Consider the following 72,089-nt stretch of genomic DNA (forward strand, 5'->3'; position numbering starts at 1 on the left):
GACACCGGGGTGCCACGCCGGGTTATCTGCATTAACAATGAGGAGTAGGGTTTAAACGGCACGGATGTGTGAGCAGGTGAGAAGCCTGTTACATAAATACATCCATTAGAGAGTGTTCAAACACTTAATCCTTTATACAAAGATAAAGTGAATGGACCAAGCTCAGCCCGGGTGGTGTAGTGTGTGAATGCCCTTTGCAAACAGGCCGGCAACTGGAGTTTTTATGAACACCGGTGTTATCTGTGCGCGGCGATGCTCCCTCCCGCCAGCCCCGTTTATTATTGTTCTTCTCCATCTTTTCCAAGCGCGGGGTTTCATTACGAGCCAGGGATGAGCACCGGAACGCCAGCCCACGGCCGGAGCTGCAATCCAGCGTGTGGCGGCTGTGCCCTACTCTGTCAGCCCCTCGCACCGATAGGTCCACGGCCCTCCAGGGAAGGACGGGGAGCTCTGCGCTGAAAGGGGCACAAAAATCGCTCTCACGGCGCCCCTTCCCCGCGTTGGGCTGTGGCGCAGGGCGGCCCCGAAGGGCGGGCGGGACGGAGCGGGCTCGGCTCCGGCTGCGGCTCCGCTCGGCAGCGCCGCGGGGGCGGGCGGGAAGGCGGGCAGGGGAAATCCCCAGGATCCCCGGGACCCTCCCCCGAGCGGGGACACCGCGTTAGTCACCGGGACCCTCCCCCCGAGCGGGGACACCGCGTTAGTCACCGGCACCGTCACCGGGACCCTCCCCCGGCGCTGGGCTCCGCCGCGCCGGCGCCGCGCCCCTCACAGCGCGGAGGCCGCGGTGCCCTCAGAGCGCGGCGGCCGCGGGATGGCGGGGCCGGAGCCGCGCCCGGCCGGGCTCTGCGCGGGGCCCCGGCGCTCCGGGACCGGCGGCCTCGGGCGGCCCCGCTGCCTCCGGGCGTGAGAGGCGGCGGAGGGGGCTGCGGAGCGCCGGCCCCACCATGCGGGAGCTGGCGATCGAGATCGGCATACGGGTGCTGCTCTTCGGGGTCTTCGTGTGAGTAGCGCCGGGCGGGCGGCGGCACCGCGGCAACTTTGCTCCGGGGCTGGCTGTCAGCCGGGTGCCGCGGGCAGGGCGGGATGGAGGTGCGGGATGGAGGTGCGGGGCTCGCCCGGTGGGCTCCGGCCATCTCTCGGGAGCCCGAGCTGCTGCCGGTGTTCTCTCTGGGATGCTCGGGGGTGGAATATTTCGCCCAGGTGAGTCTTTGAGGGAACTCTCCCAGCTGCGGCGTTTTGCCGAAGAGCCGAGTGGAATTTTTCTTGGAGAAGCTGCTGTTTGTGGGAGAAGTGTGCAGAAAGCGACCAGCCAGAACAGTGCAGCCTCAGAGGTGCTGGTGGGTTTGTTGCGGTCTGCGGGGTGAAGTCTCACCTGGCGGGGCTGTGGATGCGCTCCCACAGCCGGGTCTGGCAGCAGCGGCAGCGCCGGGGCCGAGCGGGGACCGCGGGCTGAGCGGGAGCTGGAACGTGTGAGAAAGGGTTTGGGAGCTTCTCCGCACGCTCTTGGGCAGGGAGGAAAGTCATGAAAATCTGCTTGTTGAAAGATGTGCAGCTGTCGCTGCAGGACCATTCTTTCCCTCAGCCTTTTTCTGGAGAAAGCAGTTATGCATCCTTTTCCTTTGAGTATTTCAGCCCTTTCTTTCATGCAGTTTGCGTTCTGCGTGCATTTGAACAATGAAAAGTTCCAGGCTATATAAGTTTGCATTTCCATTGCTTAATGTTTAAAGATGAGTGTTCCCAGTCTTTGTGGTCTCTCAGGAGCATCACAGAACCGGGATCAGATTCTGCTGTTTGCTCGTTTGTTTTCCTGAGGATGGATGCTGCTGGTCACAGGTGCAGGCAGGGTAGGACATCTGTTAAGCTGTGATATTGAGTTAGACCCGGCGACACTGAATGCTTTGATGAGTCCTTTCTGAACCTCTCATGGTTAATTAATAACTTGTCCAATTTACTGGTGTTTGATTTTTTTTCCCCCTCGGTGCTCATTTCTCTTGAATATTGAGGCAAATCTTTTGATTTGCAACAAAACCCTGTGAGGTGCCTTTGATATCTGTCAGTTCAGTTGCATCTCACTCTGCAAGTAGACCTGTTCCTGTCAACAGAACTCCTTTCTGGAATACATGGAATTACAGGGTGAGCAAAGACCTCAGAGGCTGATGCTACATCAGAACCTTTCAATTCTTTATGATCGTGTGTGTAATTCATCACCTGCACCACCCCTGTAGGAGATCCCTACATGTAACTTATTACTATGATATGGAAATCACGAGCCATCATAATCAGTCATTTCTTGGTTGTGCTTCTCTTCTGTCTTTATTTTCTCTTTAAAAGACTCCATTATTTTCACCACTCTTTTTGCCTTGGTTCCTAAATCCTCTGAGGAGGGGTTGTTAACAGAAAAGCTCTTGGTAGAGTCACCCTAATGGCAAATGCATGTGGAAGAATTTCTCATATTTTCACACAGCTCAGCTCCTGCCTCCTTGGGATTCTGGGGAATAATTCTGGTATTTCAATAGGTCATTCAGAGCTTTCATTGACATCTGAAAGTGATGGGCACAGTAGTGTTCCAAATTCAGGTCAGTGTTTAGTTTCATGAACAACTGCACTTTATTTGCTGGTCATGGTTGCAAGAATACAATCTCTAGGCAGACCAAAAGAAAAGACCTTTCCTGTTCAGACAATATTAGCACAGAAATGATCTTTTGCTATTGCAATAGTACTTCGTAGCTCTCTCAGTTTTCTAAAGTGGCAATTACATTTTGAAACTTTTCTGCTGCAGAGGTTTAAACACTCTGTTTCCTGTGGTTTTACAGCCAGCCAGTGCAAAGGTTTTTATGGAGCATTGAGTTCAGTGGAATATCTTTTCAGGAGGGAACATTCACTGGTGAAATTGGAAACCCTGGGACTGGAATCTGCTCTGCTGCAGAGGAGATTTCTAGGAATGGAAAGGCTGCACAGGTTCCACTCCCTGGGAGAGGAGTGCCATTAGCAGAAATGAGCTGGGGCTGAGCTCATCCCTGTGCTGAGTGCCAGGAAATGAGGAGCTGGACAGGAGAGGAGCTCTTTCTGAAAAGGTCTGGATGGCTTTGTGTCATTACCAGCCCTTGCAGTGTCAGAAGCCTCCTGACCTTGAAGGGAATGGTTCCACAGCAATTTGAGAGTTCTGAAGCATCTGTGCCTCCCAGATGTCTTTGGGCTTCAACCTAACAGCTCATGTCACTCACAGCAATAGACTGGCATGTTTTGTACCACAGAAAGCACAAGAAAAAGGTGCACATTCCACTCTGGAGCTTTGCTTGGTAATAAATGTCATTTCATAAAAATGGAGGTGTGAAAACTTCTGTTGATGATTGCTGAAATTGAATGTATTGCCAATTTCAATGTTATTTTAGATCAAGAACAACCATGTTTTCTATGTTTAAGACTGGCAATCTTTTTTCCCTCCAGTTGCCATAATTATCAACATCAGTCATTCCATCAAAGGCAGAAACCTGTACTTGTTATATAAGATCTCTTCCATCCTGCAGATGGGCACCCTTAGAAGCAATGCACATTTTTGGTAGTTGAGTATTGATTTGGTTGAATTCAGCAGCCATTTAGGGAGGATAAGGATAACAACTGACTCAGTTCTAGGTGTTGTGTTCGTGGCAATTGCTGAGAGCTCATTTAGCAATTAAAGACCAGATTAGGTATTGAAATTTAGCAACTCAAGCTTCTCTGCCCTCACAGAGATCTGTGCTAAAGGGCATTTTAGCCCTCAGGATTCAGTGGTATTGAAGGAGGGATTAGTTAAGAGAGATTTATAAGAAGGACTGTGTCTGCCTGAAACTGAGACGCAGGAGTTTAAAAAAAAAAAAGACAACAAACCCAAACTCCAAACAGCAATGAGTCCAAACCCAAAACCAAGTGATTGCAACAAAAAGAAGCCACCTAAATACAAACTTTGCTGCAAAGTTAAATAGGTATTCTTTGAGTACCTTCAGCAAAATAGCTTTCAAGCTGCAAGTTACAAACTGCAAGGATAGTGATATTTCTGTTCTGCTCCACAGTTTCTCCCAGTTTCTTAATTATCAAATTAATTTTTAGCTTTCAAAATATTTGTCCTTGCACCTTTTGATTGGGCTGACGTGATCTGATGGAACCTGGGTGGTTTGTTAATTACAAGGGGAAGAAAATTCTCATGCTATAACTTGACTATTACTTTATGAACTTTCAAATATTTTCCAATCAAATCTGGACTTTGATCAATTGCCGCCTCAAATTTTTGTTTAGGTTTTTACTTATTAAGGAATATTTGTGAGTACAGAACTGAGTTTTATTTTTAAAGTGAGGTTTTCATGTAAACTCTCAGAAGCAGAAGTGGTCTGTTGTTTAATATACCAGCCATGAGGATGTACTGTTTACAGGAAAAATCCAATGCTAATTTGAAGAATGATTGAATTAGGGTCTTGCAGCTCTGTTTTCCTTCATTTTTGTACTTATTTCTATGACTTGGAGCATCTTAAAATGCCTGATTAATGCTAAAACATGTTAAAAATGACCAAACTTTCATCTCCATGTGTGCAGTGGCATTTGTCACTTACAGGCTGCTTGAAGAAAGCAAATGGTTTTGCCTGACTTGCTTTTATTCAGATAAGCCAATTATAAAAGGATTTGTGAGCTAGTCTGATAGTTTTACACAGGAGTGTTGCCCTTAAAACAAAGTTTTTCATCTGTCCTAAAATGAATTTACTGAGTGGTAGCTCAGAGTGAGCCTGAGGGGTGTCTTTATTTGTTAGTGTTCTGTTTTAGGTGTTTTCTAGGAGGAAAACTTTTTGCATCTGTTTCAGAAGTTTTAGAAGACCCCAGTGATTCCTCCTGGCAGGGAGAGAGGATTTGTGTGTGTTGTTGTACATTTAACCCAAGGACTTGTCAGCAGCACGTCAATGATGTTTAGAGAGCTAATTGATTAAAAAGGCAAAGTCTTTCAAGGATTGCTCCATCAAACCTCGAGCTCTTCAGTGCATGTGATGTGATTAAAATATAAATGTCATTCGGAGTAATTGGATATCTCCCCCACAGCAGAGTCTCATTAGCAGCCTCCCTTGGGAATAAATGTTTATCTGCAGGCTAATATACAGATATATAATGCACACGTGTGAGTTTCCAGCACTGAGCAATGCTGACATCCTCTGTGTGTGTGCCACGTTCAGTTGCTGGTGTAAGTAAATAAAAGCTGTTTCTGCGCCTCTTGTGTTTCTTACAAGTTTACAGTATTAATATTTTAATCAAGTTATGAATATGCATGAAATAATTTGGTGTGCAAAGCTCTTTCAAGTCGCTTTCTTTGTCAGGGGATGTTGTCTTCTGGATATCCTGCATGTGTTGCCTTTAGAAATGATACTGTGTATTGTCTTGTTAACACAGCCAGGAAATCAATTACCCGAGGAAATTCCTCAGTGCTGCACTCCTGCACTGCTCTTCTCCCAAACTGGGTTTGCCTTTTATCTCTCCTGTGGATGGGAGTTTTGGAGGACAGACTGAGCTGAAAATTGTGACTGCAGGTGGCAAAAACAAGATGGTTTTGAGAAGAAATCACCAGAATGAGACATTAAGATTTATTTTCTCATTCTGACTCAAATGCTGTGAATTTACACCAATCCGTTGGACCAAGAACTCAATGCCCCCCTTAAGCCTTGGCTCTCTAGTGAATGTTTCAAAGTAGGTATTTGGCCACTTCTTACTGGTTTGTGCCCTCTGTTCTCAATTTTAATATCCCATAAATCTGACTCTGTTTGGAACCTGATCTTTGGCTTCTGATCCTCAGTCTTGAACTTAATTTCTTAATTTCTTTCATTTCTCATCAAGAAAACAAGGGCAATCCTTCTTTTTCTCACCCTAATCCTTTAGTTAATTGATAAATTCTTTGTCATGAGGTAGCCAAGCACATTGAACAGTCTTGGAGCTTTTTCAGCGTTAGTTTCACAAACAGTAATGACAATAGGAAATGAAAACATCAATAAGCTTGCTAACCTGCTTTAAAACAGGTGCATCGTTGTAAGCTGTAATTTACATGTGATTAAAGTGAGGGAAATGTTTGTTTTGTGGTGCAGGTTGAAGTTTAATTCACTGAGTAGGGTTAATGAAGAGGAAAGGGCAAGACCTGCTGTAGAAAAGAGCTTTTCTGGTGTCTGGGATCTGAGAGCACCTCTCAGAGGTTGCATATTGAGCAGCAGATTTGTTCCAGTGCTCAGCAGAGTCAGTCACACCTTTGAAGGGATGGGAGAGCTGGAATGGATCTCCTGATATGCCACAAAGTCAGCTGAATTTGAACTTTGCTCTGTGTCCTGCACAGGTTACTGTGAAAACACAAAGCCCTAAATACCAATAATACCTGGTGTCACAGGAGGAACAGAACAAAATGTGAGTGTGCCTGCCCTGTGTGTGAGTTACCAGGGAGCTCACAGGAACCTTGGGGCTGTTTTGGGTTTTGGGGGCAGGGGGCTGCAGGGGTGGCTGTGATGATCTGATCTCAGTCTGCATTCCCCATCCCCTGTACCACTGCAAGGGAAGAGGGAGAAAAAATTCCACATTAAGCTTGGGGAAAGGGGTGGGAAGATGTTTTAAGGCTTAGGTATTATTTTCTCATTTTCCTGCTCTGACTAGACTAGTTTCTTTCAGTCAAGTCTGTTTTTCCCATGACAGTAACTGCTGAGAGCTCTCTGCCTGCTCTCACTCTGACCCAGGTGCCTTTCAGTGAATTTTCTCTCCCCCACCTAGCTGAGGAGGGGAGTGATGAAGCAGCATCCACTCAGAGCCATCCTGCTGTTCAGCTGCTTGGTGTTTCAGCCAGCTGATTCTTCTGATTCCATTGTTCTGTGCTTTATTTATTGGAGTAGGGTAGGATTTTACTGACTTTGATAACAGTTATTCAGGAGAAATTGTACCTACCTGTCTTTCTGTGCAGACTCTGGTCTGAGCAAAAGACAGATTATTTTTACAGACTGTTGTATCAATGCTTCTAGATTGTGGAGCTGAATTATTTCATTTGTGTTTCCTGAGTGTGGAGGAAAGAGGGAGTGAAAGAAGGGGATTTAATGGCAGGAATCGTAATTGTCCTGCTAACAGGATGGGATTTACAGTGGATATCCATGGCTAAACTCCCAGCTGAATACATGCTAAAAGAGGATCTTATTGTAAATGCCAAAGCATCTGCTCCAGATTTTTTGAGGAGTAAATGGTGACTTTGTGTCTCTTGTTGAATCTTGTTGTTGAATCCCATTTACTCACAGGCTTGGGCACTTTGTGTTTATTTGCTTCTAGCCTGATTGAGGATCTTTCATAGGGAGAATGCTACTGATAGGCTTCCTGGGGGGAAAATTTGCCTTTAATAATTTGATTCTTATACTTTGATCTAAGCACAGTTAAGACAGGGCACAACTGTGGTTCTTATGGGAAAGAATTTAATAAAAATTATAGTCTTACTGCTGAGAATGTACTCATATCTGGCACAGTAAATCAAGATCTTTATGGTCTCCCAATCTGTCAGTGACTTTGAAAAGCCAGTACTTGGAAAGAGCTGGCAGAATTATTGATGCTAAAAATGAATGAAGGATAATATTTAGTGTGTCTTGTAACTTTTTGTGTAGTGAGGACTGTGCTGGTACTGAACAGGGGATGCCTGAGTGCTGCATTATCATTAGGAGGGAATGAGGGAGGGACAGAGATGAGATAACTGGGAGGGGGAGCTTTTGTCACACAGAGAAACTCAGCATGGTTGTGAATTTACCCCAACTTTCCCTTTGGGTCTGAACATACTCAATAGTGTGTGACATGCAGATATGAAAAAAAGGGAAAAAAAAGAAACTTTACCAGACTCATCTCCATCAATTTGCTGTGAAGCTGTGTAGTTGTGCAGGGAACTGTGGAGAGTTTGACTGAAAACAGTTTGAGAAGTAATCAAAATAAGCATTAAAAACATCAAGAGGAAAATTTTGACTGTCTGCAGTGTGTTTGGGTTCATTATTCAGGCATGTACTTAGTTAATTTAAGCCTGTAATATGAATTCTGTTTTTCACTTTAGGATGATGTACAGCTGCCAGCTTTGACACTTCTAATGGCTGCACAACTCATTATTTTGTTTTCCTCTCCTTTCTCCTCCCCAAACACACACATTAAATGGCCTTTGTGAAATATCTTGTATCATAGGGTAAATTTATAAAAACAGAGGATAGAGGCAACAGCTAACACCATAAATAATTTTTTTTAGTAAATAAACTAAGAATAATGCAATGAAAGCAGGAGCCAAAAGTTTTCACTAGGCTGTTATTGGTTATTTCTATTTAAATTTAAATTGGTTATTTCTATTTAAAACTCCCACTGTTGGTTATTTCTGGTACATTTCTGGATGGCCTGAAGAGTTGCACCTTGACACAACAAGCAGCAACTCTGACCTCCTTGCCTTGTTTTCCAAGGGCAGCCCTGCTCCATGTGAGCGGGGATCACAAGGGCTGAGCAGCTCAATGCCAAAGCAAAGTTGGTTTTGTTTCACAATGGTTTCTTTTATACTCTGCTGACCAGAAGGCAAAGCTGCAAAGATCACTGTCATATTTTCTGAAAAATCCCCTTGCCCAGGCTTTTTCTCCTGGGAAGCTGAGAAGCCTCAGAAAAAGGAAAACAATATTATCTCATTTGCTTCTCCTGTGTTTTGCTGCTTTGGAATGTGGCTGGAGATTATTTACCCACAGGTGATTGTTTCCTTGGTTTCATGTGAATTGTTTTGACTTAATGACCAATCAGTGCCAAGCTGTGTCAAGGCTCTGGAGAGAGTCATGGGTTTATTAATAATCTTTTAGCATTCTGTAAGTATCTTTCTGTATTCTTTAGTACAGTTTAGTATACCATTCTTTTTTATAATGTAGAATCATAAAATAATGAATTAGCCTTCTGAGAACATGGAATCCGATTCATCATTCCTTCCTGCCACAGGGCACCCCGAAAATACAAGAGATCACTTCCAATATTAAGTCAAGGAAAGTTGTGAAAATTAAAAACAAGTCAAAATACCTGACTTAGACTCATTTTGCAGCAATTTTTTTTTTCATGGCTCAGTATAGTCACTCCTGTCTCCTGCTCTTCTGATCAAAGCTGCAGTGCTGCATGACCAACTGTTCCCTCTTTGTTCCTTCCACTTCCAAACATCCCACTCCTGTGAGGAAGATATGATGCTGAGAATGCTGCATTGAAGCTAATTAAGTACTCTAAGGCCTGGAAACCCTTTTATTCCCATGGAATGGGAGTTTACTAGATTCACAATAATGATGCTTAATGATATTTAGCTCCACTTGCTAGCAAAGGCTCAGCCCCTAACAAGGACAATGCATGGACTGGAAGTTTTTGGAATCTCTCAGGTGCACAAGAACAACTTCCTAGCTGTGTTAACCTCTTGTTGTTGTGCTGTTCTTGCATGCTCAGATAATCCTTTCCCTTTCCTCCCTGTCACAGGATGGCAATTTTTTACTTAGAGAGAATTCAAATGCTGAGAAAACAGGGACAATATAATTGAAGTGCAAAGAAACCCAACATTAGCTTCTAAAACTCCTCTCCAGGCTGTTCTTTCTTTTTCAGCATTGTGAAAAGATTGTTGGTTTGCTCTTTCATATTATGTATTCTAAGTATATATCTCATTTACGTGTGATTTCATAAGCTGCAGGACTCCAGTTGTGAGCCTGCATTGTTTTTAGTTTGAGATCTGAGCTCTAAAGTGAGCCCAGGCTCCACAGCTGCTGCCTCCTTGCTGGTGCAGTGTTGGCTGCAAGGAGGAGAGGCCATTCATCTTTGGAAAAAGTTCTACCCTGATATAAATCTGTAAAATCAGTGGATATGTCAGGCAGATCTGGGAAACCTAAGGCTGAAGGAAAATACTGGAAACTCTTTTTTTAGAACTTCAGGGAAATATGACAGCTGTGGTAATGTGTGTGTGTGTTTTAAAACCACATCAGAATTTATTTTCCATCTTTTCTTAATCAAAATGATTTCTTGTATATCTGAAGGGCTAATGGAGGCATATGTGCTAATTAAATGTCACACTGCAATTGCTAGCTAATGTAAAGTATTCAGAAATATTTTCCATCAAGTCATTCTGATTCATCTGAAGCTAAAGCTACCCTCCAGAACCAATCCTCTATTTGCCAGTGACATTAAGTAATAACCCCAAAAATATTGCCCATGCCCTTTGTCTTTATCAGTCCCAATAAAGCTCTATATGGGGATTTCAAATTGTTAATCAGAAATAGTAGGTGTAAATGCTGCATGGCATTGTACTGGAAAATAAAAAGTTTTTAGCTTTTAAAAAGGGATAATTTATTGATACTGATGTTTCTGTGCCAGTGTGAGTGCACAGTACTTAATTGGTTGTAGTGCAGTTAAAAAATGATATTTACAGTAACACATTTCCATGAAAGTCTGTGAGAAGCAATAAAACATTAGGTCTGTTTGATGGGAACACCTCATTTGCATTCAGTACCTAGTGCAATATAAATTAGGATATATATTTAAAATTATAATATATATTTAAAATTAACTCTTTCCTTTGGTTTCTCTGGAGAAGTTAAAGCTGTTGCTGGGTGTTTGTCAGCTGTGCCTACTTGCCATGTGTAGTTAATAAAGTCCAGTTAGTAAACAAACTGCAGAATTCAGAGTTACTGACACTGGAATGGTTTGCCCAACCTTGCTTTGTAAAGTCACATTAAGAAACATCAAATCTCTTGACACCCAGTGTTGTGCCTTAACTACAGAGAACATTTCTATCAAAGTAGAGTTTATATTATTGAAGTTATATTTTTAATTCATGCCAGCTTCTCCCTTGCTCATCATTCATAATTGAGTCTTGGCCAGGTGTATTGGAACCCTTCTTGATGGCTGAGGAGCTGTGGATTTCCCAAATTACTTTAGATATGAAATGGCTCAGATCTCTTTGCTTGTGCTAACCTCTGAGCTGGCACAAAGCTGTCTCATCGTGCTGGTACCCACAGGCAGCAGCATTTCAGAGGCTGTATTGCTCCAGCTCCTTGGAGAGCAGAATCAGGGTGATAAACCACAGGCTTTGCTTCCTATCTCCCCTCATCACTGTCCCCTCTCCTTCAGTTTTGTTAATTTTATGTGCCAGCCGCAGAACTTTTCAGGCTTTTCATATTTTCTCAGTTTTTGCAGGAATTTGTAAAAGAACATCTAAGAATTTATGGAGTTTTTTTTTTCATAATATTATTTTTAGGCAGAAAACAAACCTAGCTTTTCTCATGGCTTGAGAATCAGTTATCTCTCCAGGTACATCAAATAACATGACATGAATGCTTTCCCCACTATTAGTGTGTTTCAGAAAGGGAAAATATTGAAGTCTTGAATTCAAATGTGAGCCAAGGTGAGTGAAGAGTGTTCAGTGCTGATGCAAACTCTGGGCTCTCTCTCAGCCTGGATCACTTGTGGGAAGCCCCTAAAGCAAACCTGAGCTATGAATTGTGCACAGCCTCTGTAATTAGGGCAACTATTACCAACTTCAGCACCACTGACACCACTCTCAGCTTTGCAGAACAGCTGATTGCACAATTGAACATGGCAGGCACACCAGGCAAGCTTTCACTACTAGCTGTGAGACCCAGTTTGGGGAATACTGGAGGAAATATCCTTGTAGAAACATGCAAAATGGAGTTCCAGGAGTCCCAGTTAACCTGTGGTTTTGGGAGAGGCAGCCGTGTTTGTTCACACAGAGTTCTGCAGGCAGGGAATGGTGGTCAGGGCCAAATTTATTCCCCACAAGCCCCCAGAGGTGATTTATAAGTGAAGTTGATGAACATCTGTTATCTTTTTGTTGTTTGCCCCAGTGGGGACATGCAGACAGAGCCATTTGAGGATAAAATCTGTTTATCAAGAGATGAAGCTTAGAAAAGAGGAGGGACATTCATGGGGTGTCTGGGATGAAAATCTGGGTGTCACAATGCCAAGTTTCTTTCATTCTCTACTTTGCCATCCTATGTGTACTGCTCTGTCCTCTCAGTTATTTTCACTTGGTATTTAGGACAAGATTTGTCTGTGAGACAAAAAGTAAGAGGCAAAAACCCTCAATTTCCCCCTTCTCCTACCAACCAACCAACCCCTCTTCAGCTGATGCTCAGGACCAGACAGAAATTTAAACTTTGGTGTGGTTCATGCAGCTGAGGGCCAGGCAGTGGTGGAAACAATAAGCTGAGGTGCCACACAATATCCTGCTGCTGCTTATGGGGATGAAAACCGCTGTGGAAACTCAGGTCAAAACCTCTGTGAAGATATTTATGCTCTGTTTGATTCCTCCACTATCAGTGAATGGTTTCATAAAAAGATAACCCCCAGTTGTTAGCCCACAACATCACAAACCTGCTTTTAGTGAGCTGTTACCTGGCTCTGGCTGGGATGTGGTGCTGGCATGAAATGATCCTGAAGGGCTGCACGCTGTGAAATGGAAATGAAGTTAATGTACCTCGAAGAGCTGGGAAAGAGCAGCGTTTTTACTCTGTGCTGCCATGGCCAAAGCAACCCCAGGGACTGGGGCACCTGTTGCTCATTGATGTTTTTAATGGAGTTTGAGCTCCTCTTTCCCTTTGAAAGTCACAGCTAAAGGCTCTCCAAGTTAATGGAAATGCTTTTATGCCTTAAAGACTTCATCAGACTGAAGTGTTTGAAATCTTGCTTGCTAAGCTGTTAAAAGTGTTGGGTGAATATGTAAAAAGGAAAAAAAGGCCAAAAAGCTAAGATAAAATTTTTCTGTACTAAAACAAAGGAAGTTTTTTGGCCCACCAGGGGACACTTCCACGGCTGAGGTTGTACTTTGGGCCATAACACAAAAGGATCAAAACCAGTTTTCTCTGTCCAAGGCCTGCACTCATTTCTCATCACATCTAGTCCTTAAAACAAACTTGAGCTGACTTTTGAATAGTGATAGACTGCACTTCTGGTTGGGACAAAGGAACAGAAATCCAAATGTCAGGAAACTTAGAAGCCAGTGTGTCCTCATGATTGTTTAATAGAGCACAAAGGGAATTGCCTTCAAGCTAGTGAAATCTCATATCCACTCACCCATTGGTGATGCTTCACAAAAGAAGAGAATTGTTCTCTTATGAGTCTTGGCATAAAAATTTAATTAGCAGTTGAGCTCTTTGGGAAGATAAAAAAAAAGTTATTTCTTTTTTTACAGTCTCTCTCCTTTAACTGTTTACTTTCTATTTCTGTATTCTTTCCAGAGACATCTGCTGCCTTCTGCAGCTATATTTTTTCTCCTTCACCAGTGATTCTGAAATTATTTTGCCCAGTTTCAGAAAACTTTTTTGTTTGTTTGTTTTCTGGGGGTTTTTTTGCATTATGTTGCACTAAATTTGAACACAGTTTTGGGAAGGTATTCAGAACACAAGTCAAAGTAATAGATGAAAACTTAATCAGACTTAATATATAGTGGATACAGAACTGCTGCTGTTGCATAAAATAATAATAATTGCAGTCATTGATGGATTTGTTGAAATTAATCATTCCATATATGAGTACAGATGAGTATATATTAATATATATTAATCCAAAAAATCAGTCCTCACCTGAATTCAGATCCTATTTATGTTATTTATTACATTTTCATCTCTTTAGCGTGAGTTATTTTGCTCTTAAAGGCATTAAATCTTATGACAGTATGTATCTGCAGTGTCCCAGTGTGTTTCCTGTGAGACCTGAATTTGATTTTTAAAAAATTCCTCCGATTGAAACAAAAATAGTTTCAACTTTGTTACATCATGAGGGGCAGAAAACAGAAGATCAAGAAGAGCCCCAAACCTTTAACTCTGGCGGCATTTGTTCACAATGTCAAATGTCCTAACATCAAATTAATTAGATTTCTGATCCAATGTGACAAATTCTCCAGAAGTGCACTGGTGTGTTGTGATCACCTTGAAGCTCAGATGTTTGTATGTGGTTTGTTCTCTGCAGTTACCAGAAATACTTCAAATAATAAACTTTGGGACTCTCTTAATTGAAATTGTAACCAAACCTGCTTGCATTATCTAGGAGTTGACCTTTATTTTTCCTGTTGAAAACTAGAAAATGAATTGTTCTTATGGGTGATATGGAGCTGTTCTTTAGAAATGTTTCCTATTTTCATGTCTTGCACAAGCCATTGTCTTTTAAACTTCAAAAAGCTTTGTTTTCAGTTTGAAAACACTGAAACAAATTGTTTTGACACTTCTGAAGTTCACCTTCCTTGGGAGAGCAGGCTCAGACTCTGGGCAGGAGAAGCTGAGCACAACAGCAAATATTCCCCTTGCAAAACCAGACTCCTTAAGCTCCCAGAACAATCTTGTTGTCCATGTAGGCCAGCACAGGAAACAGAAATATTGTTAAAAGTGACAAGGCTGTGTTTGACCTTCTTTGGTCCTTAAATTTGGTTGTTTTCCTTTAGGAAAATATCACTGGAGGAGTTCTGGGGACAGCCAAAGGTGACGCAGAGACTCCATCATCACAAGGCATGAAAAGACACTGGATTATTAGAAATCTGCAGTTCTTACAGAAACAATGGTGGATTTAAGACCTGATTGGCCTTTAGGAATCCTCTCTCACACTCTTGGTGAATAGCACACTGGAGAACCATATCTATAAACAATGGTTACAGAAAGAGAGATAATCATTGCGTGAATTCTTTCCTCTGAAGTTTCCCACAGCTTCCAGGATTTTCCTGGGAGAGCCATGTCTCTGTTCAGAGGATGTGTAATTACTGCAGGAAAGGAGAGGCAGAAGAGGTCAGGGAGTCTGAGTGTGCTCAGGTGAAGGGGTCAGAGAAGGGTTTGGGGTGGAAAAGACCTTTAAAGGTGTCCTACTTCCTCTCCCTGCCATGGGCAGAGGCAGTGGTTTGCTCCTCTTGAGGAAATTGCTGACCCAGCTGGGTTTTTTGAGGTTTCTCTTCCCTGGGGAGAGCTGCATGTGTGAGTATGGTTTAATTTCACTCTGCTCTGCAAATTGCTTTGGGCTTTTTCTCTTTACAAAGTCACCTGATGTAAAACCTGGGTTTGGAGAGGTTTAAAACCCTTGGCTTTGGAAAACTTCCAGTAAATAAAGCTTTGGGCTGCTACACCTCTGAGTTCTGGCTCTGGTTTATCAGGTGAGATCAACCTGCAGAAAACTCCCTGTGTGCTCCCTCAGCACCCATCCCTTGAGCCCTGATAACCCAGACCTGAAATGAGCAGTGAAAAGCAAAAGCCAAACTTCCCAGGGTGTCTGATATTAATTCAAAGCCCAGAAAAGTTAAATAGCACTGAAGAGCTCTGTGGAAAAAGGAGGATGGTTTAAATGAAGTGAGACAATTTAGGTAGTCATGAGGAGCTTCTGAAACTTCCAGCTGCATCCACAGATCACAATTCTTGCTTTTTCTTTCAGTGCGTGACAAAAGATACCCACAGCAATTACTATCTACAGAACAATGGGACCTCAACATTTTATTTTGATGCCCTTAATTGCAAAATAACATAATTACAGAATGATGAGGTTTTTTAGTGTGTTTGTTTGGGTGGATTGTTTTTGGTTTTCTGGATTTTTTTTTGGTTTTCTGTTCTTTTGGGTTTTTTTGCTTTGTAAGAGGGCTAATAGACACAATAACAAAATGAAAAATGTTTTGATAGAATGAGACATTTCTAGTAGACTTAGATTCTTCTTAAGCTTGACAGCCCATCCTGTTTTAGGAGTAAGTCTCTTTTGGAGATATTCTCTAAGTTATCTCTTTTTTCTATCAGTGGAAGAAATTTTCTGGGCTGCTTCTTTCTTTTGCTTTGTGATCCTGCAAATGCAACTGTCGTGTTTCAAAGTCTGAATCTTGACATTTGAAAGGCATTTAATATTTTTACATTTGTTACATAATTTTTTTAGGAATTATAAACAATAATTATAAAAGGCTGGCATACATGGTTGTAAATTGATAGTAAATGACTACATGATTTATTTAATCTCACAGTGTTATTTGCACAATTTTACCCAATAAAAAGAGAACAATTTATTCTCCTCAGTAATGTTTATGGAACTTTTATAAAGTTGTAGACCAACTTCAAAGGTGTAGACTTTTAAAACCCATTTTCTGAAGGGTGTATTTATAAAATTTCTTACTAAAATGCAGTGAAGTGGGATGGCAGTATAGCAATTTATTAATAGGGATAATTCATGCATGCTATGTCATAGTCAAGTTTGGGAGAAATTCTAAATGAGCAGAACTCTTCTGGGGGTTTTTGGTCATCACTTCAAATTGTAAAAAATTTGTATCTTTCATTGTTTTTTTTCAGTTTTACGGAATTTTTGGATCCATTCCAGCGAGTGATCCAGCCAGAGGAGATCTGGCTGTACAAAAACCCCTTGGTGCAATCAGACAACATCCCCACACGGCTCATGTTTGTAAGTACCTAAGGGCATCTGATGGCTGCAAACTGAGTGAATGTTCCTTTGATAAGCAGCAGGAAATATTTCACGAGTAGAGGAAGTTCCTTTAAACCTAAAGTCAATTCTTTTCCAAGCCAGTGTTGTCCAAAATGTAGCAAATGATGGGAAGTCTTTAAAAAGCAGCATTATGAGATGACTGAATTTATAAATGTTGATTTTTCAGTTTAGGATTCAGAGCAGTGGTAGCTGAGAGGGATGTGAGAGAAATTAGTAGAGAAGTTTTTTCAATTAGCTGGTTGTGTGACCTGACAAAACCTTGCCATGCTCTTGGAAGGTTAAGTGCTTACATTTTGAGATCCAATTTGTTTTAGTCATGTTAAGCACTGAGATACTGGACTCTGAATAATCTTTTTTTTTTTTTTCCCTAGAGGCAAAACCTTTGTTTTAGCTTCTGCCAACACTAAATATATCACAGAGCTGCCCTGCTGTCACTGCTCCTCTGGCTCTTCCCTGCTCAGCACATGCAGGCTGGATGGCTGAATTTGGTTATCAAACTTCATAATTTTGATAACCTTCACCAGCAATGATTAATAATCATGATAATCTCTATATATGACTGCAGTAAAACACACCAACTCAGAAATGCTGAAATTATGGCTCTAGTTCAGGCTGTAAAAGTGGTAGTTCAGTCTTTCCAACACCTGCCTCAAAGTCACCTTTTCCTGAGTCTTCAGTGAACCCAGGGTTTTACTTTTCAAACTTGAATTCAGATTAAATGCAAATCAGCTATATAATTTCTATTCGACTTTTTTAGAAATGCTTAATCCTTCATTTATAATGAAATTTTAATTAAGGAACCATTTAAAGGCACCTCCTGCATATCAGGCAACCATTTATCCCAACCTTCTAAGGCAGAGGCTGAAGGCCTGATTTTTAAATTTGCCTTTATAAACAAGAAACATTTTGTTTATATTGCATTAAGAAGCAGCTCTATTTTGGACTTTTTAATCTTGGATGGAAGAAAATATATGTTTTTCCTGAAACAGAAGACAGCTGTGCAAAAAACTTAAAAACCAAAAATCAAATAACAAATAAACAAAACAACCCCCAAGCCAAACATTAAATTGTTGTGCTGGGAAAGACTGAGTTTAATGGTGTGGTTTTTGCTCATGCTCAGCATTACTTTCCTACATGGTTCCTCTGATGTGTTTGTAACAGAGTAGTTCAAGAACCAAGACTGAATCATTGCACAGGGTTTTGCTGCAGAGGGGAAATGAGTTTTGAAGCCAGTTGGGATAATCATTAATCCATCCTCTTATTCCCCAGGGGAATAAGGCACTGGGAAGCACAATTCTGGGATATAGTTATAATATATTCCCATAATAATATTCCCATTTAATATGTTCCCATAGCTCCAGATTTTGACAAAGTTTGTGGTGGTGGAACTTTGAGGCAACTCTGTGTCAGTAACATTTGTATGGTCTGTATTCTCTTTCTGGTTCAGATTTTAAACAATCAACAGCTTCTTAAATTAAGAAATATGGGTAATTTCTATATATTTTTCTTATTTTTTTAAATTTAAAAGAAGAAAAATCCTACTCTAACATTGCTCACAAGCTTTCATTATGGAAAGAATTTGTTGCCACCACCGTACTCCAATATTGAAATTATGGCCATGGCTTATCAGAAAGCAATCTGTATGAATTTATGATTTACTGGATTATTTTATTTGCTATGAGGGACTTGAATTCAATAGAAACGTTGTGAATGCACATCCAAATTAGACAAAGATGATTTCTGCATGGGGAGCAAAATCTGGGAAGAGCTGAGCCTGGTTCTGTGTCTATCAAAGGATATTCCTTGTCTTGCAAAGTGCAGGTAACTGCCAGCTTTCCCTTGGAAAAGTGGAATTGTGTCCCTGTAACTTCAGCATTGCCAGGATGAATAATTAATGACAGAGATTTTGTCCATGTTTCACAAAAGCCTGGCAAGGCAGGAATATTTCACTGCTGGGAAAGGAAACATAGCTGAGATGCATCTGAGGAGAGTATTGCTCATTAGAATGTTGCCAAATCTGTTTTAGATATGAGCCATAGAGAAACTTTTTTGCAAAATAAATAAAAGGAGTCTGTCAAAAGCCAAAATTTCTTTGTGTGTGCATTTTGCTGCAGAATAAAGAACACGTTCCAGCTAATGCTTTTGTGTAAGGAGCAGCAATGCACCATGGACATGAATAGTTCATCTCCCTAAAAAATTCACATGCTTGTAAAATATGAGGAAATCTGCAGTTTTAGCAGATTTCTGAAGATGGATGGGGAAGTGGTTTGGAGCAAGCTGCCACTTGAATGCTATTCTTTGTTGATAATTTCTGATGCTCCTGCTTGTTCAAAAGATTTCTGACTCCATTAAACCACCCCTATGAGCCTGTCAGCCTTGGCTGTATTTCTGCATGTTCTTCAGTCTGGAATGCAGATATTTTTCATCATTTTTTTTTCCCCTGGTGGCAATCTTTATTTTTATGAATGAAACTACAAATTCTAGGATTTGCTTCATTTTTTTTTTTTTTTAATTTCACACTGTGTCTGAAAGCAGAAATTAAATTGTTGATGAGGAGAGAGAGAAGTGAATATTTCTGGAGCAGTAATGTGGCATTGGCATCCAAACTTGAATTTCACACATACTTAGGGGGAGATTTTAAGTGGAAGTGACTCCTCTTTTTGCACAAATTCTGGTGCCTGCCTTCCTAAATGTAGAAAAGGGGAACAGACTCCAGCCTTTATTTTAATCTGCATGGTTGACTGAGTTAGTATTTTGGATATGCAGGCAAGGACAATCTGGTGCAAGATGCACAGCCAAAATCACAAACATATTCTACTCTCGTGTTGTTTCCTACTCAGATTGGCTAAAATCATAAAGTGAGGACTGGGATTAATCTGTGGCATAAAAAGAAGATTTTTGCCATAAAATATCTGTCTGGTCTGGTTTTTCTGTCACTGAGGCTATTTAAGAGTAAGGCCCAGTTCAGCTTCAGTAAAGAAAGCATAATCTTACTTAAGACCTGGCACCCCTTGTGCCATTTACAGCTTAATTTTTGCCTTGTTAAAACAAACAAACAAACAAACAAACCCAAACCTCAACCAGTAATATTAACTTTTTTAAAAGAGAATAAAATGTGTGCACTGAGGCACAGATGCCATTTCAGGTTCCTGGTAGGAGGATTCCTGTCCTTCAGCACTGACAATTACAGGATATTCTGTTTAACCAGTGACTAAACCTGTAGATTCTCAGATGTTGTTTTTCTGAGTTTGAACAAAATAAAGCAGTTTGCTCCACATCTGAACATTTGTAAACAAAAGAATCATAAAGACACAATCTTCCCAATGCATTCAAGCATGACAGTTGAAAAGAAAACAAAAAGAAAGATAAAGAGAATTTTAAAATTCGAAGCGGTTGGTGCTGCTGTCTGAGTAGGGGTGTACTGAGCCCAGGTGGGTGGGCTGCCTTCCTCAGCAATGCACCCTGAGGAAAAAATGTCCAAAATCTGTATTTTGGAATTTTGTGGACCTTAGGGACTGTTACTTTTTCATTGGAGGAGCTGACATTTCAAATGCATCTCTGGGCAATTACAAATCAATTATAGCTGAGGGCTATATCGGAATATTAATGTGCTCGTCACCCTGGAGTTGCAAAGACAAATCATCCCACTTTGCTTAAGGTCAGGAGTTTGATAAAGATCATTCAGTTTAAATGGAGCTAGCTGCAGCTAATTATTAATCAGTGGGGCAGAGAAGGAATTGATGCTCTCACTCATGGTGTTTGTTATCTCTCACAGGCAATTTCCTTCCTCACGCCGCTCGCAGTCATTTTCGTGGTGAAAATAATCCGTCGAACAGACAAGACCGAAATTAAAGAGGCTTTCTTAGGTAATGCATGTCATTCTTCAAGGTGGAAAAGTGTCTGATGGCTCTCAGAGATTGATTCTAAGTTTAGTCCAAGCCTTGAAGAAAACCTGTCTCCATTACAGCCCATTATAGTAATTTTCAGTGCAGTTGCAGGGCATCTTACAGAAGCCTTTGGGTTTATGTGAGTTTGTAGAGGTACAAATTCTGTGCCTTAATTCCACCATTTAGCCAGCAAGGACTGGAATTTGATCAGCAAAGACAGGTCCATCTGAGAGACTGCTCGGATGTATATTTTTTCTGTCACACCCAATCTATTACTTACCTCTTACTTGCAGCTATTCTAAATCAAGGCTTTGACTGGAAAGTCCTGTGCAGCTCAGCTGCTTAGGGTAGAAAATTACTCCTCTCATTGTTTTCTCTGATCTTCTCCTGCAATTTACTGTTACCCATTGCAAAATCCATGCTCTTGGCTCAGTTTTTCTAATTAGAAGCTGTTGTTTCATCCTTAACTGCCAATGGAATTAGCTGTGCACTTAATCCTGGACTGTGAGCAGTAGTGGCTGTGCTATGGGTTAGGTCTAATTACAGCTGTAGGCAGGAAATTGGAGCAGAGGACAATGAAAAGGGTAAGTTTTAAGTTGTTCCAGCTAATTCTGGCTGTGCCTGTCTCTTGAAATCTTACAATGGTATGTACTTAGATCCTTTATATATATATAAATAATTTTCAGAGACCAATATTGATTCAAGCACTTTCACTGCCAAGGGATATCTTGAAGCATAAGAACTGCAAATGTTTTTGTTTGCCTTATGTTTGAAATATTCATAATTCTGAAATTCTGTTTTGCTGGCTAATTTGCACTTTATTTATTGCCCCTTACATGGTAAAATTAGAGCAATACTCAGCCTTGCTTTAACTAGGTAGGATGTAAATGGCACTGTGTAATTGGAAAAAAATTTTTAGACAAGGCTTAATTTCCATAGATTATTCTTTCTCTAGTTGCTCTCACACAAGTGTGAAATGATCCTAGGTTTGTTTTGACTGCTGCCAGTCATTTGTTGTAAGTTCTGAAATGTCTTACAGTGATGCCTCCCTGACAAGTCCATTCAGTGGAAATAACTCCTCATTCATGAAACACACACAGGCAGTTCTGAGCCTCCCTCCCTGTTGTGTAAGCAGGAAAGGAGCTTAGGCTCAGTTCCTCCATCCCTTACTTTCACCTTTTTCTTCTAAGAAGACTTTATTTATTTTTTCCTGCTATTTTTCCTTCTGTTATTCCCTCTATAACATCTAGAAGAAAAGTTCCTGGCTTCCCCAGCATTCCCCTTGCTGCCCAGACTAAGGAAACACCAACCTTGATGTTCTGTTCAGTTTGTGCCATAAGTGTGGAACTTCTTGTGGCTTATTTGCCACTTATTTACCAGTTCAGGTGCACTGTACTCTAATAAAATTCAGTGTCTGGTGATGTGAAGGTTCATTAGGGGTGGCGAGCCTCTGGTTTGCTGAGATCTGGCACAGAATGTCCATAAAGAATGATCAGGGAGTCCCCCAAAAGGTGGATTTCTTTAAGCATGATGCATGGAGGGGAGAAAAGGTGAAAAAGAGATGAAAATTCTTTGCCCCTCATGTAGCCATTAATAGAGAGAAAGGGATTCAATGCACCTGGAGTTAGGGAGAAGTTAATTTAGGTGTCCTTAAGCCTTCCCCTGGGAGTTCTAAATCTCTCACTGACTGGATTATATGACTTTAGATGGGCAATAGGGATCTTTCTTAAATGAAACAACAGCAGAACAAATAGATTTATTTTGTTTTATCATCCTACATTCATATTCTCACTTGATGCTTGGCTTGCCAGTGTAAGGAATGTGCAACAGTGAAGGTATAGCTCAGTCAGGTGTACAAGGAATAATCAAGACAAAACTCAACAAAGCAACTGAATTTTACTGCCTGTCTTCAAAAGCAGATATGTTGTTTAAGAAGGGCAGTGTAGTGCTGTGGCATTGCTGGTCATCTGCATTTGACTTTATGGAAAATTTTCCCATGCAATTTCCATAAAAACTGAGACAAAACAATGGAAGGGGCAAACAGAGCATGGAATTGAGTGTGAACACAGATGTTGAAAGAAGAGTTTATTTATCAGCATGGGTGTCTCCAGGATTGACTTGTTCTTTCATTTTTCCTGGCATCTATTGTTACATTCTGAGAAAACCCTTATTTTTGCTTTGATGAAGGTCCCACTTTTTTCCTTTTTTTAACTTTAAAAAAATATAACACTATAACACATTTTATGATCTGTAATATCCTCAGGCAAAGGTTTTATGGAGACAGGATGAGTGCTGCTGAAGTGCAGCATCTGGGGCAGCAGCCCAAGGAGAAAATAGCTCAGTGGCTGTCATAATCAAAGCTGTATTACTGTAAATGTTCTGCTGGAAATCAGACATTTGCCTGATAATTTTTTTTCTGATGGGAAATAAAATTCATTGGCTCCTGGTTTGCAACAGGGAGCTACGGTGTGGACTGCAAAATTAAGTAATTTTTAATGTAAAATGTGTGTATGTGCAGGATCCAAGTGCCAGTGAAATCAAGACAAAGATCTCCAGAGGCTTGAGATGAGGTTCTTTGGAAAGTCTGGGGACTTGGCATGCAAGCACAAATAGAAGAGATGATTAATTCTCACCTAGTATGACAGTTCCTTCTTGTTCTCCAATTTTATCAGAAGAAAATTGTTAATCATGGGAGCAAATGTGAGGGAAAACCACTGAAATATTTAATCAAAACATCCAAATCCTTTTGAAAGAGAAATAAAGTCATCCAGTTGTAATTTTGGCCAAAGGCAATGCTTTAGCATGGAAGTGAAGTGTTTAATTGTACCACACGTACACACACATATATGTACACATATATCTACATGTATGTGTAGATATATCAATATATCTTGTGTATTGGTCTATACAGGGATTCTGCTTGACATAAAGAGCATGAGAGTTTAATCTGGTAAATTAAAAAACTCAAAAATTCCAAACCACAGTACTTCATTCTCTAATTTTTTCCCATTTATTGACTTATGCATGTGCAAATGGCATGGTAGGAAAACTGGCTTTGTGTAAGGAAATAAGAACAAAGTAAGTAATGATTATTACAATGCTCTGAGGTCTCTCCTTAGTCTGGTTAACAAGAAAAACAGTAGGTTAAAAAAAAGATCATTCAGTTTTCAGCCCAGTAATGGTTTAAGTCTGTAAATCAAATGCTGTAATGCTGCAGTTTATTGCTTGGTACTTGGGTTATTATTGTTCTCTTTGTTCATTGTGTTTTGTAGCTGTTTCCTTGGCTCTAGCCCTGAATGGTGTCTGCACAAATACTATTAAATTAATAGTGGGAAGGTAAGTCTGTCATGTTCTAAATGATGAGTTTCACTTGAGAGGAATGGAGACAGACTGACAGCTGCAGCAAGTCCCAATAAATAGAGAGCTGCTGCTCCAGAGCACGTGGAGTCAGAGGGGCCCTGTGGGGCTGTCCTTGGCCTGGCCAAGTTGTTCAGGTGTTGTACAACTTCATTAGGTGACACCCCACTGTGGCAGGAATCCATGGCCGTGTTCTGCTGCTGGTTTGGCTGGCTGGCAGACCCAGACAAGAGAGGGCTTTGGGAGGAGTGGTGGGAGCTGAAATCAGCTCATTAAATTGGCAGCACGGGAGAGGAGAGCCACAGCATGTGGGAGCTCAGATGCCAGTGCCCCTTGTCTGATTAAACAGGAATCAGTTCATTTTGTGAGAAGCAGATTCTGTGTCTAGGTGACATCAGCATCCACAGCAAAACAAACCTGGCAGTTGGGCAGTAAATGGATTCCTTAGTAGAACATTTCTTTAGGGAAGCATTACTTTGAATAAAGGGCTTAGAAAATATGTTTTAGATAATTTTTGTCTCTTTATCAAAATTTTTAATAATTTCAGCTGAAAAATACACATTGACTTGAGTTCATACACTGTAAACACAGTCCTGTGCTGATTTGTTGCTGGGATGTTTTGCAGCATTGAGGAAGCAATATTTGTGTTTGGTTTCTGATGAACCCTCTCTGCTGCAGAGCTGGTGCCCTGACAGTAATGGCACTTGGCACTTTTATTTGATGGGTGCTTTTAAAATAATTAAGAATACACCCACTTCTTTAGACAGGAATAAGCTCATTTATCCTGCACTCCAAGCCAAGTATTTTGCTGTCAGCTTTTCTCTGAATCTGTGATTATTCACTTTTCTTCTCCACGTGGTTTATTGGCTCAGGATCAGTATGACACCAGCCTAACCTACAGGACCAGCTCACAGCAGGGTCAGGAGAAGCTGGGAGGTTTTCTCAATGCACTGAGACAGCATCAAGGCTGGTTTGGATTTTGGTGGCTGAGTTTTGGATGTTCTGAGCTGGGTGTTTCAGCAAAACCTGTGAAAATTTGAGAGTCATTACACTTTGTGCAAAACTGATCACTCTAGGCAAGAGTAGCCTGCATGTGTGTGATAAGCAGTAAATGTAATAATCACTGTGAGGTTTATTTGGTACTACAGCTTTTTTTTTGTATTTTTAATATCCATGGTGTTTTTTGTAGACCGCGTCCCGATTTCTTTTACCGCTGCTTTCCAGATGGAGTAATGAACTCTGAAATGCACTGCACAGGTGATCCAGACCTGGTCTCTGAAGGCAGAAAAAGCTTTCCAAGCATCCACTCTTCCTGTAAGTTCACTTGAATACAGTGCCTCTTTTATAAAAAGCTGTCCTTTCTGTGGTTTGGGGTTGCTCTTTTTCTTCTGGATCATGAACCTGATTTTTGTTGGAGGAGTCTGAATTCCTGACTTACAGAAAATCAGAAATTTCCTTCTGGAAATAAAATTGTGAGTCTGTGACTCTTCCTCATCTTGAGAACCTGAGATCATTCAGAGTCACAGCAGGACTGTCAGGAGAGTGAAGGATATTCAAGGTTCCAGAACACTGTGATTCTGAGGGGCATCTGTTCCCCAGTGCAGACCTTTGTCTGTATAGTAAATATTTATTTTGTTATATTCCAATGAAGTAGCACAGCACAGTACAGTCACTCTTCTTTTGGCTTTGAGGTGGTCCTCAATTTTGGTCTCATGGTTTGATCAGGTACCCCCAGTTTGTGCTGCCCTGCCCGTGTTTAGGTGGCTATTTGAGAGTTAATCTACCTGATTTAATTAGTTTTACTAACTGAGGTGTTTGTAAAGGTTCCTTTTTCTGTCTTGAGAAGATGAGTTCTAGTGTGTTTTATGCCATATCTGATAAAACTTCTTTTTATGTGTAAAATAACCTGATTACTGTAGGCTTCTTTGGGTTTTTTTATTTGGCCAGTAATGTTTGTTACTTTCAGCTGTTCTAAGAGCTGCCAATTGAGAACCACTAAGTTGTATCTATGGAATTTTTTTGCAAGTGGTGACTTCAAATTGCCTAATTGTACAGAAGTATATATTGCAAACAACTGGGGTGATGAGATGAATGAAATTGTGAGCTGACTTTGCTCCTTCTTTCTTGTTTGAGTCAAATAAATAAGAGAGTATTAGATGTTTGTGGCTGTGTTATAAGCTTTAGTTCCAAGCCAGTGGGGCAGCCACAGGAGGAGTCCTGGGGTTTTCCTCTTACCTGGCACTGGTTGTATAAGCTCTGAGTTATGGTGCTGAAGCTCACACCTAATTTATTGGAGCAGAATCATGTCCCAGAGTATTTAGATCAAAATTATGAGAGCAGCTTTCTCCATCACTGACATAAGATTAGTGTGGCTGAGTTGAGTGCATTTCCCACCACCAAGCCTTTTATTAAAATGTGATAAGAATGAAGAGATAATATATATTCAGTAATTTTTATCACTTGGTAAGTGTATGTTAGAGTTTAGAGGCAATTCTGCAGCTGCTTGAACTACTTAGCTGTTTGAAGCCTGATGTTATAATATCTAAGCCTCTGACAAGCTTTAAAAATCCATACATGTTTTACTCTCATAATGGAGAAGAAAAGCATTTAATTTGACAATCATCCAATGCTAACCCTTCTTCTCTGCAGCAAAATTATTTCCATAACCAAAATTGTCAGTTTTATCAAGAACAGTTTGTAGTTATGATCACAAGTTTAGTTTCTTGCTATTACTTCATTCCCAGTGGTATAAAGAATGGAAACCAAAAAAGTGTTATGGGAAGCACACCATTATGCTGCTCTCCTACACCTTGAAGCAGTGAGGATGTTTGGGATATAATAATTCATGTTTGCAAATTGTGATGTAGTTTTCCATTTTCTTAGCTCAAAGAAAACTCTTAGCTTTTCCTGTCTTCTTAACGTGTGGCTGTTTATGAACTTTCCTTCCATAATCTCAGTCCAAAATTTTTCCTTGGCACCTTTCTCCCTTCCTTCAGCACAAGATTGTTATGAGGTAAAGTGAAGGAGTTCCACTCTTCAGATTTCTGTCATTCTTCACTGTTTGTTGTGAAATTCATGGAACAGCATCAAAAAGGGTTGTTTGTTTGGGTTTTTTTATTTTTTTGTTTCTGTTACTGTTTGGGGGATTATTTTTTCTATTTCATGACTGCAGAAATGTAAGTGGTGAGGATGAGGGTTGACATAAACCATAGTACCTCTCTTGGTATGATGGTTTAAGTAGCCCACTACAGTTTGGTATTTCCTACTTCACTTGAACCTGTGGGGAAAATAAATCACAAGTAAAAGCTGCCAGGCAGCTCATAAAGAGAGGTTAGAAGCTTCAGTCAAGAGCCATTCTCATCTTCAAAACAGTTTTTCTTAAGGCATTTCTAGGATAGGCTGTCAATCACAAGCTCTGTTATACCAGGATCTAAAACTTCATCCATGCAAGACGAGGCCTTGAATGAGAAAATCCACGGTGCTGTAAATGGGGAGCTGTGAGAGGGTAAAATGCAGGGATGTGTGTCAAGAGTGACAGCCCTGGCACTCCCAGGTGGCCTGGCCTGACCTTGCTCACTCCATAAAAATGTTGTGAACAGCCTGTTGCCACTCTCAGAGCCAACTTGTGTCCTGAAGGAGAGTTCTCCTTTCTTGGAGCACTGATGATTTCCTTGGCTTCACCTCCTGGGCCAAGGAGAGCATGGCATAAAAGAAGAAAAATGTGTGGAGCAGAGACTGTTTCATAAAGCCAAAGAGTCACTTGCATATTCCACTGGATCAAAGAAATCTCTGGATCTTTTGGATTGTTTGGAGCCCATTTTGCTTCTTTTCCACTGTGCTGCCAATCTTGTGAGAGGAGATGGACCTTTGGCTCCATTTCTGCCTGTGTCCAAGAGCTCAGAGGTGCTCCTGAGTGGCACAAATGTTGCTATTCTGACACCCAAAATATCTCTGAAATATACAATTTTTTATTCCATATTTAGCATTTCCATGGTTTTATAATCCATTGGCAATTTAATGCTAATTTAAAGCCAACACCTGTGATGGAACCATGCAGCCTCTCTGTGCCCATATTTCACCAAAACAGTGAAGTTTAAAGATCATAAATGCAGCATTTTTTCCTGCCTGTGTCCTGCCTGTGTGCCTTCTGAAGAGTTTTCTTGCAGAGAACTTTTGGGCAGCCTGCCCTGGAGAGGCCTCATTGCATCCCCACCTCTCCAGATGTTTTTCCCCTCATTGCAACAAGATGGAAACAGCAGCAGCAAGCTACAGATGAAAAATGAGCAACCAAATGGATGGACACACAGACAGAATGATTGAGTGTATTGAATGAAACAAAGAGAACAAATGGTGCAGAAATCAGCAGAAAACCTTTCATTGGCAATGATTACCCAGCATGCCAGCTGATGAAAAATGTGATGTATATGGATAAAGAGAATTTAACTGAATGCAACACGTGCAAGAGGAAAATTAAGGTGAATGAACACAGAACAATTAATTGGACAAGCCATGTGCACAACTGGGAGCTGAAAAGATCACTGAATTTGCAGGCATACATTGTACTAATGGGGTGGATAGACAGCTTTTTGTAATTGATTTCTTCCTTTTCATCTAATGCCTGATGTCATTTTGACATTTGTGTCCGGCTGACAAAATCTCTCCACAAACAAAACAGGAACTTACGAGTCCTGGAGTGTTATTTATCTAAAAATCAATTTACAATGCTTGTAAATCCAGGTTTGTATCCCGTGGAGCAATTCCAGGTAGGCTGAATAGGCAGTAATTAAAAATGGAAAAGAAATCAGTAGGGTTCATTTAATGAACAGTTCTTTGTTACTTTGAGTAGCTTTATACATTTGCCAGCTCAAGGAAGATTTCACAATGTGCCAGTTTTTATACAGGCTACAAGACGTGAGCATTTCATTGGTACTTGTGTGGACAGCGAGGTCTGAGTCTATTTTGGTGACAGAATTTAGAATTTGTACTATTACCATGGGGTCATGAGAGAGAATGCCAGCTTTCTAAATCCTGTGTTAGTCTTAAATTGCAGTTAGCTATAATTGGTTATAATTGCTATAATTGGGTAAATTTCTTTGTTTGGAGAATATATCTTAATTTTTTCAGCGAACATGTTCAGCCTGGAAGCCACCAGGGCTTTTTCATGCACAAGGAAAGCTGATTCTGCTTGACCACATGTCAAGAACATGTTTAATTAAGGTGACAGGAATTCTGAGCCTGTTTTCCATATGAGAGCTCACATTTCTGAAAGGGTAATAATCTAGGGTTCATGAGCTGCAGCTTAAAAATTGTTGCAATGCCCTTGGACCTCTTGAGAGTTCTCAGAAGAGAGCAGAAGAGTATGAGCAGTAAATTTCCTGTGATGTTGCCACGTCACCAGTTGGATGTTTGGAAGGAAGGGGGAAATAAAGGGGCAAATTTTCTTTTCACTTTATATCCTGGTAATGGCACAAATATAAACTGGTTCCACCAAATTTTACAAGTTGGATTTTGTCCATGTCTTTTTCCAGTTGCTGTCTGAAATGAATTTAGGCTTAAAATATGAATCCTGATCATCTTTCCAAGTTTTGGATACAGAGCTCTAAATCAAAGGAATAAAGAACTGATCCACTGCATTCTAACTGAATCCTTGACCCAGATTTCACCTGTAAAAATAAGAACAGGCCACCAGCAGCAAACAAAAGTGCTGCAAAAGTAGTATGGGTTTATGTTAAAATGGATAATAAATGAGTCTTGATTTATTGCCAAAACCAGGATAACTTCATGGCTGCATCTGAAATGTTGATGTTCATGTGTTGCTTATCAGAACAGTAAGCAGCAAATCAGCATCACAGGCTTGTTTCAAATATTGTTCAGTAAAATGGGCTGTTTAGCTTGAAAGAAAAAATTAAATCCTAGACAGAGAGATGTCCCATATGCTGCTGTGATTGTAGCAATGAAGTCCTTGTACAAGCAAATATGGGTAAATAATAGTAACAACACAATTTATTTAGAAACACCAAAAATCCTCTGTGAATTTAATGCCAGATTCTTGACCCTGTTTGCTTTCTTAGAGGAAGTGATTAATTCTTCATGATATAACTCCCTTTAGGCTCTTATTCTGCTCACAACATTTGCAAGCAAATTGCAGTTGCCAGTTTTGGCTTCAGCTTTACTTAGTGACTATTTTTAAATCTGTTATTTCTGAATTGGTCAGAACTATTGAAGCTGTGTTTTTCAGCTGAGGAATTAGATTAGAGGAAGGTGCATGAAACTGGTTTTGGTACCTTTGTAATGAAGCAAAAATAGTGGCTTGGTTAATTGAAGCTCCTTGGGGCTTGTCCTGCTGAGTTTTGGTGGTCAGGGGGAGATGGAGCCCATGGTGGCCACAATACCCACAGAGACATCCTGAAACTGAGGTGTCTGCTGGGAAAAAAATGAATAATCATTTGCTACTCTGGTTTATATCAACTTGCAGTTGGATTCACAGAACTCTGAGGATAAAGGTACCTCTGGAAATTGTGCAGTGCCAGCCACAACAAAGCAGGGTCAGGGTGAGAAGGTCCCAGAGGATGATTCCCACTTGAGTTTTGATTTAAAGCGAAGATTCCACAACCTATCTCACAGGGAACCTGGTCCAGTGCCTGACCACTCAGTGGAAATGTTTATTATATTTAAATGCAATTTCCTGTGCTTCAGTTGGTGCCAGTTCACCTTGTACTGGCTGCCGCCAGCAGAGCTGGGATGTTCTTCCCCCAGTCCAGGAATTTGCATTTCCCTCTGTTGGACTTCAGGAGATTCCTGCTGGATATTGATCCCTGAGAGAAAGATCCCATCAACTGATTGGAAGCAAAATTTCCTAAAAATTAACCATTTTAACATTATGGCTGCAGAGATAATTGAACTTTCAATTTCACGTTGGATTGAGTGGATTTATGGGAATAAAATGAATTAAAAATTAACATATCCTGTGTAAAATTGCTATATAAGCAGCAAAACTAATAAAACACTCGTTATTTTTATTTTTCTATCTGCAATTTAGTTACTTGAATTAGTTTGAAAAGTTGACTTTTGGATAAATTGTGTCCTTTTTTTTAATAAAAATCTTTATTGAGTCTAGAGATGCCTTTTTGAAAGGAAAAAGTAGAGTTTTGAAGAAATAATTTTGTGGTAGCATCTCAATTTTATATTTACAGAATGAATGTTAACACAGAGCTGTGCCAGAGCTTTCATTTCTCATGTGGGTGTTTTTGTTTTTCTTCTTTTTATTATATTGCTGAAAGAGGTTTGTAGAGATTACTGTTGAATATTGCTGAAGAAATCAGAGAATTCAATCAGGAATCTGAAATGAAGAATGCAATCAGAGGCAGTGGGGACAATAGCAGTGACTTGTGTTGTCGTGTTTTTTAATTACCTCCTTGATGAACAGAGGTGTCTTGATGTGTTTGAGAAAGTAATGGCCCTTTAGAAGTGAAGAAGAAAATTATTTCCTTTGCCTTTTGAGCTAGAGTTTACACTTAGAGACAAAATGGAAATATGGAAAAAGCTGAAGTTAAAAAAGTGAACTGCAAGAGTGAGTAAATCTCTGATCTTCACTCCAATAAACCAGTTTTCCCAGCAGCTGCTGCTGGTTATGGGTTATTAAATTGCTGTTTCTTGGTTATTATATCTGTTCAGTTTGCTTTCATCTGTGCAGGAAAGGAGCTTAATTATCTTTCAGTCTAATTCTTCCTTTCTTTTTACTTAACTTTGGGTTTTTGGGCAGATTTTGTAAGCTAATATTAAGGTATTGGTTTCAGAGGCTGCAGAAGGCTTTGTTGTGCTGCTGTAGATTTCATCTGTACCTAAAGTAAAGAGCATTGTTCTTCTGCCTGACCTTTTCTCTTCAAAGTTCTCTGAGTCACAGCAGAGATCTAAAGATCAATTTCCATCTGTGAACTGTGGTGACAGCTCTTCTCTGGAGTGAAATGGGTCAGAAAGCACAAGTTTGATTTGAGATTGGAGGGCTGTGAACTCAGGCGGGGCTGGCACTTCACTTTCTGGCCATCTCTGAGGAAGAAATCTCACTACAGTGCTGGCAAACATTGAGATTCCTTGAAACTGCCATTGCAGCACATAAATCAGAGCATGCAGGAGAGTGTTCTACCTGTATTAGAGCTACTTGGGAGGAAACCCAAATATTCTGTGTCCATGGACACTTTAAACCTCCCTGCTGAGCACTTACCTTTATGAACTGGGGTGGGTCTTTTCCACCCTAAAAGAATTAGTTGTGATCAGTCTCCAAATCCTCCTTGCACACTCAAATCCCCTTTTAGCAAAAGGGATAGACCTGACTCACACAAGATCATGTTCTTCTAATGCAAACAACCCTGAATCCAGAATAGTTTCATTAAAACCAGGAGTGCCAACTACAATTCTGCTATAAGCAAAAGAAAAATAACTCAATAAAACCCTTGAAATTGAGTGATAAAGTTAAAATGCCAGGCAGCTTCCTTTAGAGGTGGTTGACTGATTTATCAAACAGCAGAAATCTCAGTCATAACATTTTCTGAAAACATTAATTTAGGTCTCTTGAAAGCGAGGGGATATTAAAAGGCTCTTGAGATAAAAGCTATGAGATAAATGCAGGAAATCAAGTATACTATTTATGCCAGAAAGAGAAAAAGAGCACCTGCAATAGCCTCATTTGGATTTTGCTAATGCTGTCAGTTCCACATAGAAAACCTGAGTTATTAGGTAATTTATTTCCCCTTCCTTCTGCAGAACACTGAGCAAATAATGACATCAGTGTTTTCTCAAACAAAGCCTACATGACAATTATTTATGCAAAATGTTTTTAAAAGTAATACTGCTTTGTTGAAAACTACTGATTTGACTAGTGGAGTTTTTTGGTTTTTTTTTTTTTTTTGGGATTTTTTTTTTGTTTGTTTGTTTTTTGTTTTTTTGGGTTTTTTTGTTGAGGCTTTCAGTTTTCCTTTGTTTCAGCCTGGATTAGACAATGGATTTGGAAGTTTCTCAGTCTGGTTCCTACATTTTTCATAAGCAACTGGGAATTTTTGGGGAATGATTATGTTGAGGGTTTCTGACCATGTTGGAAGGCAATGAAAGTTGGATTTGTGGATGAAATAGCATGGGAAGTATTTTTAAAAAAATCACTCATAGGGGAGATGGGGCAAGGAAAAAGCCTCTGGATGATTTTACTGAGGGAATTAATCAGAAAATAGAAATCAGAATGATTGACCCAATGTTTAGGCTATCAGAGCATTTTCCACAGACATCTAAATATTTAAAACATCACTTGCTTAGTCATGCAAGAAGTTCTCTACCATATGATAAGCTATTTTATTTTTCATTTCATTAGCCTGTCTTTGCTGGTCTCTTCACCCTGGGATCCACAGGACACGTGGGAATGATTCAAAGCTGTGCCAGGGGTGGTTCAGACTCAATATCAGAATAAATCTCTTTCCCATGGGGGTGGTCCAACACAGGAAGAGGCTTCCCAGAGAGCTGGGCAGTGTTTGCCAAGCCTGTCAATGTTTAAGAGGTATTTGGACACTGCTCTTAATAACTTGCTTTAGCTTTTGGTAATTTTTTAAAATTACAAAATAATTGACTAAAATGAATTAATTTTAAAATTAACATTAATTTCAAATGATTTTAAAATTATTGAAAAAAAATTTTTTTTTAGCTTTTTCAGCTCTGCAGTGGTCAGGCAGCAGGAATAGATGATAATTGTTGGTCCCTTCCAACTGAAATATTCTTCTCTTTTCTGTTTTATTCTCCATGTTTCCTGCTCTGTCTGCCTTCATTACTTGCTTGAAATCAGTAAGTTTGTGTGGATGAACACAGGAAGATCCTGTCTGAACAAATTGAATGACTAGTTGATGTAAATAACAAAACAGTCAATAGGCAATGTTTAAAAGATATTTATGCTGTCAAGCAGTAGGATATGATATCAATTTCTGGTATTTATGGCAAGGAGGCTGGAATCTCAATGAAAAATATCATTGAATGCAGAAATGCCTCTTGCAGCAGGGCTGGTGATGGGCGGGAGTTAAATAAGGAGCAGGAGAATAATTTGGGTGTGAATATCCATAGATCTGGCCTTGATTCTATCTATTATTCTATGGTATTTCTTGGAAATAAGATTTTACCTCTAACAGCTGTAGTCCTGATATCTGGTTCACAGACCAGCACTGCATTTATTTGGGTGTGTCCCATTCCCCCCAGCTGGACTCTGCTGATTTGGGCTGAAAGCACTCTCAGCATTACTCCTAAATTAGGTTTCCAACTCGTCCCCCTCCTCAGTTTTGGGAGAAAAAGAGAAAAACCTCTTGGTTTTTGCTTCTCTGAGCCATTTATAAGTTCTGTGACAGCAGCCTGGGTGTGGATTCTCCTCTCAGCCAGGTAAAGACTCTACAGCAACTCTCAGACCATCCCAGCAATTTGCTGGTGACTGGCTGGTTGTAAATATTTTATTGTCTCTGTCTCTTCACAATTGACTGCTCCACTCAGTGTTTGTCACTGTATATCATCAGAGATATTAAAGCTGATTGTATCATTGATGTTTTACACTTGCCTGATGAAGCACTAATTAAATTAACCCAGCATTTGTGGTGCTTCTTGCTGTGCCACTACAAAGAAAAAAGGTGTCTGGGAAATATGATGTCATTAAAATTAAAGGACAGGTAGCTTCTCCTCCCCTTTCCCACTCAATAATTAAAATTAGTCAGTTGTAAGAATGAAAATATTTTTACATGTTAAAAGACATCCATTTGTTTGAAAAATTAAAGTGATTTATGTGCTTCAGAGCGGAGAAATTATTGAATTTCAATAGAAATGTTTGCTATTCTGTGATAATTTTTATAAAATATTACCTCAGTACTTGTAATTATAGTTGGGTATCTAAATATGAACTGTTAATTATCTTTAGCTAGCAATTTCATGGAGGATAATCATATTTCCTTCACTTGAAAATGAACATTTTAAGTAACAAATGAGCTACAAGCCACAGGTTTTTGGCAGTAATTGCTGCTACTCCCCTATTTTCAGGATAAATCTCTTAATTAACAGCTGTATGGCACTGTCTCACTGAAATATTTCATCCTTTTATAAAAGAATCCAGGGAAATATGAAAAGGATTTCTTAGATATGCAAGCAAAAAAAAAAAGGTCCTGAGGGGTTATTGCCTTCTTAATTCAAACTCTGAGTACACTCAGGAATGGTTCTGTTTAATGTTTCTGCCTCTTCTCTGACAGAATTACCTGACAATACTCAACAACAAGGGCTGTTGGAATTCATGAGGGGCTGGGGAAATGAACTCCTTAATGTTCAGTTTTCCAGCCTTAATTATAAATCAACTCTTTCGAGCCTGTTTGAGGTTCAGATTGTGTGTATGCCTCAAAAAGATATTCCTTTTTTTCTGAATTAAAAAAATTAAGTGAGTTTTTAATACAAGAATCCTGGAGGTGTAGAGCAGTGGTTCCTCACTGGGATTTATCGTACCTGGCCAACTGAATTAATTAATTTATTTATTATTAAATATTGTCTATAACATTATTAATAGTATTATTAATTTAATATTTATTTATTTATTTACTTACTTACTTTTTTTTTTATTCTGGATTTATTTTACACAAAGGATGTAGGGGCACTGTGGGGTTTGATTGGAAGGGACCTTAAAGATCATCCAGTTCCACCTCTGCCATGTGCAGGGACACCTCCCACTAGATCAGGTTGCCTCCTCTTCTCCACGGTGAACAATTCAGTTATTTAGGACTTTGAAAAATTATATTTTCTCCCTTTTCTTTGTATGGTTAAAAGTATTAATCCCAAATCCATTGTGTACTCCATAACAGAGAGCAACTTTAGTTTTGCTGTCTTCAGTAGCAAACTTCATTCCAGACCGAATTGGGATTGAAGATGCCCAATTTTCCAGTCCCTGATTTTCCAAAGAGAGTTAATCAAAAGTCTCTCTCAAGAGAGTTTTTGGCAAGTTTGGAGCCCATTGAATTCAGTGACAGCACAATCCTGCTGTGCAGCCACTTCCTCCTTGGTGTCCTGGTCCATTTGAAAGTGGGGGTAAAAAAGGCTCACAGTCATTTGCCTTCCCCCTGTCCAATTCTACTTCTCTCCATAAAACCCAAATTAAAAGTTGCTCTTGCAGATGATGGATAGATCAGGCTGCATTGCTTTGCACTTTGCAGTGTTGCAGGAATAAATAGGATTTTCCTATTTCTGCTGTGTGTCACACCATGAAAAGAGAAGCAGTGATTTTCTGTATAACCCTTCCTGCTCAGGCTGGGCACAGCCCTGGGGTTTCCATAGTTCTTTTTTGAAGCATTAAGGGGGATTATTTGCAGCACTAAAACTGGTATATTCCAGTAAAGTCCTTGACACTGCTGACCATGAGTTTGACAGAAGCATTCTGATCCTCCACTGTCAAACAGTTCTATGCATGGAGAAACTCTTCAGCCTTTCTTCTAACTGTATTTTACATGCTAGTCTGTATGCTTGGGCCAATTTCCTTCAAATAAGTTTTAAATTCTTCTTCTTCTTCTTCTCATTATTATTATTATTATTATCCCTGAATGAGTGATGGAAATACTTGGCATGACAGGGGATTGAGCAGGATGTGATCCTTACCCAGGATTTTATTGATCATGTAATTACAGAAAAACAGGAAAGCAAGAAGTGACCCTGATCTATTGGTTGGAATTTGAGATCTCCCAGTGTTGACCTGGAAGATAAATTGCTCTTGGTAGAGATTATTTGTTGTTAAATATCTGATAAATGTCCCCATGGCCATAATTTATATTAGAGCTGAAGAGGCAGTGATGTAAGGCTTGTGCCTAGGCTGTGCTTAAAAAGAGAAATTATTAACAGTAATTCCAGGATCTGAGCTGGCTTAATCTTCTCTTTACTGTGTTCTCACAGAAGAGGAATTTTTTCAAGATTTCTACCCACAGAAATGGAAAAGTAGGCTGTGGAGCAGGTTGTTTCTAGGACTTTTGTAAAAGGTGTCATGAACTGAACAAATCAAAACTTAGTTCTCATTTTTTGGCGGCAATGAGATGCATCCTGAGGCCACTTAAGGAATTTCAGGTGAGATGAGGTATCTGGAAAGGTACATTAAAAATACATGTCACCAAAAAAACCCAAAAAAATTCATAAGAATTCACTGTGACAGTGGTGCAAAAACAATCTAATGACTAATGCTCTTGCTTTTCAGATAATATAAGTCTATTTTTGTTCTAACATGTCTCTGTCTCCAGCATCTCTTTTTTGTTTCCCAAGTCCCTGCATACATTTGTATTTTGTGATGTGCTTTTCATGTTGCTGCTGCTGAACTGTCTTTCTCTGTGAAAAGAAATTAATAAAGCTAAGCCAAAGGGAAGGTGATTGACTGTCCCAGTTGGAAAAAAGGAATTTAAAAATACTTTGTGAGAATAAGCTCATAACATTCTTTGGGAATTGTACTTCTATAAAATGCTCTTTGAATTGAATTTCAGCATTAAAATTTATGCACACATTTGGTATCATACTTTTTCTTTCAAGAAAGATAAATATTTCAGTCTTTGAACAGTGTGAAACTGAAAACATTCAGCAGTAGCCCTAGCTGCTGGAATTCCTCAGTAGGCTGCTGAGCAATTCCAGTGATGAATGGTCTGTGTTTGCACTTGGGAAATGCACAGTAATCATTGCAAAAATAAAGCATTGCAGACAAAGGGATGGATCATTTTATCTGATCCTTTAAAAGGCCATTCAGATGGTTGTTTTGTAATTTGATGACATTTAAGTAAGTTGAGGGTTTTCTTTAGTTCAAAAACTGCTTAATGTAAAAAAGTCATTTATTGTGTGTTTAGCAAAGCATCCATTGAAACTTGAGAGGCTGAAAATCCTCCTGGGGTAGTTTAAATTTCAGAAAAACACTCACAAAAGCAATTACATTTTTAAATGAATAATTTATTTGGGGTGCTTTAGATCAGATTCTTGTTTACAGTTTCTCACCTTATGCATTTCAGCTTGGTAATTGGTTTGGTCTGCACAGACAGGTTTTTCAGCTCACCTAAATTCCCTGTCTGGAGGGAATCAGGTGTCAGGATGGGATCTGTGCTATCTCCAGATGCTGTCATCCTCCTTACTCCTTCTGAACTAATTTTTTTTAAAAAAGAACATCATAGAAACAAACTTAACAATTGAGTCTATTGTATTTTTATTTATTCAAATAATGATAATGCATTTTAAAGAATTTTAACAAGCCATGACAGAACCTGTGGCTTTTCTCATGAGAGTTTTCCCCGAGTTCAGCAATTTGTGGCATCAGGATTTTGATTTGAGTTAGCTACGAAAATTGGTAAAAATATCTCATTTCTTCATTCCTTTCTCCTCTTACAACATTTAAAATCAATAGTTTTTTGTGTCTGGAATTTGTATCAACATGTTTCTTGTGTTAACATTGTTTTAACTGATTTTCTTCTGTTCATTTACAACAATGTCTCCAAAAAGGGCTGGTTGGTATTTTATATTGCTTTTTCCTTCTTTGTATAAAAAGAGTTTATTTTCTGGAAGAAGGCAGCTTAGAAGTGGTTTTGTATTGCTCTGCTGAATCTTTGGGATCTGTCCTCCTAATAACTTTTACTGGGACAGTGGGCAGGGTGTGACCCTTCAGGGCATGTGTGTATTTGCATTTCCTTCGTGCTGCAGTGATGTATGGACTCCAGCTAGTGCAGGAAAAAGTACTCAAATATATTCTACTGATGGACCAGTTCTTCAGTGTAAATATCACCTTCAGGCCCAGGATTCTTGAAGAGTGAATTGTTTTTCTTTATGTTCTTGACTGACATTTTGAAAACAGAGCCATCAGGCAAAGCTGCCCACATGGAGTGCACAGCAATTGAGCTCTCTTGAATTCTGCAGTTACTTCTATAATGGATATCCCACATCCCAGAGCATTTTGCTGTCAATTCTGTGGTTTTTGCTGCTGACTCTGCATGCACTGGGACTGTTGGGTCAAGCAGCTCTTTCTGGATTTGCACACTCCAGGGTAAGGGAAGTCAGTCTGAAATTCTGCAGTGTAAGGCTTCTCTGCACAATGGTAGTTCTACAGCCGTGATATTAGTTTTATATATATTAATATATTATTAGAGTATATTAGATATAGTACATTAGATATATATATAGTATATAATATATTAGATATATATATAGATATATAGATATATATTTAGAGAGAGTATATTAGAGTATATTAGATATATTTCTTTATATTAGATATATTTCTTTTCCCTTTTATATTAGGCATAGGTTCCCCTAGAGAAGTGTTTGTGACTCTCTTCTTTCTGCCTTTTTGTTAGAGGAACACATCCACCCCCTAAGGCAAGATCAGCCTTTGTGTTTATTACAAATATAGATCCTGCTGAACTTCCATGTTCTTCCATGAGCACCTTCTTCTGGAAATCTGGCAGACCCTGAAAAGAACCCCAAAAATTTGGGGGAAATAGTATTTTTAAAATATCACCAGATTCTCTTTAAAGTCCTTTTAGGCACATCTGCTGTTGCTGGGCACCATGCTGACAATTGCTGATAAAATTGCCTGGTAAATGGTATTAATCCTAAATATGAGTCTGTGTGAACTGAACACCTACTTTATAGTTTGGGCAATATTCCTTTAAGCCCTTTAAATTGCTGGGCATTGCAGATTGCCTGAAAATTAAACCACAAAGCCATTGATTCTTCTGCCTGGGAACGCTGCCTTCAGATTTCAGTTCACCTAAAAAATAATAACCTGAGGTGAAAAATAGAAATATGAAGACAAAAATATTTTTGGAGAGGGAAAGTTTTTGCTTCAGGATTGCATTTGATGTTGCATATCCGAGACAGATTTTATTTTGATTGCTCTATTTACTCATCTGGAAGATGAAATGATGCAAACAAGTCCTTTCCTTGTCCAGTGTCTCTCTGGAAGGTGTAAAAGCTGCAACAGGAAAGTTCAGGGCAGAAACTTGGTGCCTGAGTTCTCTTGTCACTGCCACTTGTGCATGTTCTATAGAAACTGGGTAATGGAATCTAAAAATCTCATTTAAATGTAATTCAATTACAGTGCAAACTGTCTGAATCCTTTTCTGCTTTGAACCTCAACATTTTAGAATAGGTCTAAAATCAGGAAAGATTTACTGAAGGTTGAAGCACGAAAACGCTTTTGTGACTCAAGTTAAAAATTTGCTTAAATGTTTAATTTAGTGTCTGATGTATCCCCCAGAGGAAAAAGGTAAATTGCTGAAGGAAGAAAAAATTTAAATTTCTATGGGATAGGTGAACATCTAGAGGCAACACAGTGTTTGCAGATATGTCAGATTATGTGAAAGCTGAGTGTATATATTAGAAAAAAATCTAATTGCTTCTGAGTGTTCCCTTTCCTGGTTGCTTGTATGGCTCCATAGGTAACACTACTGCTGTGGAGAATACATGTAAGTCATGGATCTTGTTGGAGAATGTCTTTTCTCATTCACTTCCTCAAAAACGTGATTTTTTTTAATGTTTGCAAGATCTTAACTGCTTTAATAAAAACAAAAAAAGAAAAAAAAAAAAGAAAAACCAACCAAGCAACCAAACCAGCACTAATTACAGTTCCCTGCAGTGATGTGCTTTGCTTTTCCAGTTGCATTTTCAGGCCTTGGCTTCACCACGTTCTACCTGGCTGGAAAGCTGCACTGCTTCACGGAGAGCGGCCGGGGGAAGAGCTGGCGGCTCTGTGCAGCCATCCTGCCCCTCTACTGTGCCATGATGATCGCCCTGTCGCGGATGTGTGACTACAAACACCACTGGCAAGGTCAGGCATGCACATGCCCCATTTTCCCACTCTTTTTTTTCCTGAGTTAGCCATGGATTTCTGTTGTAATGCGACATGAAATGAGCGACACTCCCACTTTGAGATGGTTAAGGTAAAAAAGGGGTAGTTTATTTCTGAGCTCTGATATTTAAAAGTGATTATGGATAAGAAGAAATTGCTACTTTTTTAACTACACTGGTCAAACTAACAGTTTATCAATTCTCTTTTCTTCTAGAAAGGAATGTAAAACAATTATTTTTATATGAAAAGTGCATGAGAAACTCTATTACAAAAATGTAAACATCAGAAGGTTTAGAAGAACTTTAGAAGAACAGGGTGACATATTTCTTTGATTTTTTCTGTTGCAGTACCTGGTGTGAGTTAAAGCACCGTGCTGTGCTATAGATTTTCCTTGCTCCTGGGTTGATGCTGGGGCTTCCTAGCAAGGCTGGATTAGCTAGCAGTGACCTTCAGAGCTTTAGGCCTCTGCCACAGCATCCTCTCCTCCCTCCCAGCAGGAGTGCAACACCCATCAGGTCACTGCACCTGTCACTGTTGTCTCAGAGTCCTCCAAAGTTCTGTAACTGATGGAGGAGATTGTGCTATTTATCAATTACACACTCGTGTGACAATTCAGAAAACCCTGCCATCAATTATTTCTTTACCTTCTTTAGGGCCACCTTTGTAGCTTCCTTGCTTTAACTCTTGTCTTCTGCTAAGTAAACCAGCCTGTAATTACTTTTTCCCTATTTGCCCCTGTATTCCTATAAGAAATACCATGCATGGTATTTCTGCTGCTGTTATGTAGGTCACCTTGGCTTTCTGTGGTATTGCTGGCACTGCACTTGCTGGCCTTGCAAATTGAACTCCCCTGAAGGTCCTGAGTGCTCCTTTCAATTACCTGAAATTTCAGTTCCATACTGGTTCCATGCTGTTTCCCGTTTTCCAGCACTGCGGTGGGTTGACCCTGGCTGGACACCAGGTCTGTCACTCCCCTCCTCAGCTGGAATGATGAGAGAAAATGCAATGAAAGTTCATGAGTCGAGATAAGATGGGGAGAGATCACTCTGTAGTTGCTGTCAAGGTGCCTGGAACATCTCCTGCCCCTCCTTCCTCACTGACCTGGGTGTCAGCAGGGCTGTTTCTCTCACATCTTCTCACTCTTCTCTCCAGCTGCTATTTCAGTTGTCCAGATTTTTTTTCCAGTTTTTTACATCTGTTACCCCAGAGGTGCTCCCGCATCCCTGCTGTGCCCAGCCTTGGCCAGTGGCAGACCCATCCTGGGGCTGCCTGGGGCTGGCTCTGTTGCACATGGAGAAGATTCTCACAGAAGCCACCCCTGCAGCTCCCTCTGCTACCAAAACCTGGCCCCAAATCCCAGTACAAAGACACAGCATTCTGTTGGTTCCTCATATAATTTCAATTAATTTCTGCACCTTCCAAGCACCTTCTCATCTCACCCAGCACCAGAAGCAATCTCAGCCACGCTTTCCCTCACCCTGCTGTGCTCCTGCAGCTGCTTCATCACCAGCCATTAGCCTTGACACATTCTCTGAGGAGCCTCCTGCTTTCCAGCAGAGCCTTGTCTTGTTTCAGGAGCCATTTCTCCTTTTCTCAGTCACCCTGGGGCTGGGGAGAGCCTCCAGCACAAACCTGCTGAGCATGAGCTGCTGCTTCACCAGGCTGGCAGGAGGCACACAAAACACTTGGTCTGAGATCCCTGTTAGAGAGAAAAGGAGGAGTGGGAAGAAATGTGGAGGGTACAGGTTTGGAACAGGTGTTTGCAGTGTGAACTGTGCCTTGCCAGAATTATGGATGGGCTGAAAGGTGAGCAGGTGATGGAGGTGTGCTCTGTGCATGGTGGAGGAACACTGCACCCAGGGTTGGGACTCAGCTCATCACAGCTGCTCCTGTTCTGCCTTTGAATTTTAAGGAGATGGAGCTGCAAACTTGTGGGAATAAATTACACAGGACTCCATTTTCTTCATGGTTCAAAAAGGCCCATTCTGTATCCACATAATTCATTTTTATACAGATTTACAGACTTTGTGTGGGTCTCTAATTGGTTAGGAGTTGTCTTGCCAATTACCTTTAGTAACAAGTTGTTATTCTGCATTGATTGGTCACTCAAACTGTCAGTGTCTACATGCTGAGAAGTTGGTTGTGAAAGATAATTTTCATTTTTCTGTCTAACAGTGTAAAAACTGTTTATGCAGGTGCAAGTTATCTGAGAATAACACCTAACACAGGTTTATAGAAAATTAATCTTGTCACAATAACTAAGTTTTTTACACTTGATTGATGCTGTACAGTGAAAATTCTTGCTCTCAGTACCTTTAATACCATTGTAGTATGGTAGAGCCAGGCTGATTAAATCAGTCAGCTTCTAGTGTGGGTAGGATAAGTTACTGTCTGCACACAATCACCTTTTAAATTCCTGTTTGAGCCCCTGTTACATTAATTTGTGATAGATTCATTTTGTCCTTTTGTGTGGAGGAAGAGAACATATGAATAGAAGGCATCTCCTGGGTCATTCCATGTAGTCCTGTTCCTCAAATGTGACTTACAGTCACATTTTTTAAGTTTATCTACCTCACTATTAAATTTTTCAGGTTTTCTTGCTCCAGCCATTCCTGATAAAAGGCATCTCACTTCTCTAATGATTACAAACCATCTATTATGCATTGAAAATTGAACTACATGGCCTTTGTTCTGATAAAAATCACAATGCCATACCAGGGTATTTAATCTGTATTTAAGGATTTTAGACAAAAATAATTTGTATTGATTTACCCTTCTTTGCCAGTAAACCAAATGATTCAGTATTTTAATTACACTTTGGGTTTTTTGAAATTAAAATAATGGAAACACAGGTCACACAGATGATATGGAGCTGTATCAGTCTTGTTAAAATAAAATGTGTTGTCAGGTCATTTTAACCAGTTCCTTTTGCCTCACTTCATTATTCTTCATGTTAAATCTGAGGCTTTCACAGAGTGTGTATGTCCACTGAAATTTTTCTCTTGTTGACTGTAAATGAAACACAAGATGAGGTGAGTATTTTAGTGAGGTGAGTATTTTCTGGTTATTATAATAACCAGAAACAGAAGGAATCCTCTATAGAAAAATTTAAGTTGCCTTAGTGTGAGAGCTGCAAATATCTCATCCAATAGTCTTACTTACCTTACTTTATTTTCTGATAGGAGTATGGGATAGTAAAAAACATCAAAGAAAGATATTCAAGAGGTGTTAAATCAGTTAACAGGCATGGTTAGTCTTTGACCTTTCAGATGCTTTTGGTAAGAATTCATCCAGCTTGAGATTGTTCTTGGCAGTCTGCTTTTTTAACTGGGTGAAGATCCATGGGTTGCCCACCCACAAGTGGTCAGCTGTGATCTGAAACATCAGGAGTGTTCGATACCTCATGGAGGCCATTCTATTCCCAGTGTTCATCTCCCAAAGCTGAGCCAACCATCTACACTTTGGGTGTTCAAAATACTGCACAAGTCCTCGAGGATGGATTTTATGTGTCCAGTGTGGTATTTGGTTCCAAATTCTTTAGGAAAATTCAGAATCCATATTTTCTGTGTTAAACACTTTCACATCAACCAAATGTCTTTTATTTGCAGTTTTCACTCCTGTCTGCCCTTCCTCTTGTAATGTGCTTCTGGTTTTGTTGCTTTTTTCCTGCAGATGCTTTTGTTGGAGGGGTGATTGGCCTCATTTTTGCTTATATTTGCTACAGACAGCACTACCCTCCTTTGGGCAATACAGCCTGTCACAAATCTTATGTCAGCCTGCTGGATCAGAACTCAGTGAAGAAAGAAGAGAGACCCACAGCAGACAATGCCACTGGGCTGCCTCTGGAGGGAATCACTGAAGGTCCTGTATGACTTTGAGAAATGTGCAGAATGAACTTTTAGCCTTCTCACATTTCCTCCAAACTGGTCTCTTAACAGTGGTTCTTAATGTACATTTTTTTTCTTTTGTTTCTTTCCTTTTTATAAAGGGAATCTAAATATTTTATTTTTAATGCCATGGCACCATCCTAGTTTTAAAGCTAAATTTTCAGTTCTTACTGACTTGCTGAATTATCTGTTTTCAGTCTACTGCAAGCAGGCAGAACTACTCAAGGGAAGGGGAAAGCACATTATTTAAAAGAATCTCGTGAGGAGAATGGTTAAGAGAGTAATTTTGAGATCGGGTTGAGCATATACTAGATCTGGAAACAGATTTTCTGAAGTACTGAGCATCTTCTACAAAGTTCTGGTCATCTTCAGCACTCATTGATTTTGATGGGTGGCGAGTACACAGAGCACTTTTCATCAGGTGTTCAACATCTGTAATTTGATAATTTAGGACATCATCCTTATGTTTATCTTGCTGCCTTCTGACATTAACAAAAATCTCCACATGCTGGTGGAACTTTGTATTAATTATCAAGTTTTGCCAAGGTCTTCTGAGCTACTAATGACCAAGAAGTTGAAAGGTGTGGCTGGTGAAGTGCTTGTGAGAGGCAAGCCTTGTGCATTAGTAGTTCCACAGGATGATTCTCACCTTCAAGAAGCTCCATGCTGTTAAAATTGCCAACTAAGAACAACATACAGGATGGATTAGAAACTTGGTATTGACCATCAGCAATTTTTGAGAACTCTTGCAGTGTGTTTACCATCAAAACAAATTTGAAAGAAAACACCATTGCATTTAACAAGCTGAACAGATGTTTAAAACCCCCTAAAGCTGGGAGGACAAAGAAACACAAAGTTTTCTGTGGATCTCGTTGTGCCATGTTCATTCTTGTGTAGTGACTCACTGCAGCATTGGTGACCTGAGGAAATGCAAAGATTCTCATTCGTGACTTTGGGCACACAACCACAAATGCCTGTGGTGGTTTCCAGCACTGTAACATTCCCAGAGGAAGGCTGGAGACAGTTTTCCACCAATCCCATCCCACATTTTCAGCCCACCATGCTCTTGGGCATGGTGCTTGCCAAGGTTGGTACCTGAATTGGAACTCACCAGAATCAAACCACTGTTGGTATGGGGAAGTTTAGCAAGTGTGTGACTGAAGTTAATTTATTCTCAGTAGGATTCTGTTTGTTAGGAATGCACTATGCAGTATACATCCCGTTCCTGTGAGATGATGTACCTTTGGATGGCAGAATGTCAGATTCCAGGTTTTTTCTCCTTAGGTATCCTGTGAAAAATCCAGGCAAAATATTCCAGACCACACCCTGGCATTTGAACATTTCTTGGAGCAATCAAGATAATGTTGATCAACGACCACAATTACGGTGCTTCAGACTGGAGGAGACTGCTGCCATGATTATAATTTCTGTGTTCCTGTTGGAATATGCATCAGCCTTGTAGACATTTTGTGATTCAAACAGCTCAATGTCTTTATGTAAGGCTTGCCATTTATTTTCCTCAAAGCAAAGCTTTGTAGATTTTTTTTTTTTTTGAGAAGAGCTGCTTCCTGATTGGCGACACTTGAATTTTTATAAAAAGCAAGTAAATTAGGGTCCCCTTAAAAATAAACCTAATAACTGTGTACAAGAGGATGCAACCTTGCTGTGTATAAATTTATATGATATTTGGAAATGGCTATAAATAGGAAGTGACATTAAGGAACAGAAGGTAACAGGAGTGAACCCGGGAGGTTCTGTAGAAATCAGAAAAAAGCAAAGCTGGTACAGTTTAAGTGAGCCAGAGGGAGGATGCTCCACTTACAGAATTCTGAGCTCTACAGCAGAGACAGTTGAACTTAGCTGTGGTTTTCCTGGTGAATATACAGTAATTCACACTACCAGCATCAGCAAAGCAAAATTACTTGTTATTTGCACTGGATTTGACAGAACATTCCTCTGGTGTGGTTGAGATCTTATTCTAGAAATCCACAGAGTTCAATGGAGGTTTAATCTTCCTATGAAGTTTTTAAACCACCCTACAGAATTCTGTAACAAATATAGTTTTCTATTACTTCATGTGGGAGGATTACTGAGAGCCCCAGAGCCAGGGTGAGGCTTAGCCATCAGCTCTTTCTTTCAGCAGGAACCCTAGTCTTCCAGGTTATATGCAAATGTTAAAAAAAAAGAATAAATCTTCAATCAAAATTAGAAGTTTAATACTGATGCATAGAGCATTTTGCATGTTTTTATATAGATCTGGCTTATTCTCAAAATGGAGTGGGGCCTTCTAACTGTGCTGTACACATTCTCAGTATTTTAATGGCTTTTGGTACAGACAGGCTGTCTTTGGGAGGAGGAAAATCTCTTCCAGCCCTCAAGTGAGTAGTGGCTGCTAAAGGATTGGAACATGAAGTGTAATACAGCATAAAACCTGAAATTGCAGGAGTAATTGGTGATCTCAGAAAAGCAGTAAAGAATAACACATTTTAATGGGAATAATTCAATCGAGAGTCATAAAGGAGACAATGTAAAAGGTTTGATTAAAATGTAATTAAAATTATGAAAGACTTAATGGAATGAAACTTGTGGAGGGATCTGTAGGTGCCACAATCAGCAGTGCAAAGTCAGCATAGGGAAGGCATTTTTGTGGATCAATGTGTTTTACTCTCATGCTTTCTCAATGTGAAGGAAATGTAACGTTGTAATGCACCAATAAAACAACACATGAATGTGGGTTTGTACATCTGTGTGTTATCATTTTTTTTTGAGAAGAATATAATTTAGCAAGTTATTGTCATTAATAACCCATGTAGAGCATCACACAAAAAAAAAAGCCCTAAAGAAACAATGTTACTGATAAAAAGTCATTACTGATGATGTTAAAATGGAACAGCCTCCCTCCTTTAACCAAAGTAATGTTGTTCAGCTTTCCTCCAGGCAAAGGTACAGTGTAAGACTGCAAGGCTGAAATTCTGCAATTGTTACCCAGCTAAACCCAACAGATCCCATCCCCTGGTCCCATTCCACATCCCAAATAACCCTGCAAGTGCCATATTTAATAACAAACGTGGTCAGGCTAGAACAGGAGGACAATATTGAATCAAACACAGCAGGGATATCCTGAAACCACGAGACTGGCAACCAGCAAAATGTCCCCACAGTGACTGCAAATCTCAGGCTCTGGGTTAGGAATAGAGCATTTGTGCTGATTCATTCAGATTTTGTTGCTTTTTCTAATTTGACTCTCTATTTTTTTTACCCTGTGCATAGAAACACTTATTTCTATTTAATGTGAAAAGAGAACCTCATTTTCCTTCTTTATATCCACAGCAAAAAGTACTGTGGATTGGGGTGAAAAAAAACCCCAAACCTAAGAAAAAACCAAGTTTTTGTTTTGTAGTGCTAAAATTCTAATGACTTTGGGAGAACTGCTCTGGATCAATGAGTAGATCACATCCTGGAGGTGGAAAAAAGCCTTTACATGGGTTTTTTGTCTTAAAATTGCTAAGCAAGATCATGTTGTTGGACAGTTAGGAGCAGCACCCGCAGGCATTATCTGAAACCAAATTTCTTAATGCTCTTACCCATCTTTACAAGATAAATTGTCTCACCTGCTATCCCAGAGTACACTCCACACTCATCTGATAAGCAGAATGCCTACATTGCTGTCCTAAGAGGCTAAAATTAAATTAGAAGTTTCCACTGGGATGCACCCAGTTTAATTCAGTTTATTATACAGAGAATTCCTGTTCTACAGCTGTGCAAATTATTCCCTGCTCAGGAACTTGCCCAGAACAGAGAAAAAACATTGTCATTTTGCCATTGAATTAAAATTTGCTCATATATACATATATATAAAACTCATATCATATATAAAATCAAAATTACAAGACTGGATAGGTAACTCCGAATGCACTGAATTAACTGAGATTCTTTTTGCAGATGCTACAGGATTTTTGTTGAAACTTGTAGAAATAACAACAAAAAAAGAAAAAGCATTCAAACTGGTCCAAACTTTGAACCCAGATAACTGTAATAAAAACATCTGAGCTGCAACAGATGTATGCTGAACTCACAGAAGTGAAGATCTGCCCATTATTATTTTCTGAAAAAAACCTTTTCAAAGGGAAAAGCCAGAGGCATTTGGGATAACCCACATTACATAATCTGAGTAGTAAGGTAGGAATGGGATGTGAAATAGAAAATCCTCTCTCAGTGCTTTGGCTGGGTGACGACAGCAGAGAGATGCATTCAGCCAGTTTAGGAGGACTGCAGAAAGTCAAGCAACACAACTGAAGCAGCTCCAGGAACCTTAAACCTTTGGACTGAGTCTCTCTGTTAGTTTGCCAAAAAAGCTCTTAATTTCACTGGCAGATTTGCAGCAGCCCTGCATTATTGTGCTAGATTTTTAACGTGGTCTGAAACAAGTTTATTCCTAGGAGTAGATGGGGCACAAGGACACTGGTTTTTATGACAGTGATTATCTCTGGCTTCCTTTTATTTGGCCTCTTGTTCACTGATGTAATTGTGCTTTTTAATTCCAACCCACAGCACTGTGCCCTCTGAGCTCCTTTGGGTCCCTGGCTCTTTCCATCTGCAGAGCAGCTTCTCTCCTGGTGATGAGAAGGGGAAGAGAATTGATGGTGACATGTGCACACCTTCTGGATGGTGCCTGTCTGCCTTCCTTTTCATCTTAATTAGATTTCCAAGTCTAATTAATGCACTTCTATATAAGCAACATTCACCCAGAGGACAGAGTGCAGCTCCAAAAAGGACAAGATGAAATTGCAGAGTTGCCCAACTGAATCCAGACAAGCTCCAGCCAGAGAGCTCAGGTTGCCATTGTCCAATACACAGAACTTCTCACTTTTTAAGCCAAAGGGCATTTAAGGAATTTTAAGGCTTTTACAGCTCCTAGTTGTGTTTTTTTTGGGCCCCCCATCATGGGGAGGAAATGATGAATCTGACTCCATGTTCTTAGAAGGCTGATTTATTATTTTATTATATTATATTATATTATATTATATTATATTATATTATATTATATTATATTATATTATATTATATTATATTATATTATATTATATTATATTATATTATATTATATTATACTGTACTAAAGAATAGAGAAAGGATATTTACAGAAGGCTTAACAAGATAATTAAAAACTGGTGACCCTCTCCAGAGTCCTGACACAGCTGGACCATGATGGGTCATTAAGTTAAAACAATTCACATGAAACCAATGAAACAACCACCTGCTGGATAAACAATCTCCAAACACATTCCAAAGCAGCAAAACACAGGAGAAGCAAATGCGATAATATTTTTTTTCATTTTTCTCTGAGGCTTCTCAGCTTCCCAGGAGAAGAATCCTGGGCAAGGGGATTTTTCCAGAAAATATGACAGTGACACTTAGTGTTGCAGTGAGAAAGGGCAGTCAGTAAAGGGAAGTTTCCAAATGCATTTTCACTCCTGAATTCAAGTGAATTCTCCCCCTGATTCACAGCTGGAGCAAAAGCAGATTTCTGGTTTTCCCATTTCTCAGGTTGTAGGCAGAGCACACTCACACCTGATCTGGGAGGGACTGGTGAGTGCCCTGTCACACTTCTGGTTTGGAGACAACAACTCAAAACATCCTGGCTGGCATTACTCTCAGTGACCTGACACCATTCAGACTGAGAGAGAAGAGCTGCTAATTAAGGTCCAAGCCCATCACATAATTGCTGGAAGAGATCTCAGCCAGGGAAAGTTTGATTTACTGGTTCCAACAGGCTTGCCCAGTGCCCCTTGCTGGACACACAGAGGAGGTGGCTCTGAAGGCTCCCAAGAGGCAGATTATTGTCAAAAATCTCCTTGAGCTTTTTATTAATTGTTTTTGTGTCTGGCAGTGTTATTAGGAGAAAGGAGTCCCCACTCTATTGAGGGTGATATTTACAAATCATTGATTGCTACTCAACAGACTGCTGAAAAATATCTCCTTTACCAGGCAGGCTGAATACACAATTCTGTTCTGTTAGTCTATATTCTGTTCACATCAGCCCTTATCAGCATCACAGAGCATTTGTGCATAGAAAAACCCATTTCATCTTCATTCCCAGCCCAACAGGTTGAAGCCACAATGAAAGTTTCAGATGTGGGCTCCTGCTGAAACCAATATAACACAGTAAAAAAGGAAGGGGAAAAGAATATTACAGCAATGTCACAGTGTCACTGTAATCTAAGAGGTGTAAAACTTGTTCATGGAGTGAATGTGATGGGATTCATATCTGCAGCATTGTTCAACAAAGATAAAGCAGCTTAAACATCCTCTATCACTGAGTGTGGAAAAGACTGGAGCTGGCTTCCTCAAACAAATCATTGCACAGGGGAAAGGGAGAAAGATCCTATTTCTGAGGCTTGTTTGGGAAACAGGAGTTCCATTTCATAAAGGCTGAGAAATATTTTTAATTTCTTGTGTTAATAAAACTCATAAGTTTAAGAATATGCTGATGGAAAAATCTCTTGTTACATCTCAGTGTATAAAAACTTTTGCCAGCCTGTGGGAGAATGATTGCCAGTACAATTTTGCATCCACCCTTGCTCTTTTGAAGCTTCCAACCTTCTCATGTGAAGAAATGCCCAAAGAAACAGGGTTATTATTGAGTGGGTGAATTGCTCCTTCCTAATTTGCTCCTTTCCTAATTCCATTCTGGTCTGAATGACCTCCCTTGGAATTTCAGTGCAACAGCTCTGCTTCTGTGAATTATCCTGATGGAAAATAGTTCCATTTTGATTTTTGACCAGTTTATTTTCAGCATCAGCTGAAGTCTCCTTGTTTTAAACACTGAAAGGAAACTCCTGTGCTACTGATCCCAAAAGGGGTGAGCACAGCTGATCTAATTTCAGGCTAATGGAGAACAAGGATTATCACACAAAAACCCAGCCCCTGCAGCAACATTTTGGGTGAGAGCTGGCAGGGGAGGCACAGAGAGCTCCTGGAAGAGATGCTACAGGAATTCATTATCAGTAAGTGGATTTACATTTTCCATGAAGTGATGAAAGTAGCCTCTGCTGTATTTGGGATTTCCCAAAGTAAATGGCAATAAATCAGTTGTGAGTGCATTCCAGCTGGGAATTTCTGAAGTTTAAGTACTGCAAGATTTAGTGTGGAGAAGCTGTGCAGCAGCTTCTGTGCTATGGCTAAAGAGTGGAGCAGAAATATTGACCTTGTTTCTGTATGGCCCTTATTTTAACAGAGGTTACTGCAGCAGGTGATAATGCAGAATTATCACCTAAGAAACTTTTTAAACTTTTTTTTTTCTTCAAACCAGTGCTTGTGATGTCCTATCTGCCATTAAAAAGAGCTAGCTTTTAACACAAGGTATACTGGCTTATAACCAATCAATATTATTAATCTCTTCCATCCTTACTTTTATCAAGTGATTATACTGAAGAAGCCAACTGGGTTTTTGAACATATATGTATTTAACACTTTCAGTATTTAATACTGACATTTCTCAGGAGTTATAAAGAGCTGTAATGCAAATAAATACATGTTTAGCCATAATGTATTATTTTAAGTAGTGTAACTTTTCCTCTTTGGAAAAATAAAGAGGAAAAGTTACACTACTTCTGCTGCCACATTTCTGTAATACTCCAGTGGTGAGAGCATGGTTAAATGAGTTTAATGGCACTGGTAATGGCTGTGCAATAAGGAGCATTTACAAAGCTGTAAATGCAGCTACAAAGAGCAGTGCTTACAAGGTAAATCATAGCAGGAATGCCTCGTTGGGCTGTGATAATGCACTAAATAGCCAGAGTCTGTGCAATAATTAATATTGCTGGGCAGAATACTGCACGATCTGCAGCCCCCTCCAAACCTGAGGAGGTAAATCCTACATGAGGGGCTGAGTTTGCTTTCCTCTGCTCTGTCCTTGCTGATATTCACCCAGGTACATCAGCATCATGAAGAATTTGTTTAAACACCAGAACTAACAGGTGCAATAGGATCTAAATCCATCCCCTGATGTGAATTTCAATGGCTTTGCTGAGAGAGAGTGGGACAAAAATACATTTTGTTGTCAGCTGAAGTAGACTAAAAGCTTTTCTGTCACTTCCCTGTCCTGATGTATTTTCACTTAGCCTCAAAGTGAGGCAAGAGGTGTAATTGAGTCTCTGGGTTTGTTAAAGGAATAAAGGTTAGGTCCAAAGGGGGCAGCTAATCACACAATGCTCAGGGAAGTAGAGACAGATTCACAGGCACTTCTCTCTTCTGTCCCTGCCCCCAGTGCAGCATCACAGCTCACATTTTATGGTCCAGTGATGTGCTTTCAGGAAACACCCTGTGCTTTCCTTCACAACAAATTGTGTGTTTGTGTTTTGAGTCATTTCTAAACCCTTGCATTAGTGCCCCCAGGAACTTCTGTGAGCGAGGGCTATGACACAGGAAAAGGAAAAAGCTGAGGTTTTAGGTGTGAGGTTTTAAAAATGTTCTCTCAGTATCTGCAGTGTGCAGTGATTGCTCTCTGTTATTAAACAGAGATCCCCCAAGGTGATTATTTGAGAGAGAGAGATTGTCCTGCGAGCTCCAACTATTTCAGTTCGATGATGGTTTCTTTTTTTGCTTTCAGCAGTGCAGGGCACACAGCTGAGCAGCTCGGGGTCTACCCAGAGACCTGGAACTGCCTCATGCCAGTGGGGTCTGAGCCAGGTTTCTGTCAACATCAGCCCTTAAATGAGGCTTAGGGGCTTTGGGCTTTTTTATAACCAACACACAACTCTGCACTGGGATTACTCTAGAGGGAGTTTTAAACCTACAGCTGCAAGTGAATCCCTGATTAGGACAAATGCAGATATCTGCCTACAAACCTGACAATGAGAAGTTTATATTAAAGTTAATGTGGTGATTAGGAAAAAGAGCTTCCTTTGCTCAATGCTGAAATCAGTGGAGGCCAAATCAATTTGGGGGATCCTGGCATTAATACTGTGCATTATTTTCTGTGAATTTGTCTGTGGGAAGGTGAGCTGGCAGGCATGACAGAGCTCCTAAAAACATCGGCATAAACGCAAAATAGTTCTTTACGTGAGATAAACTTGCCTGAAGTCCAAAAGTGGGTCAGTCAAATTGTTCCATTTCAACAAATCTTAATGTCAATTATTCAGACTGGTACTCAAGGTCTGACACAGGCTTTCACTCTTTCCTGCTGCCCAGTAAATGCAGGTGGGGGATGGATTTTCATCTGGGCTGGACATGCCTTGAATCACCTTTATTACCTATGAGGGATATTTTTTCTGATGTTTATTGATTCTTGATGCCACCCAAAAGACATGAAAAGGCTTGAGGGATGAAAGCAGCTCTCATCTTTCCTTTCACTCTTCTGGCATTAAACCCCAACAGGCAGGAGCTGGTTTTTGGTCCATTCTTTGTTTAATTATTTGTTTAAATGAGTCCAGTGAAAACACCTCCCTCTTTCCAATGGTGTGTTCTAAGGAAAATATTTTTGTCATGCTGGATGAGTGGCAGCATTTCACAAAATATTTGCATGAATATCATCAGCTTAGAGAGCATTTGTTTGCACTGAGCATTGCAGAACTATCCCTGGGATCTTCTCTGGCCATTCAGGGAAGTATCTCCCATCCCAAGGGAAAGATTATTTCTATCAATTATTAATTTTTATCTATTATTATTATCATTATTATTTTCTCTATTATTAGTTTTATCTAATTTTTTACGTTTTAAATCGATTTTTTATCATTTGATATTATTTTATATATTTAATATTTATTTATTATTTTATATATTTAATATTTATTTATTATTTTATCTATTACCTTATTATTTTTATCTCTCATTTCCCTGCATGCAGCAGTGGTTAGAGACCTGCCCTGCCTCAATACAAGCAGGAAAGGCTGTGCTGACATTTTTCCCTCCCTCTGGCCTTGATCTGAAGTCATTCATTAATTTAAATCATTTCTGGAGGAACACCTTTAATTTTTCCAGCTTCATGCCTCCTAGCAGAAAAACATCTCTAAACTATTTTATTGATGTATTTGGGAGCTTCTCCTCTGTGGATGCTCCAGGACAAGAACATCTGGAAAGCTGCAGACAATGGCACTAATAAATTATCCTGCAAACTTTTTCCATCCCTCAAACCATGCAGGCTGAGTTTGGGCTGCTCATTTGCAAATGAGTCTGTCTCTGCCTGGCTGGATGGATGTCCTGTAATGAATCCCTGGCTCCCAGCTCCAGGCCATTGAGGATATGGTGGTGCTTCTTTTTTGTCTCTCTAGCTGCCGGCCAAAATTAAAATCAGGGCAATGTGTAAAGTACAATCGTGTTGTACAATGTGACTGCAGCAGGAAATCTGACCCTGGACCTGTGAAATACCTGGCAAAGCCTAAAATGAAGAGAAAATAAAATAAAACACCAGGAACCAAGGCAGTGCAGAATGGAAGTACCTGGCCAAGTACCTCTGCACTAGAAATGAGGCATCTCTGATTTATTTTTTCTTCTATATTAAATTTCATAGAACCAAGCCATTTGGTTCCAATGGAACCAAATGTTCCACTTCTCCACTCAACCCTTGCAGGTGACATCAGTATTTCTCAGGTGAACACCAGAACAGAATGTTTTAAAGGGAATATTACCTCATAAAACCAAAATTAATCGCTCAAAGACTGACATTTTCATGGCAGCACATTTTGTGGCCTGCTTATGTGAGTTCTCACCAAGAAAGCCTGAATGGTGCTATGAAAACAGATCATTGCTGTGTCTCTGGAGAGGGAAGGGATGGCAAAATGAAGATCCTGAGGAGCCTGGACCCTCCTGGACAGGCTGGGCACAGACATCCTGTGCTTGAGGGGGCTCTGCCTCCTGGGCAGCAAAAGAACCAGATGGGTTTGGGCAGGAGCTGTAAATTTTGGCTTCCTAAGTGGTGCTTCTGTACCTCTGGAGATTTAACTAACAGTTAATGTACAATCAGCTTTTATTTCCTCTACATTAATTTGGCCTGAATTATCCAGCATAGGTTACATACTGAAAATTAAGTCCCCAGAGTGATAAGTCTGGAAATACCCAAGAGAGAAAATCCATCAATTACTTGGGAAAGTTGGCTAAGCAAGCAACATTAATATTTACTGGTGAATTTTAATGACCAATGGCAGAGCAATCACTGTAATAGAGCAGCTCTTGCATTCCAGAGCAGCTTAAGCAGCCCCTCAGCTCACTTATTGCTGTCAGTCCTGTGTTGAGCAGGTTTGTACTGGATTTATGGAGGAAATTCCTCCCTGTGAGGGTGCTGAGCCCTGGCACAGGTGCCCAGAGCAGCTGTGGCTGCCCCTGGATCCCTGGCAGTGCCCAAGGCCAGGCTGGACAGGGCTTGGAGCACCTGGGACAGTGGGAGGTGTCCCTGCCATGGCAGGAGTGGCGCTGGGTGGGAGTTAAGGTCCCTTGCTACAGACACATTTTCTGAAAAATCCTTTCCTAATGATTTTTTCTCCTGAGAAGCTGAGAGGCCTCAGGAACAAAATGTAAACATTGATTATCTGCTCTGGGGCACCAAGCACAGCTCAAAATAGAGACTATGAATGCAATATTTTTTAAAATTATTTTTAGGGACACCATCCATAACCCCAGTATAGCAGATGCAGGTGCTCCCCCAGCCAGGCAATAATGAGCTTTGACTCCATGATTCAGGAATACTGAACAATTGCTTTATTTAGCTACGTTATATTACACTAATACTATACTAAATTACACACTAAACAAAAACTATATTAAAGAATACTATATTAAAGAAAGAGATACCCATGACTCTCTGAGACTGTCTGGGAGGAGGAAAATCTCTTCCAGCCCTCAAGTGAGTAGTGGCTGCTAAAGGATTGGAACATGAAGTGTAATACAGCATAAAACCTGAAATTGCAGGAGTAATTGGTGATCTCAGAAAAGCAGTAAAGAATAACACATTTTAATGGGAATAATTCAATCGAGAGTCATAAAGGAGACAATGTAAAAGGTTTGATTAAAATGTAATTAAAATTATGAAAGACTTAATGGAATGAAACTTGTGGAGGGATCTGTAGGTGCCACAATCAGCAGTGCAAAGTCAGCATAGGGAAGGCATTTTTGTGGATCAATGTGTTTTACTCTCATGCTTTCTCAATGTGAAAGAAATGTAATGTTGTAATGCACCAATAAAACAACACATGATTTTGACCCATTCAAAAGGAATCAAAACAACTTTCACCACTGTCCAATTAACATATCACTTTGCATAAACAATCTCCATGACACGTTCCACATGTGCAAGAACAGGAGCAGTGACTAGAGACAAGAATTGTTTTCTCCTCTTCTCTGAGCTTCTCACTGCTTTTCCTTAGGACAAATCCTTGGGAACTGGTGCCTGCTGCTCTCTGTGAAGAGCTGTGGCCACACCCCAGTGGTGTCCAGGTTTTAGGTATTTTCATTCTCTCTCAGAATTTTTGCCTTTGGAGGCAGCAGAATGTGTTCCTCTGTGCTGGATATTCAGTTGGATATGTAAATAAACAATCAGGTTCTTTAGGAGCGGAGGAGTTAAGGACATCAGGGACTACAGAAATCCCTTCAGTTCTGATCTCTGCCTGCTCTCAGAACCCATCCTTACTCTCTGCATGGGAAGTTTTATTTCCCTGCTTTTCTAAGGATACTAATGAACCCTTTACCTCCCCATGGCAGCCACCATATTTTACAAAACCTCCATAAGCATTTACTTCCCGACTTTCAGCAAGAGCTGGCTGTCTGCTCTCCGTTGCCTGAGGCATCTCTGCACCCTGGTACATTCCCAGCATCCCAACCCTCACCCAGACAGGCCACTGCTCTTCACTCATCATCACTTGCAGCAATGTTTGCTGCCTTCCATCAAGTGTGTCACACTGGGTGCAGAGCAGTCCCTCTGTTTTATTGGTTCCCTCAGAAATAAGTGCTCCCAACCCCAGTGTTGCTCTCTCTGCTGTTTCCAGCACACTAAAGCAGATGTTTTTGCCTTGCAGCTTTGGGAAGAAGGCAGTGCTGTCATTAACCCCTTTGGCAGCCAACTGTGCTGCAGTTTTTCTGTTTGGGGGTTTGTGCTTTGCCTTTCTTGTCAATCTCTTGGATTTATGCACTTAGAGCACTGCCAGTTGTAGCCTTAGTTTGTTTGTTCATTTTCCCTTCTGCTGTATTAATGAAGTTTCCAGCATGTGCTCAGCTTAGACCTCCTCACTGAGTAATTTTTATTTTCCTTATTTTCCTATTGCATTTGTAGTTCTTTGTCTCTGAGGACTGTGTCCCCTTGGCCTTGCAGGTCCTGATTGCCTTGCTAGGGGCTCATTCTGGACCAGTTGCACTTCTGTGTGTTGGTTTTTTTTTTCCTTTCTCACCACAGTAAGGTCCCAGAAAGGACTTGCTTAGCCAATGTTGTAGGATTTTTTCCTACATTTGCTTTGCTTGGTGAAATGGAAGAAAAGAGCAATGCTTTGGCTCAATTTAGATGGAGCTGTTTGCATCCTCTTTTCTTCCATTTTTCCAAGGCTTTAACAGCCATCCTGCTACTTCTGCAGTTTTCTACCCACAGTGTTTTTGTCAATGAGATTTGCTCATCCTAGCTGTTCATTGGGAACCACCAAAGGACACTGGCAGAGGTTTCCATGCTAAAATCCTGAATTCCAGCTGAGGTAAATCAGATGCTTTTAAAAGGCACTTGCCATTTCCAACTCTGTTTCTTGCCTGGCTTTTCAGAGGGAGCAGGACTTTTACCGTGAGGATTGCCTGACAACCCATTGCAAAGAAAGACAAAGAGTTAGATGGATCCCTACAAAACAATTCTAACATGGTCATCTTACCCCTGGGAAATCTAGTGTAGGAAGAGATAATTCAATACTTAGTTAGCCCCTATTTCCTCCTGATTAACAGCACCTTGAGGTAGCTAATTGTCTCAGAAAATAGATGTACTGCAGTGATAGTGTGCCTGTGCTTTCTGGCTGCCTCCAAGGGCAAAAATATGTTTGTATTACTGATGGCTGAGTGGAGTTCAATAGATATTATTACTGTGCCAGTCAATAAAGAGATGAGCAGAAAGGCTTACTGCAAATTCTGTGTTTGAGGAGAGTCAACTCATTAATCTAATTACCTACAAGCCCTCTAAAAATGTGTTATTGACTGTGCTTGCTGAAGCACCAACTCAAACAGAAGAACTGCACGCACTGAGCTGAAAATCCCTCTCTGTTCTGGCAGAGCAAATTCCAAATTCTGTTACAAATTCCCATTCCCGTTGCAAAGCGAAGGGTGTGTGCTCCCTGTGTGAAGGAGCCAAGTGGTTCTGAGGGGGAATAAGTGGGGAAAGAAGGCATCTACCCCCAGAAAAGTGATCTTAGGTTGTCTTGGTCTGAATGCAAATCATTTGCTGATTATTGCCCACCTAACACAGCCAGTTGTGCTTGTGTGGTTTTAGCTCAGTAAAATATAAAATGCTGAGAAAGCAAACACATGGGGTTTATTCTGCTTTGTAATTAGGAAATTTGGAGGGGCAGCCTTAAGGCCCACAAGCACTGGGAAGTTTTCCTGTTACCAGGCTCCCTCCACAGTTTGTATTGGTTTTTTAGAGGAGAAGCAGCATCTGTCAGGGCAGAGGAGTGACCTTGACTCTAAGTGAAGCCTGGAGATGCTCCTTGGGACAAACAGACACCAGGCAACATTTGATTTCAATCAACTTAAGCCCTGAGGCAGTTTAGAGCTTGAATAAAATGCACAATTGAGCATAAAATTTAGAATTTGGCTCTAGGTGCTGGCACAGCCAAGGAAGTGAGAGCACAAACCTCACTGGGGAGTGTGTTGGGTCCAGGGGCAGAAAGTCTGATCCTTCAGCACTTGGTTCCTTTAAAGCAAATTTTGTTGATTTTCTTCAAAGCCAGGAGGGCTCAATAAAGAGTTGCCACTGAACAGCCCAATAAAGCAATGGCCCCTGTGAAAATATGGGCTTTCAGTGTGAGGATTTCAAAGTAACCCCAAGAAGGATGGATGTTTCTTTCCAGAGCACAGAAAAGGTTATTATCTCACTGGGGACTTTATAAGGGAACTAAAAACTGATGAACATGAAATTAAAATTTTACTTAAGTGCACAGGATGATTGGTTTTATTAGCTTAGCTTTATAGCTTAATTAGAAGAAATCCTTTCCCCTTGCCAATAATGCTAATTATAAAGATCTTGATACTTTAATAAATACACTGGCTAAGGAGATGTTATTCTTAAGGAATATTATCATAAAATCAGGGAAGGGTTGAGTGGAGAAAATGGTTTTAGGGAGAGCTCTAAACCATCACACCACAGGCTATAGAAGTGGTGTCAAGTGAGCTGTGATGATTTTCCCAGCAAGTGAAAGAGTATCTCAAAGTTTGGCCCAAAATGAACACAGACATATTTAATAATCTACAGGAACATATTTAAAATCAGAAAAGGGAATTGACAGAGTGCTGAAAGGCAGTTTCACAAGGGAGCTTTAAAAATGCACCTGGAGCTCTGGTGAGTGCATGATTTAGGCCCCGGAACCCTCTGCCTACATGTTCTAAATGGATGATTTTGCTTCTAATGACCCATTTGTATTCAAACAGAGACTTAAATCCTCCTCAGCTCTTTTGGGCTTGCAGGTTGGGGCTCCAGTACAAAACAAACAGATGAACCTTCAATTTTCAGGCTATTGCAAATTTGAACTTAATTAATAGTCTCTTATCTCTAATTTCTTACAGTCTGTAAAAGGTCTGAGTTAAATATTTAACTTTGTCCATCATAGTAACAGAACAAAATCTGGTTTTTTTCCCTCTGTAAAGTTCTCCAATCTGAGAGATATTCGAATTAGGAATAATTTCAAATTATTTGAAATTTGCTATTTAAAAAAAACTAAAAAGCTTCTCTAGATTTTAGTCTCACATAACTTGTTTATTTTAGATCTTGATTTTCATGCTTTTGTTGTCTTGTATAAGCAGACATTTGAAATTGTTCTGTTCTCTCACCATTATCTAGGAGAGGTGTAGTTCTTGTATAGTCAAATGTAGCAATTTTTTTTTAATTACATAGGAAACATTTATGTCATTCATGTAATCAGTTTTGTGATGTAAATTATTGTTATTGGGTGTAAGCTGTTTTAAACAGCTTCCAGAGTTTGTCTCCTATGGTTTTATCCTGATAACCTGTGTCATACAGAGCTTTCAAACCTTTAATCACTTTTTTAGTAAAGATCTGACTAAGGTAGCTCAAAGCCTTGCACCCACAGATTTTATTTTGAGGGAAGTGATGTGGAATAGCCAAATCCTGGAACTCTTGAAATTGATAGGAAATTTGGGTGAAATTTCAGAAGGTCTTGGTATATTTGGGATTTGTGCTGCAAATACAGATTTGTTCTTCATTTGTGTTGAAAGATTGAATGAACCTATCCCTCTGTCAAAATAAGCCATAGCTTTGTATCAGGTAATTTGATTTAAAAATTTAAAACATGTGAGAGGGACAAAAGATAACTTACAGAGCTAAGCTTGGTGACATAAATGAGATATTCACCATAAATGGTATAAATGGGATATTCACCATAAATGATATAAATTCACCAGCACATGTGGCACATCATGACAGAAATGGCATATTCACCATGAATGGTATATTCACCATAAATGGTATGAATGGTATATTCACCACGAATGGTATATTCACCATAAATGGTATAAATGGGATATTCACCATGAATGGCACATTCACCATAAATGGTATAAATGGGATATTCACCATGAATGGTATACTCCCCATAAATGGTATAAATGGGATATTCACCAGAATATCTGAAATGGAGCAAGATCTTGAGGGTTCACTCAAACACTTCAGTAAGTGTTTCACACCAAGAGGTTTAGCAGCAGTTTTGTGTCATAGGAGGTTAATGAAAGGGAAAATGGAAGGTATTCAGACTTTGATTTTCCTCTGAAAGTGCTTCTGATTATACTGCCTTATCTTGGTCTTTAAGCAGACTAATAATGAAGCTCCCAATATTAAACAAGCTTAATAAATTAATTTAAAAGCAAATATTAGATAAGGTAATATTAGAAAAAGTGCATGGAGTACAAAGCTAACCAGGCAATGGGAAATAATTCTTCAAAATGTTTATGGAAATGAAGACCAAATACAAGAAAGGCTTTCATTGATTTATATTGGAAGGTGATTTTTGTTAATAATGTATTAATTTGACCGGGTGAAGAATGAAATTTAGGAACAGATGAGTGAGCAGAGTCACCTGAGGCTGTGCCAGGAGTCTGAGGCTGCAGCCCAGCCTGTGCTCTGCAAAGTCTCCCAGGCAGGAACACTCAGCAAATTTACAGGCAATTACTCCAGGCTGGGATTCCTTGGATCATTTACATCCATCACTTGCAATTTGTTGTATTAATTCCACCAGCTCAGCACAAAACCTGGGGATTTATCACAGGGCCAACACCATTGCTCATCTCGTGATCTCCCCAGTCAGAGCTGCCACCATCTTAATGGTGCTGTGAGGAGCTGAGGGTGAAAAATTGCCATCTGCAGAGGAGGACAAGCTAATACTGAAATTTGAAAAATTTCTGTGTGCACAAATATCATAATGGTTTACAGGGAGCCTTTCAAGACTGAACAGCTACACACAGGAACAAATAAAACAAATGTACTTCAATTTCTGAGGGTTTTTTAGATGTCCAAGTGTGGAGAGGAGGAACCAATAAATGCAGATCTGTGATTCACCCTGTCACACAGCTCTGTTGGGTTCCTCACTTAGCTGGGGTCAACAGCCCCTCAAGAGCCCAGTTCTCTGACATTTTCCATCATTTCTGGAATTTAACTGTACCCAAAGCCCTCACAAATCAACTTCCAAACAATGATTATATTTTTTATATATTTTCATAGATGGAGGGCAGCATCTTCTCTTGTGTATATGAAAAATGTATCACTCTATCTGTAAAATCTCTGTATCTCTGAATTTCAGGCATTATTTAAACACACTGGAGCAGCAGCTTCTTTAATTACAAAGGTTTATAGATGAAAAACCATAAAGGAAAAGAAATGAATGTATTTTGATTTGAGGTTGTTCTGCTCTCTTGTTGCTAAATGCTGCATGTATTTAGAAAAAGTTTCTTGGCATATTCTGTCCTCAAATGACAAACATTCCTGAAGTTATATTAAATATAGGTGGTTCTTCAGATAAGCACAGCTACCTGCTGCAAGGGAAGGTTTGCATGAGCTGATGAGAGAGGGAATAGCTCCTTTGATTTAACAGATACTGATTAGCCTAAAAATATTCACTTAGGGTAAAAGTAAATGGGGATGAAATTGGGTAATCATGACCTTGTAATACTTCAGGATGTGCATGGACTCAATAACAAGTTTGATAATTTCTGTAAATGTGCAGAAAAAATGACACTGAGGCTAATCAGTGAACAGTTATTAATTAATAATTAGGTACATTTAGGCTGCACAATACCAAAAATGGAGACACAATCTGTTTCCAGAGGTTACTGCCAAAATACATATTTTTTTATTAAGAAATCATTGTGAAGGGTCTGATTTCCCTTCTGTGCTTTTCAGAGAGATATTTTCTTTAGCTTTTTCTTGGTAACTGGTAACTCCCAGAACAGCTGGACACAAACACCTCAATGATACTACTTGAAAAGGCAAAAAGTACTTTACAAGAGAAAGGAGGGGTATAAATTCATGTGAGGGTAAAAGCTGTTTTATAGTCTAATCATTTAACCATGTCAAATATAAGAGAGAATCTTCAAGAGGAAAATTTTGGTACGATGAGGGAAAAACCCCAGGAAAACACATCTGACCCTAGTTCAGTTTTGAAAAGAAGATTTGCAGAACTCCACTTGAATGTCTCTGCACCTTGGATATGAGTTCATTGATTTATGCATGACAATTGCTCCTTCAAGGAAGGCCTTGTGCCACTGCATGAAAATTTCCTTTATATTGAGCCTTTCTTGCAGACTTCAGCTCACAATACTCAATAGAAATGAAAAATAGAGTTCAACAGCAAGAATAATTGAATTTTTCTTTCTGTTACTTTGCACAAGAAAGAGATGGCAATTTACATCTGTGGGTTAAAAGAAAAAAAAAAGGGGGGGGAAATAAGTAGGGAAAAGGAGCTGGAGAGATTCTAGGGGGATTCTCAGGAGTCTGACCTCAATGATGAAGGAGAATTCCCCCTCCAGTGACAGATGAGCAGGCTGGTGCTGCCCCTGGGATGGAGGGAGAATAAATTTCAGGGCTGGAGAGGCAAATTCACAAAATTGTTTGTAAGAAGTGTACCTGTAAATGGTTTCCTCTGCTAGTAATTCCCTTTCTAGACACAGAAAGATGGTTCTGGAGATTTCCTCAAATCCTGGTCACACTGATAAAACCTCTAGCAGCCTGGAAATTGTGGAAATTCAGCGGCAAAGTTCCAATTTCTATCATACTGTTACATTTTAATGTCAACTTCTTCCCTTTAAATGAACTAACCAAATTAGCCTCAGATGCTATTTGCTTTTCCATAAACCACTTTGAACTCTGCTGGTGGAAAACACTTCATAAGAGCTGGGTATTATCCTTATATATGAAAGAAAAAAGTCTGTATTTAAGACCTGGGCACAATATTTCACACAGTGGTGGTATGGGTTAACATTAACCTTAATTTATTTCTGAACCACAAGTTATTGCCCTTCTTTGAGATGGAGAAAATGAGGCACTGAAAGATTAAAGCCAAAGGAGCTTTTACTTACACTTCTGGTAGGAATTATAGAACATTCACTTCTTTACAGCTATTCTTTGTATTTTCTGAAAGATGGGGTTGAAATTTCAGGATATGGATGCAGAGCTGGAGGCAGCTCTCTGTGCAACACTTCAGAGAAAATGAAACTCAGAGGATGGGGAGAATGCAAAGGAACCTCAGAAATCAGGCAGTTCTTCACTCTGAGACGGGCCCTGCACAGGAAAAAAGAAAACTCATTCTATAGCAGCAGCTGCAGAATATTACACTTGGAGAGCAAGGAAAACACAGCTAAAATGATCTGTAATGTAAAGATCTGGATGGATTCTGGAGGGATTTGGGACACCAAGGGAAATCATTCTGCAAAATATTGAGCTGCTCATTAGAGGTCTTAAGGAAGACAAGTACAGGCAGGCTGGGGGAAGCTTTGCTCCATGCAAATGTTCATTTATGTAGCTGATAAGAATTTTTGTTCTTTCTTCTCTATTTCTCCCCCTCCTTTCTTTTTAAATATTTTTAAATATTCTTTTTTGTCTGTGATTGTTTTCTTTTACTACAATGGTGTTTGGATTAATGATTCCTGTGGAGCACAAAATGTTGCTCTACATGGAAATCTGGGCTTTTCTTTCCATAAATAGTAAGATCCTGTCCAAAATTGCATAAACTGGTGCTCTTAGTGGTTTCCCAGTGTCTGTAGGAAGAGTTTGGTTGATTTATGACTCCTTTTTTTTTTTAGTTCAGTGCTATACAATGGATATATTCCCCTTCTGTGCTTGTAAATGTGTTTACCCATTTCTCTCTGTGGACTTTTAGAGCTTCAAAGTGTTTCTTGTTTTTACATAAGGCAACACAGATGAACTTTCCTGTGATTTAATCTAATAATAAAAAATCCTTCATGGGCTGCCCTTCAGTGACACAATTTTCTATCTTATCTTAACTGATTTGGAGGAAAAAAGGATCTGTGGAACCTTGCTGGGCTTAGAGAGGACATTATTATTTTCATTCATTATCTGAACATGTGAGGAATAGAAGAGGTAAAAAGAAAAAGTTATGCAAAATAAGTGGTAAAATGCATGAAAATAATCTCAACAAATGTAATTTGTTTTTCCATTGCCTTCTCTCTAGGGAACAACATGATATTTCTTACAGTTCCTCTTCCCACTGACTAATCCAGTAGCTAATGATCTGCTATGTCTAAACAAAGCACAGATATTTCCAAAGGTCTTAATATTTCTTGGTAAACATTACATGAAAAGGGATTAATCTGAGCAGAAGCATTTTCTGATACAGAATTAATTTGCTATCTCATACTATGATCCAATATATCAATGAATGGATGTGTTAATACCTCCTTTAAACACCTTCAAAAATAGGACATAGAGAGTTTTTTCCTATACCTCTGGAGGCATCTGCAAGTTTCTTTTTTATGAAACCATAACATGGTTTTAGTGTCTGGATGCTTTAGCTCCTTGAGGAAGAGGATGGGGTTGGAACAAACCATGGAAGAGAGGAGATGGTAGTGCTGCTCTGGGATACAGGATCTGAGATTCCTGGGCTGTAACAAGTCAAGGGAATCCATGGAACAGTTTTCCTCCTGCTTTCCTGTCACCTGAGGAGAGATGCAATTTGCTTCTCCTTTATCCCATCTGTTTGGCAGAGCATCCACAAGCACCTGAGGGAGGTTGTAGCCAGGTGGGGGAAACACTTCTTTCCTTGGCTGATAATTGACCAGAGAGGCACCATTTGTCTGACTGGGAAATAAACAGCACAAAAAGAGCTTTAAACAGCCCTGACAGATCCTCAGTGGGCTCAGGGAGGAGTGCCAGGAGCCTAGAGATGTCCATCTGTCCATCTGTGCTTGGGAATGCTGCTCTCACCATCCTGCTCCTGGCAGGGGTGTTTGGAACAAGATGATTTTTAAGGTCCCTTCTAACCCCAGCCATTCCTGGATTCCGTGATACTGAAAGTCACTGCTCTGCTTAGTGCAAGATATCTGAGAGATACTAAACCATCTTTGTAGGAACATCGAGGGGTGGGATGGTTGGGATGGATGGAGACCAGAGATCTCTGAAGCCAGGTTGTGGAACTTGGGGTTTATTGCCAAGGGCCTGGGTGCAGGGCCCTGCTGGGATTTGGGGTTCATTGCAAAGGGCCTGGGTGCAGGGCCCTGCTGGGATTTGGGGTTTATTGCAGAGGGCCTGGGCGCAGGGCCCTGCTGGGATTTGGTGTTTATTGCAAAGGGCCTGGGTGCAGGGCCCTGCTGGGATTTGGGGTTCATTGCAAAGGGCCTGGGTGCAGGGCCCTGCTGGGATTTGGGGTTTATTGCAGAGGGCCTGGGCGCAGGGCCCTGCTGGGATTTGGGGTTTATTGCAGAGGGCCTGGGTGCAGGGCCCTGCTGGGATTTGGGGTTTATTGCAGAGGGCCTGGGCGCAGGGGTCTTTTGGGAGCTGCCAGCCACAGCTGGAGCAGGCCCGAGAGAAGAGAGGGGGAGAGAGGATGAGAGGGTAAGAGAGTAAAAGCATAAGAGAGTAAAAGAAGTCAGAGAGTAAAAGGCAAGAGCTAAGAGAGTGAAGTTCCCGTTAATACAATAAATCATCTTCTGTGTTGAATATTCTGATTCTCACTAACCAATCTAGTACAATATACAAATCCTATAGCATTTCCATACAGCCTGTAAGAATCACTACATTACCATACTATGTTACATTTTAAAACCTAAAAACTCCTCTTTGGGCCCCTTCTGCCAAGCTGTAGGGTCTGCTCTGACCCTTGGAGCTGTCTGCAAGCAGAGGGTGTTGTTCCATCAAAAGGGACCTTCAGCTGGCCATGCCGTTGTTTTCCAGTTGTTCAGTAACTGAGGTATCTCAAAGCTTGCTTTCATTTCAATCTCGCTTATAGTTTCCATATTCTCAAAATCTTTTGCCAGACAATCATATTTACAAGGCTTTCCTGTTGCATCTTCCCCAACAATCTTAATTTAGAAGTGTGTCCAAACAGGGGCAGAAAAGCTGGTGAAGCTGCTCTGGAGAACAAGTCCTGTGAAGAGCAGCTGAGGGTGCTGGGGATGTTCAGCCTGGAGAAAAGGAGGCTCAGGGGAAATCTTCTCCCTCTCTACAACTCTCTGAAAGGAAGGGTCAGAGTCTTTTCCCAAGTAACAAGTGACAGGACAAGAGGAAACAGCCTTGAGGAGGTTTAGGTTGGATATTGGGAAAAATTTCTTCATAGGAAGGATCATCAAGGCCTGGAACAGTCTGACCCAGGCAGTGGTGGAGGCATCAGCCCTGGAGGGATTTAAAAGGGTGGGATGTGTAGATGTGGCACTTGGGGAATGTTTGAGTGGTGGGCTTGAGAGTGCTTAGAGGTCTTCTCCAAGCTAAATATTCTGCAATTCTACAATGCCTGTCACTGCTGGGCCTGGGGTGGCTCTCCTGGGGAGGAACTGCAGGACAGCCCACACTCAGATAAAGAGCCAAGGGCTGGAATTTCAAACCTCTCCTCATTAGAGACTCATTAAGTGAGTGGGGGGAGCTCTGCAGCCCGTGATGGGTGACTCAGCTCTCATCTGCTCATGGACAACTGTCTCAGCCCATCTGATTTATGAACTCATTAAACTTCTGCTGCTTACTCGTGACCAAGGCCTCCACACAAATCTGGTGTTAGGTGAATTAAATGCTCTTGTGGGTGTCTGTGTGGCAGGAATATTAAAAATCCCAGCATATCTCACACAATATTACACCTGGCTTGTAACCATAATAAAAAGTTTCTGACTTTACTAGTAACAATACAGATACTTCTAAGGCAGTTTCTTTTTACAGCCCCTTGGAAATAATGGATTCTGCTTCCTTTTACATGTAGTCATGAACCATTACAAGATGGGGACACTACTTTATGAGCCCTTTCCAAATCATTAAAAATACATATATTGAGCTACACAGTGCTGTAAAACATGAATCACTGTGCAGCTCATGAAAATACTTCTGAAGGGTATAAAAAGTGCCACTCTTTCCATTTTTAATTAGTTTCTTTTGTGCTTAAATGCCTTTAACATTGAGAAGGTGGCAAGTTCTTTTTTTTTTTTTTTTGCATAAAGGCAGAATGCACTAATAGAGCATTAATAAGGCAGAGCCCTTTCCCTAATCCAGGAGTTTTTTACTTTTAATGCTTTCCCTAATCCTGGAGTTTTTTACTCTGCCTTACAGAAGTCTCTCTAAGATATCTGCATGCTTATGTGAAACCAACTCACTTGTAAGCCTCCATCATTAAAAGTGAAATGTAAATTGGAATGGAAAAGAAAATATGAACTGATTTTTGGAGGTCTAATTTCTGATTATAACTTGTAGGGCTCCTTTATTTTCCTCATTGTGCCACAGAAGGAAAGAGAAATCACTACAATGTCTCAGTTGCAGATCCACAAATGCAGATAAAAACATGAGAAGAATGCAGAATTAGCATCCAAGATACCAGAAACTAACAGAAACAGTGATGGCAAAAAAGCTGTAGTGCATCACCCTGTTTTGTTATATTTGAGCACAAGTTCAGATGGATGTTATCCCCATTCCTGCATTCAATTGTTTTATTGAAATTGCATTTTCAAGACAAATAAAGTGAGGAGCTGCTTCAAAGTTTGATGGCTCTTTAGTTACAAATGGACTGGCTGTATCTGGCCAACCAAATTATCTAGTGTGCAACTGAGAAACATTCTTTCTGAAGAAAAGCAATATAAATAAAAATAAAACCAGGCCATTTCACTATTTCCTGAATGACAGTGTTGCTCTGGGCTATCAGAGGACTTTGGGACCAGGTGCATCAGTTTTGGCTGCAGTATTTTAGAGGAATAAAAAGTTGTCCCAGAGTACTTGGGCCAAGCTTGATCACAAGCAGTGAGGGTGTGATGCTCCAGGGCACTGATAAATCCTTATGTCTGCTGCCTGTGCCTCAGCACTGGGTTCTGGGAGCAGAGAGAGGAACTGGGGCAGCTGGCAGAGTTTTGAGGTACTGGGATTTAGATTATCCTAAAGGTCAGACGCATTCCATTTCTCAGTGTGGTTACCCCAGCTGAGATGTGGATAAGAGGATGGTGAAGAAAGTTCAGATAGTGAAGAGAATTGTCAGATTTGTGTCAATAAAACTCAGCTCCTCTCTGAGCTGGGCTCTGGGCTCCAGCAGAAGATGAAGTTGAGCTCACACTTGGCCCTGGGCATCCCTTGCAATTCCTGATCAGCAGAAGCAGGGTGTTAATGCCAGTCCTGAGCAGCTCATTAAAAGCTGCTCATTTCGCTGGGAAATGGATGACAGTGTGGCTGGCAGGGGAACATGGCCAAAGAATGGCTGAACAGGCTGCAGTTACTCCTGCATGGCACCAGGACATGGCAAAGGTGCAGCTGGAACTTTGTTCACAGGGGGGATAACTCATGTGAACATTCCTAAATGATTCTTCTTATACTGCCCTTGAGAGGAAAAAAAAAACATAGGATGCTTGACCCTCAATTTTAGTATATTTAAGTGAATTTTCTCATTTAATTGTTTTTGCAATTTTTTCTTTTCAACACTTGGGGAGAAGCAAGAAGTTATGCCTTTATGTGAGAGGAGTGAAACCCAGGCTCCCTGTGTGCACAGAGCCAGGCAGGTCTGGGTACCCCTGGCTCAAGCTCTGCTCACTCTGTGTGGGCTCCTGTGTCTTTTTCATGGCCCTGCACCCAATTGGCACCCTGCAATGCTGCAGTCACTGGTGTGCTGCAGAACACTCACAGACCCCCCATTTATTTTAAGATAAATCAGTTTATCTGACCTGGGAGCCCTGTGTGAGCAGCTGTGGCACTGTGCCGTCTTTCACATGCCATGCTCCTTAAACAACCACATCTTTGGGCTGTGGCTGTGCTTCTTATTCACTTGCATAATATTGACACCAAAATTAGGTGACATACTCACTCCATCTGTTAGTTGCTCATTATGTTCACTGATAGCTGGAGAAAGCTGCAGGAGCCAATATTTTCCTTTGAGAAGAAGGCACTGGCAGGTGACAGCATGCTTCCAGATTGTGGGGGAACAGCCAGAAGAGCAGCTGGCCCCAGCTCCAGCCTCTGCTGGAACATCAGCAGAGGCAAATCTGAAGAGCAACCACACAATGAGACCCTGGGAGACAGAAAAGTTTCATCCCAGTTGAGAATATTGGGATGGAAATTCCACAGGGTTGGTTTCCTTTCCTAAGTGCTTATTACAGAAATATGAATAAGGTGGATTTCTTTAAGAAGGGAAAATATTTGCACAAAGGTATTTAAGGGAAAAAAATTAAAATTGTAAGATTTGTTTCCTGAAAACTGAAAAAAAAATACAGATTGAGGTCCTTACTCATCCCCCTGCAAATTTCATTTAACTTAATATTGACAAAGGCAAATGGCTGAAGGGTTAAAGGTCAGCAAAATTAATTGGGATATAAATTTCTTCCATTTTCTTATTTTACTCCTGATGATGGTAGTGAGAAGATCTGGGCAAGATCTTGGCATTGGGGAAGATGTTCTTTGTTGTGCATTTTAAAGAGTGACACTTTTATACAATGATGAGGGAGAATGAATCAGTAAATAAAACCTGGTCTGCAAATCAGTGCCTGAGATGGGGTACACACCTTCACAAATTCTTTTTTTTTTTGTAAGTTCTTCCTGGTTATTTAGTTTCACTAAGAGCATTTTATTCCACTTTAATTTTAACTTTACTTTTAAACATTTCTGAGAGAAACTCTTTAAAATACATCTCAGGAGGTTCTTTCTCTTGTGGCATGATTCTATTTTGATTTTCATGGATATCAGGTCATAACCCTTCCTAATTAGATTTTGGTAACATTTTCTTTATTTTTTTTTTTTCTTTTGATGAATATAAAATTGCGAAAGGTTAGGCTTTTACTAAAAACCTATTTATAGAAACCATCCCTCTGAAGACACATACAACTTAATCACTCAGCTCATTATTTTTCTGGCTTTGTTCTCCTCCTCTTCTCCTCCTCCCCATGGTTGTCAATCCACCTGGGTACCAGAAGAAAACATAAAAAATTTCTGCACATTCCACATTGCTTAAACAAATCCACTAAAACCCCCTCAGAATTCAATGAATGTTTTGTTGAATTTTTTGTGGTTTTGTCTTGGGTTTGTTTGTTTTGTTTTGTTGGGGTTTTCTTTGTTGGTGGCGGTTTTGGTTGGGGTTTTGGTTTTTTTTGCTGTTTTCTTTTAATTCTTGAGCATTTCAGAAAGCTATGCATGGAAAATGTAGATCTAAGTTACAAGTGTCTCATCTGGTAGGGATGAGCTTCCACTAAAGATTTCACACCAAGACTTGTGTCCGAATTATGGATGCACCCCTCTCCTCAGTTTTCCCCACAGATGTCCTTTCTTCTCAGCTGCTTCTGATGATTCTTGGAGAGAACAGGTATTTCTGTCATAGAAATTATTTTGATAAAGGTTTTTTTCTTAAAATACCTTGTGACCTTAAAGTAAATAATTGGCAAATTTAGACACCTGCAAAATTATTCATTTTAGCACATATGGTGTTGCTATAGGACACAAAACAACATGAGTGCACATATTGCTGTTCTCAAGGTGAAGAAAAAAAGGAAGTTTATTTTCTGACTCCCAACATTTATAGATTTCCAAAAGTGACACTGGATTGGAGGGGACAGTGCCACCTCTCCAATGACACTGGACAAACCAACAGTCCAGCAAATTTCTCCTCCTTCATAAAAGAATGCAAAGCAATAAGTTATTTACAGAAATTGTGTGAGAAAGTTTGCTACAAGAATATCAACATCAGAAGGCTTAGAAAATCTTTAAAAATCATGGTGACAATATGGCACTTCATTTTTTGTAAGGAGTGCTGGTGTGGATGCTCACAAGGAGTTTACTGCACTGTTCTG

The 72,089-nt window shown here is 40.1% G+C and overlaps 1 protein-coding gene across 2 annotated transcripts; it reads left to right on the plus strand.

Moving 5' to 3' along the window:
• The first annotated feature begins 862 nt into the window (after positions 1–862).
• PLPP4 (phospholipid phosphatase 4) lies at positions 863–47,185 on the plus strand. 2 transcript variants are annotated; one of them, XM_058028675.1, is made up of 8 exons: positions 863–1,000; positions 16,314–16,422; positions 20,240–20,330; positions 23,624–23,687; positions 24,898–25,022; positions 40,366–40,536; positions 44,230–44,418; positions 45,729–47,185. In XM_058028675.1, exons 1-8 carry the CDS (start codon positions 945–947, stop codon positions 45,737–45,739), a joined length of 816 nt encoding a protein of 271 aa, XP_057884658.1. In that variant the 5' UTR covers positions 863–944; the 3' UTR covers positions 45,740–47,185. The 2 variants fall into 2 exon arrangements, with proteins under 2 accessions (XP_057884658.1, XP_057884659.1); XM_058028676.1 differs by lacking the exons at positions 20,240–20,330; positions 23,624–23,687; positions 24,898–25,022; positions 44,230–44,418; positions 45,729–47,185 and having other exon boundaries at positions 40,366–40,491.
• Positions 47,186–72,089: the final 24,904 nt, after the last annotated feature.

The sequence above is a fragment of the Melospiza georgiana genome, chromosome 8, assembly GCF_028018845.1.
Source record: "Melospiza georgiana isolate bMelGeo1 chromosome 8, bMelGeo1.pri, whole genome shotgun sequence".
Lineage (NCBI taxonomy): Eukaryota > Metazoa > Chordata > Aves > Passeriformes > Passerellidae > Melospiza > Melospiza georgiana.

Bases quoted from the DNA above. Each gene is read 5' to 3' on its own strand.
- PLPP4 (XM_058028675.1), top strand. From the start codon at position 945: ATGCGGGAGCTGGCGATCGAGATCGGCATACGGGTGCTGCTCTTCGGG. The intron at 20,331-23,623 runs GTAATGCATGTC...TGTGTTTTGTAG, and splicing joins AATTAAAGAGGCTTTCTTAG to CTGTTTCCTTGGCTCTAGCC. The intron at 25,023-40,365 runs GTAAGTTCACTT...TTGCTTTTCCAG, and splicing joins TCCAAGCATCCACTCTTCCT to TTGCATTTTCAGGCCTTGGC.